Here is a 72,089-nt window from a genome sequence, read left to right on the forward strand (position 1 = left end):
AAACAGACCAATTAATTTTATGTATAAGATTTTCTATCCTATATGTCGTTTATCATCTATATTCATGGAAAAGTCAGGCACCCCTGTAAAAACTGTCACTGGGAAGGCCAGGGCATATATTAAAATAAGAGTTTTCTTGTAAATAATTGTAAGACTTCTTTTTACTTCAATCTATTGATGTCCCTTGATGGGGAAAATGTAAGTCCTTTTGACAGGACCTCCATCTGGGTCTTATTCAAAATTTTATCTGATAGGTTTATTATTTGTAATTTATTTTTTTCTGTTATTTTCTGTATGTCTTGTATTTTCTCTTTGTTTGATCCTCCCATTCCCTTTTGTCCTTTTTTCTTAGGTTACTTGTGCCCCCTTCTGGTTTTCTGCCAGGTCATCTATTATTTTGTGACCTGACCCTAAAAAAATGCTTGTTCCATTGTTTAATTCGTATTGGTTCATTAATTTCTCCTTCAAACGTTTCAATTTCTGAGGTGGTGTAATTGAATGAATCTATTCTCTCCTGTCTAGGTTTTCTATTATTCCACTTGAATATTTTATTGTTTGTCAAGTCATTCCTAGCTCTGATGTATTTTTGTTGCTTTCTATCCTTTATCAATTTTTCAAACTCATCTATATCCTTTTTGTATTTTTCAGTATTAATGTTTCAGTTTCTCACTGGTTTTATATATTTCCTTAGTAATATCCTCCAATTTCCTGGTAACATGTTTTATCAATATCTTCATGAGTTCAATAGAACATTTTAATAGTGATGCTTCCCATTTTTTTTAGTGCATCATCTATTTCAAAAGCAGGGAACATTTTGGGCCTTAAGCCTCTAGGGATCAAATTTTGTTTAATGTAATTCTCCAAACTTATTTTACTCCATACTACTTTAGTCTGTTTGTATAGCAAATCTTTAAATTTTTTTAGGTCAGATGACCATTTATTACTTTGTTGTGAAGGACCTGCTTCTACATCATTTCCAAACAGTACCCCCATTCCCTCATTCCAACGGTATCTTCTATTGTCCAGGTCTTTACTAAGACTGAAAGTGTCCATTTTTGCAATCAAGTGTTGTTTATTAGGGTCTAGATTATTGTGATCTAATTATTTTAGCTTTATTTATCATGCTGGGATTCCAGATTCTGCGACATGTCAAAAAAGATACATAGGAATGACCAGTAGAAAACTAAAACAAAGTATACTAAAACATGTGGGAAACATCTGGAACGTTGAGAAAGATAGAAGTAAAATGAAACAACTTACCAGCATGGCTCGACATTTTCTGATGGAACACGGAGGTAATCCAAAATATCTGAAAGCTTTTGGAATGGGAAAGGGCCAACTGGGGATCAGAGGAGGAGATTTGAAGAAAGAGTTGGCATGAAGAGAAATAAAAATGATTTACATGATGAACACAATCATCCCCAAAGAACTGAATGAAAACAATAATTATACAATCTTTTTAGATTAAATAACAGTATATAAATTCCCCCTAAAGAACGGGGACCTGAACACCATTCTTATGACCTTGATACACTTTGGAAACTCACTACCAACACACATTTAATATAAGAATTATAATATTTAGATACATTTTAGATAATTCTAAAATTGCACTAGCACTTTCTCATTTATTCTATTATTGTTTTTTTAAATTTTTCAGAGGGATTATCACAGATATAAACTTCCCTCTCATATCATAATATTTTAATTATTTTATTACTACATGGTGTATTGTACTTACAATAACTGCATGAAATGGGAACAACACCATATGAAACAGGGACATTTTAAGAGATCAATCACATCTCTTGTTACCATCATCAAAGGGGGAATAACAATCTATAAAATAATGTTGCCCAGTCAATGCAGAAATTGACCAGAGGGATAATACTGTGTGTGATATTATCATCATGTTGTTATAGACATATGAATAAATAGGTAATACTAAGGACAGTTATAAACATATGTGTCATACCATCACTAATCAACCTGTCCCCCCATCCCCTCTTCTCTTTTTCTACCTTCTTCAAATATCAACTTGAAAAGGAAACAGTAACATTAATATAATTTGTGGACCTTAGTAACATTGAAACAATACATAGTTTATAATGTTACAATTGCCCTGATATTGCATTTATAAACAAATAAACTCATGCTCAGAGAAGACAGTACTGCATAACTATACTGATAAATCACATTAATAATATATCAATAAATTCGATGTGAAAAGTCAAGTACCAAGCATCATATGGTTTTACAGACTGCCCAAATTAAAGGATACACAAAAATTTTATATAACACAGAGCAATTAATACAAATAGCACTGTGATTCAGCAGAATAGATTTTCTAATTTAAATATTAATACACTTTTTCTACTCTATCAGCACCATTTCTACTATCTATATTTTAATAATTGCTTGTGATCTTAATTAAACATTTAATAAAGGTTATATTTTAATTACTATTAAAGGCACAACCAGTTTCCAAGAATGGTCCTGGAGTGCACTTTTGAAGTCCCACAATATATTTTTTCTTTTGCACCGTATAACCTTGTCAGGTTAATTTGCCCTTCACAAAAAAACACGTTCCATGCTCTACAAAACTCAGCCTTATAGGATATAAGGGGCTTTATCACAGTAGGAGTATATCTAGTATATGGGAGTTTAACCCCAACCTTTCCCTTACACTGGCCCCTGTAAATTTTAAAATTGAGAAAGAAGTCAACTTTAAAATATCAATAATAATAGAACTTATAGTAAATTGGTTCCATTCTCACAATCTTTAAGAAGATTTCAACAACAACAACAAGTGTAAGAAAAAAGTCCTTATTTACAATTGATCCAAGTACCCTAGCTCTAAGTTCTCCTTCTTTCTTCATGTGTCAATTGTAGGATTATCTCTATGGGATCTCCATAAAAATGTTATGGAAGAATAATGGTACACAATAAAGTTTGTACAATGCAATCAAAATCAGATATGCATTTTAATTGTCATTAGCCTTATTTAATAGATTTGTTTAACACATATGCTAATCAACATTTCTATTATACTTCACTAATTGCAATCTCCCAATGTCATGATTATGATTAAAATATCAAAAATATTCTGTTAGTGCTAACTTGTTTATTTATTCTAAAAGTTCCCAAACACAAACTATTATATGACAATGTATATTTAATCAAGGCAATCAAAAACAAACCATTTGTGCAAACTTAGAATTCAGTGTTAAATCTCCAATTCAATTATATTCTGGATCATTCAGCTTCCATATTGTATTCAGTTGTCCATATTAAACCTTAATACAGATGCATACAAAAAACAACAACTGGCTAAAAAGGAGGCAAATATTATAAAAATACATATAAACAATTGTCTTTAAAATAAATATGTACACTATAATTGGTAATATGTTGCATCTTATTTGCTTACATTATGGACAGTAAAACCATAATAACTCTTATTCATATGATAAAAACAGAGTTAACCTACCTTCCTTTTTTCTTGATCTCAATGGAGAATTAGAAGAAAATTATAAATCGATAAGTAAATCTCATTGAATCACTAATTACTCAGTGATTCTGTATCTGTGTGGGCTCAAGTAACTATTGCAACAAGTGTACCAATAACATTCACTGAACTTGTCATATTATGTAAACTAATGATGCTCCTCCCATAATAACACCACAATAAGATACATACAATTATCTTCACAAATTTACAAATTCCCTAATATTAAAGGCATAAACATGCATAATTGAATATATCTCAAACAGTTTTAAACTATCTCTTTTCCTTATTCCTATTGTATAATGTATGGATAACTGCTATTCAGCCTATACGAGGCTTAGTGGCCTCCAACCTCATTTCTATGTTGTTTTTTACATTTCTTACTAACATTATAGCTGACTGCTGTTTTTCCTCTTTAATAATGTTTTTGTACTATCTTTTACCGGACATGTGTGTTTACTGTTGTCCATGTTTGCAAAAGCTAATAAAGTCAATTTACGAAAAAAGCTTTTAAAGTATAATACAAATCACAAACCATAATAAATCAATAAATAAATAAAAATACAAATTAGTTGCATAAAGATCATACATATATCATAATATTGCAATTTGCTACATTAATCTTAGGAGAATATGTCCATTACATATCACAAAATGCAACTAATATTCATAAATTCCACAAAAGATAATACGCATATTATTACAGCCCTATTGAGGTTACATAATACCATCTAAATTTATTGTCCTATTCAGACTATCTGGATACAGTCAGCCAAATTGATAAATCCAGTAGGATTCCTGTCTACATAGACATCTTTTTCTTTCCCTACGTCATGTTGTGATTTGAATATGCTCAATCCCAAATACTCTAAATTGTGTTTTGACTACATTCTGCACCTGTTTAGAATCTCTGAAAACACTATGATTTTTGAATGTTATGGTAATTATTCATCCTATATACTGTAATTGACAGCTGCAATTTAAAAGACATAACAAATTCAGTGTCACGATGAATAAAACCTTTCATCATAAACATCTTCTAATTCACATAATACAGTAATTCATAAACTCTATTACATATTTGTTTACATGCAAAAGAACATAAGGAGGTCCAGCATTGCAGATATTTACCATAATTATTGAAGCTTATTTCTTTCTAGGTTTTATATCCTCATTTCCAAATAATTTATATTGAAAATTAATTGTGAGTTTTTGTTGTTCGGTGTAGATTTAGGGCCAAATGTAATAGGGTGAGAGTTTAGAAAATGTGAGAGTTTTCTCACACTTTTTAAACTCGGCCAATGTAATAGAGTCCAAGAACAAAGTAACAGAGCAAACTTGCATGTTTTTCAGACTAAAAAAACTCTCACGATTTAAAATCTCAATCAGTTGTTTTCCCATTTTGAAGATAAAACTCACATTGGTCGAGTTTTATCTTCAAAATGGGAAAACAACTGAATGAGATTTTAAATCGTGAGAGTTTTTTTTCGTCTGAAAAACATGCAAGTTTGCTCTGTTACTTTGTTATTGGACTCTATTACATTGGCCGAGTTTAAAAAGTGTGAGAAAACTCACATTTTCTAAACTCTCAACCTATTACATTTAGCCCTTAATATCCAAAGTATACAAATAAATACAAAAAACTTAGTTTAAAAGCACACTTGAAAACACCCAAAATATGTGCTATGACCTCTAATAACCTTTGTCACAGTGACATAATGAAATATCAGCAGAATCCTCCTATTTTAACACTTTTATTAAATATTTATAAAAGGTTAATGAACCTAATTGTAACAAATGCTGTAGAAAATATTTAAAAAACTAGAAAAACAGTGCATATGAAGATGCAAGTTAAATAAAAAAAAGTTTAATCTTGCTTATTTACAGAAGTAGTTGATTCCTACAGTATCTTATTAAATGTCATATACTGTACAGTAAATCCAGCATTGTCAGGGAACAGTAAACTGAAGACTTAACCTTCTCTTTGTATTTGCAAGATTATGTAAAATTGCCAAAAAATGGTGCTAAGCTGAATAATTAAAATATGAAATAAAAAAAAACATCCTTATAAACAGCCTTTACTAATGAATCTTAGAAAATCACTACTAAAACATTTCAGTGATAGGCTTTATTTAATCTTGTATGTGGCAGTCACACGGTATACATTTAAGATGCCGGTGGTCACTATGCTGACCGCCGGCATCTAGACTACAGCATCCTGGCATGGGTTAACTATCCTATGCCGGGAGACCGGCACCCGGCAGCCTGATCAAAGGGATGCTGAGTGTGGACAGCCGCTGGGGGGAGGGTTAGGTTTAGGGTTCCTGGGGGGGACTTATGGTTAGGCTAGGGGGTGGGAGAGTTAGGGTTAGGCACCCCTGGGGGAAGGTTAGGGTTAGGCAGCCCCCTGATGGAACTTAGGTTTAGGCAGCAGGGAAAGGAGGGGTTAGGTTTAGGTACCTAGAGAGGGGATTAGGTTCAGGCACAGGGGGAGGTTATGGTTATGCACTCTAAAGGAGGGTTAGGGTTAGGGGGTACAGTTAGGTTAGTTCATACTTAGCTTTTAGAATATCGGGATTTCCTTCCACGTCGGCCATGCGGCCGCCGGTATGTCATACCGAATCCATCCACACACAGCGCCTTACTTGTTTACATGTGAACTGGAAAAAACTATTTGGAAATACTTGCGTTACCTGAAACACATTCATTGAAGAAGTTGCAGGACTTTTTCTTTACTGAATTTATCTTATCATTCCTGTTTTTTTCAAGGAAGATGTCATCAATCACTGTATCATGACTATTACTCAACTGAGTCTGGTTTATTATGACAACTAGAAATACAGTGAAAAAGGACCAGATTTAAAGATGGACACTAAATGCACAGCAGCTGTGTGTTTGGATGCAGTTCTGTGTGAAAATATTGAAAGCAGTAGGAGGCATCTGTAGTTGAAAGACATACAAAAAAATAGGAAGAAATAAGCGCTTCTCCACTGAGGTCTAAAGATGAGTCAATAAGTAGACTGTGTGTATATAAATATATAAGTCAGTAATAATTCCTGGAAATCCGAGCACTCTTAGGGTTGATAATAACTTCCAAAAACAGTGAAAACTGGTTTCTTAAAAAAATATATATCCTTCAATTCATTTCCTTATTTCAGTTTTAGAGTTGAGAATAGATTTTAAAAACAGTGAAAACTGGTTTCTTGAAAAAATCCTTCAATGAATCTCATTTCAGCACATTCCTTGATACACCCCTTCAGTGTCAGACAGTACCTCAAATAATAAACACCATGGAATCTTCCTTCATGAAATACTACCACATTTATTAAAGTACATATGTAGTTAAAAATACATATAAGAATACAAGATGGCAGCATACCAAAATTGACCTTTTCAGAAAGGCACAGTGTATAAACATGAAGGGTTAATAATGCTACCCCAAGCAGTTCACCTTCCCTGTAGACTGACAGGTCCCCTTAAAATGCTAAGTAATGACAGCCTCTACAGAAATCCAAGGGTTTAGGCACACAGCCTTTGTCAAGGTATACCTGTGTGTCTAAATATATCCTATATATAGGGGTGTATCAAGTAGTTACGCCCCTACACTAAATTATAGAGGTCGGGCCGTTTTTATTCTAAACTGTTGGTTCCTGCATCGTGATTTGGTTCTAGCTGTCATGACCTGCTTATTTAAAACTTAAAACTTATTTTACTTCTACATACCTGCATAGTTTTGGGAACATTGCGGCTATGCATTCCATTCCTCTGAAATGCACGCCACTTCCCCCGGAAGAGAGGCTACAACCCCTCAAGCTGTGATGTCAGTTACTACCCACTGGAGAGTGCTAAACTCCTCCCCCTGGGAGTTGTCTTTCAGCACTGCTCCATCATGGGTTCCACTCTTTGGAGCGCAAGTCGTGCGTATGCATATTATTCAATGTAGCATGTTTACTGGTTTCTATGGTTATCCACCTAGTAGCTGATTACTATGTACTTTAATAAATGTGACAGTATTTCACGATGGAAGATTCCATGTTGTTTATTATTTTAGGTACTGTCTGACACTGAGTGTATCCAGGAGTGTGCTGAAATAAGGAAATTAATTGAAGGATTTTTTCAAGAAACCAGTTTTACTGTTTTTGGAATCTATTATCAACTCTAACACTGAAATAAGGAAATTCATTGAAGGATATATATTTTTTAAGAAACCAGTTTTCACTGTTTTTGGAATTTATTATCAACTCTAACAGTGCTCGGATTTCCAGGACTTAATACTGACTTATATATTTATATACACAGTAGTCTACTTATTGACTCATCTTTATACCTCAGAGGAGGAGTGCTTATTTCTTCCTATTTTTTTGTATATTATAGTGTGTGACATATGTAGGTCACAGAGATTTATTTAAGCTGCACCTCAGAAAATTTGGAGAGTGAGTAGAAATATTTTTTACTATGTAGTTTAAAGATGCCCACTGCATGTTTTTGTGGTCTAGGTAACCCTTAGGATGGCCAGTGTTTTCATGCTCCTGGGGCAAGTGTAGCTGCATCCAATGATGCAGCCAGTGGCCTCGGTATGCCCAGAAAACTGGGTGTCATACTCCTGTTTTCTGTAAAGCTGGCTGTGTTTTAGGGGACACAGTGTCCCTTGGGTGCAATGTACCATTCTGGAACAGCACATTGTGCTGAAAACAGGAATTGTATTAGCTCCTATGACACTATGTTAAAATGCAGTACAATATACATATCATTCTCTGGATCAGACTACCTTGCTCATATGGCAACCTGGCATGTCCAATAGTCCTCTGTCCATTCCATGTCTCCTGGATATCCCTGTGCATGTCATTCCCTGCATTGCATCTGGTTCCAGTTAGACTGTTTGACTAGGCCCAACATTATGGGGGCAGCTATCTACTCTGGTCATGTGACAATTTCTACACCAATCTGGTTCATGTAACTCTCCACATGATCTCTGCACCCTATCTGCTTGCAGGACAGTCTATTAAAACCCTTTCAGTTCACTTGCACATTGCCAGAACAACAAGTTACATTCCTGACTTCTTGGTTCTTGTATTGTTATCTACTACTGCTGGAATCTGCCTGCAAGTTACATTCATTCCTTGTTACTGAGTACTGTTGTATTCTTTCTGCAAGTTACAGTTATTTATTGTTACTCCTGTGTTCCTACTTTGCTAGGATTCCATCCACAAGTCCACTTCTGGTGTCTGCATCATAGTGCTCCAGTAAGTCATTACTAATTGTGCTGTAAACCTGAGGAGCTAACTAATTAGTCTGCTGCCTTTTAAATCTGCAAAAAATTCCCAGCCTGGTTTATCCTTCCTCCAGTGCTCACCTGCTCTGTAGCACTAATGCTTTAAGCAAATGCCAGTTCCAGTGTGGTTACTCCTGCTTCAAGTATTTTTAAGCTCTGCAGCACTACTGCTCCAGCAAATACCAGTCCCCCAATTCTGGTTCTCAGCAGTCCCATCCCATTCTGGTTCTCAGAATGCCAGTCCCAGTCTGGTCTAGTGTGTATTAGCTGGTCCCATCATCCACTGTGTTTACTGGTCCCAGTCCAGTCCAGTGTGCATTAGCTGGTCCCAGCCTGGTATCCACTGTGTCTACCAGTCCCAGTCTGGTCCAGTGTGCATTAGTAGGGCCAAGCCTGTCATCCTTTGAGCCTACCTGTCCAGTCCAGTGTGCATTAGCTGGTCCAAGCCCAGCATCCAGTATACCAGTCCCAGTCCAGTCATCTCCTGGTTCCAGTCTGGTTTCAGTATTAGTCCCAGTCCAGTCATCTTCTGGTTCAAGCTGCTCATTGCTAATGAAGAACTTCAATACTCTGTACAGTTAAGTACCACTCATATCAGTCTTATCCATACAGCCCAGTGGTCCCAGTTCCTGGGCCCACAAACAAAATACATATTTTTGACAATACAGTACTTATATCAAATCACCATGCTCATATAGAACAAAAACATAACACTTATATCTTAAATAGACACTGGATATTAATTTATGCCATCATACCCCTCCACATACCTCTTTTATGCCATCAAATCCCTCCATGACCCCTCTGCTCACATGCCCCTTATATGATTTCCCACTCTTCCATATAAAATGCCCCTTATATGTAATCACTTTCATCCATGACTGGCGTTATTTAAGGCATCTGTTAGTTTTTTGATTTCATGATTAAAAGTTTTCATATATACAGTTGTAACCTCATACTTCTAGTCTCAGTATTTCCTGGCATTAGTGAACCATTAGGTCCTTCCAATGCTACTCTACTAGTGTTGCTCATCTTTTGCACCGGCATACCATGCTGATTAATTTGATATGTAACACTTGTATATCTGTGTGCACCTGAGTCTGTATATGAACCACAACGGAACTTGGAATTAAAAAAGGTGATGCCACCACATTACAGCAATTTGTATACAAATTCACGGACTCAGTTGTACACAGATATACAAGTGTCACATATTAAATTAATCAGTACAGTTGGCTGGTGCATCCTTGTTGCATCACATTGAAACTTAGGTGCATTTTTGAAAAAAGAGATGCCGAATGCTAGCAGAGTCTCACAGCACCTGGCATGCCAAAGGGGATAAGAGTGTGGCGGGGAAAGTCTGTACATGGATCATAGAGTTCACGCTCAGCCCTGAACAAATGACCACCAATAACACCGGAAGTGCATCAGATAACAAGCACTTCCAGTTGCGGAAGTCATGTTAAAATTCCGAATGTATAATGGAAAAATATGCTTCATATTAAGGACATTATGTACATGGAGGCTTTGTAAAAAAAGGATTCCATTGTTTAGTAAGGAAGACCTATTAAACAAAATCATCCATAGTAGTTAAGATTTTCAGAGAAGGGAGAAGGGTGATGATGTCACTTCCGGGGGTGGAGAGGAAAGCATCCTCTACCTATAAAAGAGGGTATCTGGACACAGATGGACACACACAGCCCTGAGGAAGAATCATATTGGATTCGAAATGCGAAGTTTCACCTGTGTCCATATCAAAAGAAAAAATACCCAAAGTTACCCTGCCAGCTGGTGAAAAGGAACCAATGGTGACAGCAGATGTCCAGGTTTCCATCTGAAGGGCGGAGTGGAGATATCCGGAGCTCCCCTTTATATGCTTGCACCATTGCTCCCAATCTGGAGCTTCAAGGTATGGGTACACATAACACTCTTAGAAGGATTATATAAATGTATATGTACCTGATCTAAACCGTATGCATATTTTATGGATATCTGGGATTATTCCCTAATGTGAAATTATTTTTGTGAACAAAGTGTATATTCCTTTTTTTAAAAATGTACTACACGATATGTTCCTCTTTCCATCTTTTTCTGAGCTTACTACTCGCCAGACAATAGTAAATCTCCACCAATAGGAAGACCCCTTTGTTATACAGAGGAAGTACCTACCTAAATAAGGACAATAAAGAAGAGACTACTTTCTATAATATTATAAGAATAATCGTGAAAAAGGATAGGATTCTTATTGTGAATTTTTTGAGGTATCCATAGTGCCTGTAGTTGTTTGGCTGTTTTGCTTGTATCTGTTGTTCTTTCATACAGTAGGGGTACTATTGCAGAAACATAATAGGCTGCAGGTGGAAAGGGCGCCAACACACTTCCTTTTCTTTTTTAGAATTTATGACTGCAGCATAGTTGTACTGTATAAGGACACATTTTTATTACAAACTTGTACAAGATTCCAAACACAAATTAGTAGTAACATGAATGGATATGGTAGCACTATTCATGTTAGCATGATATATGGTGATAAGAGTTACTGGGTTTGGCTCAAATCATAATAAAAAATAGAAAAAAAACACAATAATGTGGACACTATGGACCTGATTCTGAGTCAGACATTGTGGGAAATGTGGAGCAGTGAGTGGTTTTTACACAACTGTGCATGCATCATTTTGTGATTAAAATGCTCTGTGCATGCTGGAATTGAGGTATCTCAAGTCGCATGGATCTCCCTACATGTGTAATTGCAATTTAGATACCAATGGATGGCAACCAGGTGTAAAGTTATAGGATGCATGGTAAAGCTCATTTCCATAGGAATGTCTTTGGCAAGTCATGATCATCTTTTACACAAATCATTGGTCTTCGGACAGTTTTTAGTCTCAGATTTTTCACCTAGCATGGGGCTATTGATAATCCAGAAACAAATGTTGATGGCTGTGTCTATTCTCACTAACACAGTGGGAAGGACAGGATAATAGCAAGGTAGTAGCAGGGTATCAATAAGGGGTTAGTGGGACAGACTAATACAAACCCCCTCCTCATCAACAAAGATTGCTCATCTGACCTACACATTGCCTCCTCATCCTGCCCAGGGGGTGTGGAAGTACAGGTAGTAAGGGAGCAGAGGCTCAAGGTTGAGCAGAAGCACAGGTGGTGAAGTGGGCAGAGGCACAAAAGTGAAGGGGTAGAGGCACAGGTATGTAGGGGACAGAGGCACAAGTGGGGAGGGATGCAGAGGCACAGATAGGGAGGGGGCAGAAATACAGATGGGTTCTGTACTTGCAACAGAAATCTTGGGGCCCTGGAACAATTATGCTTTTTTGACATCCTTTTCATCCAAGGTAGGTACAGGATTTTTGGCTATTGGCTCATCCCCCTGTGTCCCTCCAGCCTCACTTATTGTCTCTCCAGCCTCAACCCCACTCATGTCTCCACTCATGTCTCTCAGCATTATCCCCCATGTCTCTTGAGCCTCATCCTCAGTTATGTCACTCAAGCCACATTCTTGCCTGAGTGTTTTCAGCACCACCCCTGGCTTTTCTATGCCTTGTCTCTCCAGCACCATCCTTATGTCTCCACCCTTGTCTCTCCATTTCCAGCCATCTACTCATTTCTCCTGTGTCTCTGAGCATCATTTCCTCTGTGACTTTTAAAATACTGATGGGAAGGGGGTAGAGGTACAAGTGAGTTGGAAGGTAGGGAAGGGGGCAAAGGCACTAGTGATATAAGGGACAGTGAAACATATTAAAAGGGGACAGTAACATGACTTTTGCGGAAGCACTTAAGGAGCTGCAATTGCATCTGACACATATCTAATGATACTTATATGGCCATTCAGGGGGGGGGGACACAACCTAGTGTTCCCCTGGGATGCAGTCAGGATACCAGTGGGTGCTATCCCACCTGCTAATATCCTGACACTGATGTCTTAGACACGGGTGTTTTAGCATATAGCCACGCAGGGGATGGTTAGGATTAGGGACCCCCAGGGGAATTATGGTTAGGCATCCCCTGGGAGGGTTAGGGTAGAGAAAGGGGGTTAGGGGTAAGACACCACTAGGGGAATTAGGGCTAGGCACCCCCTGGGATGTTTAGGTTTAGGGTGCAGTGATGGGGGTTAGGTTTAGGCACTAATGGGGGGAGGTTAGGGTTAGGCACTAGATGAGAAGTTAGAGTTAGGTACCACTAAGGGAGGGTTAGGGGGGGAGAGGGGAGGGTTAGGTTACTTTCCAGCCCCAGTCGGGAATTAGGTCTGTCAGGGTTCTACTGTCGGTATTTCAGCTGGCGGCTATTCAGCTGCCGGAATTAAATCCTGATTTCATTCCCCTGAGTGCCATCCAGCAAGAGAGCATTTGATAGTGAGAGGTGCAGGGGTCAGGGGGAAGGGAGAAGTAGAGAGGTGAGGGGGAACAGCTCTTCCTGTCAACATACTGCCTCAAAGTATCTTACACACTGACTGTTGTCAGTGTGTGACTCAAAAGTCACTCAACACCCGCGACAATGATCCTGTCAAGCAGTGTCAGTGTTTCTCTAACACCCCTCACCATGATTACTGCGGCGCAAGTAGTGCAACTATTGAGTCAGTGTGTGTGGTCCATTTGGACAGTCCAGACGGCACCCTCCACCAACATCAGCAGCTGGAGAACCTGCTGAAGGTGCTCCACTAATGCTATGCTCCTGCTTACATGTTGCTAATCTGTAGCAACCCTTTTCCACTGCACCCAGCCAGCCCTAGCCAAATTAGTGCCCTAGGCAAGATTTTGGTTGGTATCCCCCCTATGTGGGATCCCAAAAAAGGGTGTGACATCATGGAAGTGGGCAAGGTATCACTTAGCTGTGCTCCCATTTCCCCATTGCACTGTGCACACATCCCATGCAGCCTCATTCCCCCCAGGTCCCTCATACCAAAGCCCCGCATCTTCTTTCTTGTGTAAAAACTTTTATAATAAAACACGTTTTTTCTTCAACTCTATGCTGCTTATGTATTCTCCAGGGCACTCCTTTCTAGGTTCTTGATGTCCCTCTCTCTTTATCAGGCTCCTCTTCAGCCTCCTGATATCTTCTCTCATGACATTCTATAGGGCACATTCTCCTCTTATAGCACAGCACCTCAGGCACTCCCTTGACTGCACAGCACAGCACCTCTCATCCAGCACCCATCTCCCAGCATAGAATGTCAGCACCCCTCACCCAGCACAGCATGTCAGCACCCCTCACTCAGCACCTCTCTCCCAGCACAGCACCCTTCACAGCTTGTCAGCATCTCATATCCAGTACCCATCTCCCTGCACAGCATGTCAGCACCCCTCACTAAGAACCTCTTTTTCAGCACAGCATGTCAGCACCCCACACCCAGCACCCCTCTCATAGCACAGCATGTCAACACCCCTCTCCCAGCAAAGCATGTCAGCACCCCTCTCCAAGCACACTGCTCCCAGCATATCATGTCAGCACCCCTTATTCAGCACTACTCTCCCAGCACAGCACTCCAATCCAAGCACAGAACCACTCACCCTGCAGCACAAATCACAGCCACAGCTGAACCAGCAACACCCATCACCTTTCACCCAGCCAGCACAAATAGCACCCCTCACACACACATACTGAGCTAACTTAGTCAAAACTACATATTTCCAAACCTCACTCTGCCATGCTGACTGTGAAGTGGAAGCTGAAAATGCAGCTGCATCCATGGTCAGCCCCTGCATTTGTCAGTCAGTGCAGCCTGCTGGTCCTGGACTCCGCAAAGGCCCATGGAAGGAGAAGATGCTGTAGCAGGGTATGTACAGCAGCCTGCCAGCATCCATTTTACTTGTTACCCACTGCCCACTCTCTGCTCCCTGCTACCACTGCTAGCTGCCCACCTCATGCATGCTGAGCTGCCCAATCAGAGCTAAGCTCCAAATGCATCAAGTGCCCCAAACACTGCCACAGGCCCTAGGCTAGGGATACCCCTAGGCATTTATCTAGGACCAGATCTATCACACCCCATTTCTGCATGAGAAATACTTTATACAGTATAGCATGCTAACCAATCTGCCACAGAAGTGATATAATTTCTTGAAATACAAATTAAGGCATAATTAACATATTTCTTAAGTAAAGAAAATATAATTCTTAGGTAGACACAGACACAGCCGATTCTGATCATACTGAAATGCCTACATGCAGTGGCGCTAATCCACCTCGGTGTATCTTTAGACGCACAATCTATGCACCATTTGTCACTCCATTAAAGCTTGCACCAGCCATATTGCAGATGCATTTTCTATGTTTCTGAACATGGCATCCTGTATCTGTGCTATTGCATTTTTAGACATAGCCGCTGTCAGTGACACACCCATGACACTGACACTTTAGCTTCTGGCTAGCCACCCCCTGTTATCTCCTAGGAATGCCCACTGGAATCAAAAACACTTGCTTCCAAATTTGTTCTGCGTCTCCCTGCATTAACCATTGGCAAGTATGTGCAAAGCGACTTAGATGCATGCAGAGTACTTCCAATATCAGCCAACTGTGTTCATATCATTATTGTATGCAATTAGCATACACCTCTGAATCTGGCCAAATATGTATTTTTTTCCTTTAAAACAAAATATTTTTCAAAAGTAGGTCACAATACTTATACTGTAACACAATATAAACTTTCTATTTCATTGAGAAGATGGATGCATGTGATGTGAATCAATAACATATGTTTATGTATATGTAATTTTTACTTGTAAGGACATGTCTTCTATTTACTAGTGAAAGTGAAACACTGAATTTGTTTTGCTAGATATTGGCAACAGGGTAGTAATTACACATGACATTTTTAATAACTTTAGAAGAGCTAGCTGCTATGTTGATGAATATTTGTGCATGAAGGGTGAAGGAATTTAGGAAACATTTCAGTCTTTCTGCAAGATTTCAGTCTATCTTTTTTAATGATTAGAAAGTCATGCTTCTTCTGCACTGTTCTTTATGCCTCAACTCCTTAAAACCTGACATGAAGCTTAATAAGCTTTAGATAACATAATCTCCATATAATAGGATTTTTTTGAGGCCAGTTGCTAAGTATATGAATTATTACAAGGAAAGAAAGCAAAATGTAATATCAAAGAGCCAACTTTAGAAGTTCAAACAGAGGGCAACACATACTTCCATCAACAAAATTGTTTAATAAGAGACAATCAACAGTTCACAGAGTTAAAGGTTCTCAAATTAAAGGTGGATTGCAATGTTGTATTTCAAATTTCTCTACAATAGTGAATGAACAGGATTTTTTTTTTTAATTATTATTACACATTTCTATTTAAAGCAAGCTGAAAAAGCAAGGAATAATTAAATACAACCACACAAACAAAAATGCTTTGCATATTAAGGAATTAGAAGTATTCACACATGGATGAGGGTTATCAAGTCTATTCTAAGCTTTTCTATACAGTTTGGGAAATGCTAAGCAATCTTAATAGAAAAACCTTATATTTTTATTTTGCCAGGTACTTGAAATGCTTTTATTATAATCATGCATGAAGTACATATTACCCATGTAATTAACACCTTAGCATGAATGAGTGCATGAAGTTCTTAGGTTGGTCATACTGATCCTGTCACTCTACTAACCAGTTGACCACAGAGATAAGACTTTGATTTGGAAACATAATTTTATCAATATTAACAACAGATTATACATTTATATTGGGAATGTGGCAGTATGGATCCCTTTAATGAGGATAGTAAGCAATATTTGGGGGAGGACAGTGTGCTAAATGCATCTTGTCTATGGTACAGAGAGATAACCTACTTCTTAGCATGTACAGTGTTACAGACAACTACTTTACAGACAAATACTTCAATTAGAAGATACGCCATACTATTTCCCTTTAATGGAAGACTGTTTAGGTTGCGTAAAGTGCATTCTTTACAGCTACAATTTTCTTCTCCTAATTTCATCAGCCCTATACATAATGATCAAGATATCAATATTACTTGACTGATTTTTTATCATTAGGTACTGTATACAATGAACACTTTTAAGTCTAGCAGTAATAATACTGTATCATCAAATCATGGTAATGCATTGAAGGGGGGAATGGTTGCAGAAGTACTTTATTGTATGCTGGGGAAACAGAGCCTTCCATTATCCCTTCCGAATTGGGTAATATTAAACTTTTTGTTGCCAATTGTGTTAAGTTTTATTTGTAATCATTGAGAAGTGCAATTTTTCTACACTACCAACACTAGTAAATGCAATTTTTTTTAAAGATGCTACTATTATTGGTTCTTCTGAGTTTGTGTCAGTGGTGTGTCAATGGAACAGGCACAGCACTCACTGATGAACAACACCCACCAATACTTCACATATGTCAGAAGGAACCTGACGGCACTGATGGGGATGGCCCTAGGTAAGACAACAAACCCAATTAGATGTGAACTTCACTCACACTGGGTCAATAGAATACAATGCTTAAGGGTGACCATGATCTTCACACAGTGAGTAAATGAACATCATCTGCTCTGCGGCCTCAGTGACCCCATTCCACCACTTGTGTCTGTACAGAGCAGAGATGGAATCTAAAATTCTGCAGTGGTGTTCAATGGGTTGGATAGGGGTGGAGGCAAGACAAACACAAATGATAGGCTATAATAAAAAAGTAAGTATACAAGTATGGCGGTCCAAATATCCCAATAGCTGGCCATAAATTATGTTCTTTGCCTCTGCTGTTTAATTCTTATTCCGATTTCAAATCAAGTAAAAAAGGAAATATGCAGGGGCAGAGGTGGGCAGAGCTGTGAGTGGAGCTACAGCAGTGTGGGGCATCAATTGGTGCGTAAACCTTTTTTTTTTTTAAATAATATTTTGTCAAAGTTTTGGGCTGTAGGGGTGGGTGTAATATTAACATGGCAATCTATCATACACTGTAACATAAAGCTATACAAATACATACATATAGGAGAAAACTGCTGTCAATTCACAAACACAACACCAGAATCCCTACTACATACTAAATATATAGGTAAAACCACATTGATTCTACATATATGAGAAAAGCAGGATCCATGTTAATATTGAAAAAATCAGTTCCATATAAAACACATTATAAGAAAAGCTAGATCTACATAATATACATTTTAAAAATGCCAGATCCATAGAAAATACATTTGAAAAAAGCAAGATCCACATAAAATACATAAAAAGCCAGATCAACAGAAAATATATAAAAAATATATTAAAAAAACGGATCCACATAAAACATATAAAAAAAGCCAGAATTACTTACCTTTTACAAGATGTCTACTGTGTGTTACCTTCTTCTAATGACAAACTCTCTGAAGGATTTCCCATCTCCACAGGCAAACTTAAGGGCTGGTCACACATATGCATAGTGGGCATTGCCTCACTGCCAAAAGCATGGTTCCTGGTGTTGGGGATGGTCCCAATGATGGTGCTTTTCAGGGTGGTTCCATGCAGCAGGTGGCTCCATGTTCCCAGGGGTGTCCATACTGTACAATATGCTGGACCCGTGCAGCAGCAGCACCCTGTCCTGGGTTAGCAGCAGAGGCAGGCAATAAGTGATCTGACTGGAGCTGCTAGAGGCCAGGTGAGTAACTAGAACTTTGAGGGCAACAAAACTAAACTAAATCCCCCCTCCAAGCTTCTGGGGGCTCTGGCCTAGCAACAGAATATTATGGGCTCAATTGAAGTGATCTGGGTTTAATGCCCAGAACCACTTGAATCAAGGCTCAGGCCTAGCAACTGCCTACTGTGGGCCACATCAGTGACCTGGGCCTAATGCCCAGAACAGTTTAACTAGCGGGGGCTCAGGTCTAGTGCCTGCCTATTCAGGGCCTTTGAAATAGCTTGGGTCACAATACAGGATTTAGGCATGCAGTCTGCCTATCTGTGGGCACATAGGGTGACCTTGGACTAATGCTTAGAGTCCCTTTGTCAGACTAGTATTTGTTTGTGAACCCGGTGTCTGATATTAGTCTGTTTTGGTGTCTGGAGGCATGTAATGAAAGCTGGAAGGCCTAAGGAGACCTCCTGGCATGATAATGAAGAACACTTCCCTGACCGGGAATCAAACCCGGGTCTCGGCAGAGAGATGCCGGATTATATCCACTAGACCATCAGGAACGTTGGTGTTGAAGACAAGTTGTTATGTGCAATCAGAGGAGAGTGTAGCAGTAGATTGACCAGGCTGATACTGGATTAATACTGTAGATATATAATAAAACACTCTGCTTACTGTAACCAGAATGCTAGAGTGGTAGATCTTGGCAACGTATTCACCAGGCTGAAACTGGGTTGGCGCTGTAGTCCAGGATCCAGGAGCACTCAGATGGTTGCAGGACCGGATGCAGACAAAACACTGCAATGGGTAGTAGGTGATGATACCAGGAATGGCATCAAATGGAACAGGAACCTGGAACACTCACCATGTAATGAGAATCGTATACACAGGCGAGTTGTATGTTCAGATAACTGGAACAGGTAGGTATTCTCTGTGCAACTAGTGGGATATCTGCTGCAGTCATAGACAGAACCGGATGCTGACCTGACAATGGAATGGATAGTGGATGATGATACCAGGAGCGGCATCAATGATGCAGGAACCAGCAACACTCACCATGCAATGAGAATGGTATACACAGGCAAGTTGCAGGTTTGGATAGCTGGAGCAGGTTGAGATTCTCTGTGCAGCCAGTGAAATAGCTGCCCCAGGTTTAGATCACTTGCAGGAATCCATATAGCAGAAGGAAGCAAAACTGAACAAACTGGATACAAATAAGCAACAGGAACTCAGTATAGCTCACTCAGCAGGAGCTGAGGTTAGACATTGTACTGGCAATTAGGTAGAGTCAGCAGAAGGGATATATACCCCTGGGTTTCCTGGGATAGGCTAAGCAGAGACAGGTGGTACGGTGAAGCTTAGGCTATCACTTGATTGGCTGTTGCAAACAGGTGATCAGGACTTGTCACTGCAGTACTCTGAACCAGGCTTAGATCTTGCTTGAGGCCTAGCAGGCCAAGAAACACTGAAGCCTGTGTGTCTGGGATGTGATAGATAATGCTGGCAGAATCAGTAAGTGATCAGGAGGCAGGGAAATCAGACCTGGGTTGTGGCACACATACTTGTGGCATGGCTAACATATACCCATATACACACGAGCACTGAGTGGCTCGCAGCCAGAGTCAAACTTAAACTGCCACCACATCTGCCAAATCCCAAGATCCAGTCCCAGCACTGGCAGCCTACTGCCACAGCTGTGTTCTATTTGAACTGGCTGAAAGCACCACTTGCCCTCCCGAACACTATTCCTGATGTGTTTTTTTAAAAACCCTTCAGCTATGGTATTCTGATGCATTCCTCCTAAATAATAGCCCTGCTTAGAACTATATCTCTTGACAATGAGCATATAAACCACTTAGGTTCAGCAGATCACCTCCAGATATAGGTCATCCATAGTGCATGTATACTGTGTTAATTTTGTCAACAAAAGTTTTGAAAAAGTATTTGTTGACAGTTTGTTCCAGGTCTAAATTGAAATGATAATGAAAATATACAATCTTAAAAATTCAAATTATGGTGAAATCTGTGTTCATGATGCCCTGATGAACTTAAAGAATAAATAGCTGGATCTATTGTGTTTGGATGCGTCAACTCTGTTCATCCTTCCTTCCCAAGCCTCCATCCGCCCCCCCACACCAAAAAAGCTGAGTACACATTGGATCTCATGTGACTGCGATAGTTAGTATCTGGGTAACTGGTATACCCAGGAAACGCTGCACTGAACTTAGTACTTCCTACCTTGCTATAAGTGCATGTTACTTCTGCACTGTGCAGAACCAACCTGTACACATATTACTCAGTCTCAAAGAGATCTCCCATCCACATAATGCTCATTCCATCAAAGCTTGTGTTGACCAGTGAACTGAAATGTGGGGAATACCAGAAAGCAAGATTCTTACAGTCATCACAGATAATGGGAGCAACATGGTTGCTGAATTCAGAGTGGAAGAAGAGGAACTACAGTAAGATTCAGAAGAGGATGACGAGAGTGAGGGAGAATTTGAAAATGAGGCAGCAAAGTAATTATATTAGAGTTATTACATTTAAAAAAAAATTACAATTAAAAAAATATTTTCATTATAATAATAATGAAGTCCTCTGTTTGTCCTCTGCCTGTGTCTTAGCAGATGTGGCTGTGACCTCTTTTTTACAATTTATACATTGTCATGCCATTATTTATTATTTAGTTTAAGCTTAAGAGTGGTGTGAAAATAATATATAATAATAATAATGAAGTACTCTGTTTTTCCTGCCTGTGTCTCAGCAGGTAAGGAGACATTATGGAGCAAACACCCTGTTTTCTTCACACATTACAGTTGGTTGTCAACGTGATCCACAAAGAAGTCTCTGTTGCACTTCTCTTGGAAAAGGTTAAAGCAGTTCTCAAACAGTTTTGCAGGTGTTCAGTTGCAATGGAAACACTTAGGGCCTGATTCAGAGCCGCTCGTAAGCGGCCGCTCGTTCGCACCGAGCGATGTTTGCCCAACTGCGCATGCGTACGGATCGTTATATGCATGCGCGAACCAGTCAGTGTGGTCGAAATTCATGTGCTCGCAAAATAGCGAATGCCTGATAATTTGAGTGACAGAAAGAGGCGTATGTGGGTGGTAACAGGGGAAGGTGCTTGAAAACGGGGAGTGGAGATCCGATCGCAGGCGTGCTTACAGGTCAAAACGGGCGTTTTATGGGTGTGTATAATTAATACAGCAGCATCATTGAGCACGTCACTGGGTTATTTTATAGCCAGAACTGCTCGCAAAATTATGGTAGCAAAAACCAACCACAAGAATAGCTAGCAGCTCATACCCTGGTCGATGTACTCGATTAATCTACGGACATGACGTAGGATGCGAGCGGCCAGGGGGTGTAGTTTCCCAAAAAACAACTGCAAGTTTTGTTCGCTCATTCAGACCTAGAGGCATGAACAGACCTCAAAGAGCGAATAGTTCATTTGAATAGTCACCCCTTTTTTTTGAATGAACGACCGCAAATAGCAACCGGCTCTGAATCAGGCCCTTAGTCAGCTCTGTGGACTTACACTAATAGAAGACTGTGTTACAAGATGGCCAGCACATTTCAGATGGTTTTGTGCCTTTTTCAGATTAAGTATTTTGTGGTTCAGGTTGCAGATGAGATGGGTTGGGAATGTCTCCTGCAAAGTGAGTGGATGAAATTAACTGCCATCCGAGATCTCTTGCTGCCCTTTGCTGACCATACAAAACACTTCAAAATGATATTATGTCTCTCTCTTTGATAGTGCCAGGCTTACGGGACTTGATTACTAACTTTTCCCGGTTATATCTTGTATCAGCTCATAGAGACCTGTGTGGATTTGGAGGCAAAATTAAAGTAGAACAACGCTTCAACTGCTTCCTATTTCCCAATGAGGAAAAAAATACTCGAATGCTTGCATAAGCTTGAGCTTATGCAAGCTTGAGCAATACTAGTTAGAGCTGGTTTGGTGATGATAATTTATAATTGGTTGTTTCAAGGTGTCAATCAAAATAGCTAGCCTATTAGCTGCTCTGTTTAGGCAGGGTTTAGCAGTGTCATATTAAGGCTGGAGGAGGGGTTACCTTCCTCTTTCCAGTTTGTGATCTGGACTGTTAAGTATACTGTGTCACTATATTAATTGTGGTTTTGCTTTCTGTCCCTCTATATTCTTCTAATTTATATTATTAAGCTGTTTTTGCTTTGCCCTTCCTTTATTACTTCATATTTTCACCCTTTTTTTTCATTGCTTTATTTCATTCTTTTCTTTCCTCCCCACATCTTCCTCCCATTTTCTGATGTTGGCACACCATAGTTTCCCCACTCACCTCTGTGGTCTCACCATGCCTCATCCCTGCCGTAATGCTCTCCCCCCTGCCACCTGGTAGAAGCAGCGAGACCTCTAATGGTCACCACTGCTTCTTCTGTCCCTGTTTTCAGCGTGTTCCGGCCCCTGCCCCTTGTAGCTAACCCCTCACAACCCCTGCTAACTCCTTCCAGCTTGCAAGCCTGCCTGTAAAGGAGCTCAGCAGGTGTTTCATGCACCCCCCCATGCCTGCTGGCTTCTCTGACCACAGCCAGAGGTTTTAGCCAGTCAGCTCCAGATGCAAGCCCTGCCTACCCAGTTCATGGTGCCATTTTGGAGATGGAGGAGGTCCTAACCTCCTTGGGTTCACCCCTCATGGTTCCAGGAGCCAGGAGGTTAAACATATTTCCAGTAAATAGTGTGCAGTCCTCTTCCAGGTTACACTGTGGTAGGCAGTTGGGCAGCTGTCAGTGTTCACCTGGTGGGGGCTACTTTCACATGCTAGTTGCTCCACCTGGTGGGGGCTCTTTTCCCAGGTTTGCTTCCATTATTCTCTCTCCATCAGTTGCAACAGGCCCACAGGGAGGGATGCAGGCTTTAAATTTTGTACTGGGCAGTGTCCCCGTGTTCACCTTCTATTGGTACCCTTATTTTAACCAAGGTTTTGGCCAACAGCCATTACATTCTCAATCTGCGGGTGTTAGTCAGCAGTTTCCCCCCCTTTGCACATACAGTGGGACAATTCACCCAGTATTATGTTCCTGCCCCTGCAGTTTTTAACCCTTCTTCTCAGCAAGTACAATATGTGCCTGGCCAGCATGCAAGCCCACAGCAAGTGATCCAATCTCCCCTTCCAAAGGCTCCTCCTCCAGCATTGCCCCATTTTCCAATGCAGGCATTACCACCTCACCCCCCTGCAACCCCATTGCCACAGATTGTTCTGGCATTGCAAGTTGCTGCTAGTGTTCTTGAAGTTACTTTCTCTAATGCGGATGTTTCAAGTTTTCAGGTTCCTTTGGTTTATATGGTAGCAGCTGCTTCAGCATCCACATCCACAGTCACGGAGGATCAGTTGTTGACATGTCAAAGTGTAGTGGGTGCACCATGCAACCAGGGACAGGCTTCTACATCTGAGGTCAGGGTGGCGTGTCCTCATACACCTTTCCTTTTTTGCTTTATTTGGAACAAGATGCCAGCACGGCTAAGATGCACCACGACGAGTAGCAATTAGATAGATCCTGCAAAAGTATTTGTATTAAGTATCAAATAAAAGTAGCAAATTTTAAAACAAATCACAAGGCGTGGCTAATTCACAGATTTAAAGGCACCGCACATTTGGCCATATGGCTAGATTTTAGTAAAGGTGTAAGTTTTGTTTCAGCTTAAAGGGTCTCTTTGAAGCAGCTGCAGTTCATGCTAGATTTGCTCAATTTCTCTTGTCGTTTCATTCCAATAGGCAAAGTTTTGTTGTAGGTTAAAGCGAGCCTCCGCAGGTGTAAAAAAGCCCCACTATATGATTCGTCTTTCTGTTGAAATGAAAGATGATTTTAAGGTCTGGTTGAGATTTCTACGGGAATTTAACAGGGTTTACATTTGGCTTCCACTGTCAGTGGCCAATTCCGAGTTTCAGTTGTATGTGGATGCATCAGGGGCATTGGGTTTCAGTGCATTCTTTGAGGGAGAGTGGTGATCTGAGGGTTTGAAGGGCAACTTACTTCTTTTGGAACTGTTTCCAATTGTGGTAGTGGTCGAGATTTGGGCCATAAAACTTAGCAATCATAGAATCATATTTTGGTGCGATAACCTGGGGGTGGTGCAGGCTATCAATAATCAAAGGTCTGTTTGCCACCAGGTTCCAGGAGTTGAGAACGAGATTACAGATGCGTTATCTCATCTGCAGTGGCGGTTCACGGTTTATCTTGTCCTGATTATGTTTGTCAGATCATAAGGCTGGCATTGAGGGACTCGCAGTGAAGGCACTTGCTCCAGGTACATTGAGAACCTATTCAGCAGCTCGGAGTGAATGGCAGGCCTTTATTGCAGACAAGGAAGAAGGTAAGAACCTACAGGATGTTATGCTGGAGTTTGTGTGGTCTTGGCATGAGAGCGGTCGTTCAAAAACATCTATGTCAGGTGCTTTAACAGGCATTTATTACTTTTCTCGGTTAAAAGGTTTGGTAGATCCTACCAAGTCATTTATTATTTCTAGAGCGCTGAAAGGTTGGGCAAAAGAGCAGATGGGTTTGGGTGATTCTTGTAGGCCTACTGATGTCGGGTTGTTAAAGGATTTGGTACTAGCAGTATCAGGTATAGCTAAGGATGATTTTGAGTCCAGTTTGTTCAGTTGGCTTATGCGCTGACATTTTTTGGAGCTTTAAGGATGAGAGATTTAACAGCAGTTAATAAGAAGTCCATTAACATGGTGATAATGTTATAGTTAAGTTCAATTCAATTATTTAAAAAATACATAGATCAAAGCAGATCAGATGGGTTGGGGTGACGTTGGATCTCTGTCCCTTCGCATTTGGAGCCAAGCATATGCCCAGTACCTTTAGCTAGCCATTATAACCAGCAGAGACCTAGAGGAGGGTACAGTGGTTAGCGCATGCAGATATTTTTGCTCTCTCTAAGTTCCAGTTCACAAGCAATTTCAATAGTTGCAATGATAGCTCTGGGCTTGCCATTGGAACATTACAGCACTCACTCATTCAGGATAGGCATGGCAACATGTGCAGCAGTCAGGTTATTCCGCTGAGACAATTAAGCAATTAGATAGGTGGACATCTTCTGCTTACAAGGGTTATAGAAGAGGGAATAAATGGCAGAAGTAGCAGCACTACCTGCAAGTTTGTTCATTGGCAAACACAGGGCCATAAACTACCCACCACTAGGGGAACTGGAATTCTTTTCCCTTTGCCCTCATAAAAATATAGAGGTTTTGTTTCATTCACCTCCATCTGGGTAACCCAAACAACTCAGTTTTCCCATTGCTTGGTTAAAAGTTTAATGATTATACATTACTAATGCCTTGTTATAAATTTTTCACATTTCAGGTTTTTTGGGGAAAGCTTGTTGGGTGTGGTTTGTGGGGCATTCTTAAGTTTACTGGGCCAGCAGACATCCTTGTGCTATGTCAGCCCCTTGTTAAATCCACTGGATTGGCTTAAGAGGGTTTAGGTGGAGTCTTCTTTTGGACCTTCATTTGTATTCAGAGAGCAAGTGGGGGACCCCACTTAGGTGGTAATGATCTGGGTACTTGTAAAGCAGTGGAGTTGATTATTGCCCTTAAGTGGGATTTGAAGATAATTGCTGACCATTGGCCGCAGGTTAAACTATATTGGTCAGAGGTCATCCCACAGAGGTTTTGGCATGGTACTCAAAGTGGTACAGCATTGGATAGGGTTAGGAGAAAGGTGAATGCTGCAGTGTCCAGGTTTGTAGTTGGTTTAAATGGGCATGTTATAAGGCACCCTTGTCTGTGTTATGAGGAGGAACATTTATATAGGCCAGATGGGGTTCACATCACAGGAGAAGGTTTGGAGATATTTGTCACAGCCATTTTGTCTGGTCTAGAGTAGATCTAGAGGATAGGGTCTTGGTGGCATTACGTTGTCATCTGTCCATGTTTGTTTTGCGGAAAGTAGTGCTTAATTTAGTGCAGCAGAGCTTGGCTAGCATTTTGCCTTTGAGAGAGGTGAGTCAGTCACTACTTTATGGGAGGACCAGCTCTCCATCCTAGGGAGGGACCAGCACTGGGCTATTTAAAAGGAAGTGGTACTAAGCAGGATGGTTTGCGCACGGGGTGGAAACTCCACCCCATTTTGGTAAATACATCTTTATATAGGCTGTGGACTAAGGGAACACTGCTTTTTCACCACCAGGCTTAATTAACATTCTAATTTGATTTTAATAAATGTGGCTGTGACCTCATTTTTCCAATTTATACAGTTGTGTCATTATTTATTATTTAGTTTAAGCATAAGAGTGGTGTGAAAATAATAAAACTATGGGTAACTTAATTATTTCCACTTGCACCTGCTGCTTGTTTTCTTGACCCAACAGTTGCTGGAGATGCACTCATTGAAAACACAGGTGATGGAATCCATGAACTTTTGGAAGAAGCAGAAAAATTTGTCCTCCTCAGTGCATCCACATCCACATGTCACAGTTGGTGCTAGTGAGTTACCTGTCTCAGGTGATGAACTGGAATCACTGGAGGCCGGCTGGACTGGAACCATTGGTAACATGAATAGCTCTTTTAATATAAGAAGTGGGTAGCAGTGAGAACTGCCTTTGGTGATGAGTGACTGGAACTGGAAACTTGAAACGTTGGAGTGAGACCAGAAGGAACTTGGAGGGACCGGACTGGGATTGGCGGGCAGTCTGACTGAGCTGGTCGGGGTACCAGTAGATGAGCTTGCAGATGGATGGTAGCACGGAAGCTACTTGGTGCAGCTAATGAGCTGTGAGGTGAGTGGACTTGGAGGAACCGGACTGGGACCGGCAGGAAGGCTGACTGAGCTGGTCGGGTTAATAGTAGATGGGCTTGCAGATGGATGGTAGCGTGGAAGCTACTTGTTGTGGCTTGGGAAGCCGTGGGTAGACGTTGGTAGCTGGGTGGCTATGTGGAGTGGCTGGATAGCCGTGGGTAGACACTGGTAGCTGGGTAGTTACATGGAGTGGCTGGATAGCCATGGGTGGTAGCTGGGTGGCTATGTGGAGTGGCTGGATAGCTGTGGGTAGACATTGGTAGCTGGATGGCTACATGGAGTGGCTGGATAGCTCTGGGTAGACGCTGGTAGCTGGGTGGCTATGTGGAGCGGCTGGATAGCCATGGGTGGATGCTGGTAGCTGGATGGCTACGTGGAGCAGCTGGATAGCCATGGAAGAAGCTGGTAGCATGGAAGCTACTTGGAGCGGCTTGGGAGCCGTAGGTGAGAGATGGTAGCGTGGAAGCTACTTGGTGCAGCCTGGGAGCCGTGTGGAGAAACTGGTAGCGTGGAAGCTACTTGGAGTGCCTGGGAGCCGTAGGTGAGAGATGGTGGCATGGAAGCTACTTGGTGTGGCCTGGGAGCCATGTAGAGAAGCTGGTAGTGTTGAAGCTACTTGGAGCAGCCTGGGAGCCGTAGGTGAGAGGCTGGTAGCATGGATAGCTGAACGCAGCAGGCTACAGATAGCACTGGTCTAGGAACCCGCAGGAGCCTGGGACACACTGGTACTCAGAGGTACAGCTATAGCACAAGTTGTACACCACGGGACATAACAAGATGTTCAAGCACTGAGTGCTGTAAGAGGAGGATCTATATACCTAGAGTCTGGCAGCGATTGGTGGACACAGACAGGTGGTCTGGCAGTGCCATTGTGAGTGGAGCAAGGCACAACATGCAGAGGGAGTAATCATCTCTGCAGCCCTTGAGAATCAGGACCACACCTGTGTTTTCAATTAAGACTAGCAATGCTCACAGACAGAGCAGGGTCCAGGTGATTAATCAGTGTGGGAAGGAGTGCAGTCTGCACACACAGAGATGTCACAGCCAGCATGATTCAGCCAGAGCAGATGTACCAGGAGAATTACAAACACAGATCCATGGAGCAGTTGGCAGAGGTAAGTCACAAAAGGTAAAAACTAGCCTGGATTGTGACAGTACCCCCCTCTTCATGGGTGGACTCTGAACACCCAAATAAATACATAGGAGAACATGAAAAAATTACACACCCAGGAGACTGAAAAATTTTCTTCCAAACATGACATTGCAGGGGCTTCAAACGTAGGGACACCATCACTCTTGAAACATCTCTTTAGACATCTTCTTAATTCTTACATTTATTGGTATACCTGGAGTGGAAATTCTTCAAAAGGGGATGGTTCAAGACCTTCGTCTATTTTCTTTCTGCTGCGAGAACGTTTTGTGCCAGTCAACGGACATGGGACCTCTGGTAACTCCCCTGGAAATACATGACTGGAAAGGACAGGGTCAAATGGCAGATGGATTTCCGGGAATGGAGAATTATCATATGCAGGATCGCGTTCAGACTCCGAGTCAGTATCTAAAGGTAAAATGGAAAGGTTAGTAGGACTTGAACAATGATAGGACTCCTGGGAGGAACTAAGCGAAATATAACCAATTTTGATGGTGTTTTGGGAGGTACCGCATTATGAAGTGGACAAGGAGGTGGGCACACATCTCATGTTCAGGGATGCTGATTCTATAGCGCCACTCTCCTTGGATGCTTCGAATTCAGCATGTTGCCCCTTGAAAACTTGACCTTGTTCAGATTTCAGGGAAGTGGAGCACTCAGCAGAGGATGATTCCTTAGTAGAACCAACAGACTGCTTGGACCGATTTTCAGAACTGAGAATTTTACTAGAATTTCGTTTGATAGGTTTAAGAGCAAATTCTTTAATAACAGCTTCACTGAAAGTTTTTATGCTTAGAAGCACAGGATCTTTTGACTCGATGAAAGGGTTGGCCCAGTCCAATGCCTTACCTCTAAAGGAAGAGAGAAGGTACTTAGTAAAGTTGGTAGGAGTGATACCACATGCTGGATCTGCTTCCATGATTGCAGCATATTGTTCCAGTAATGCAAAGTATTTCGATAAGTCCCCATCGAAATATATGTATCCTGGAGTATCCGATGAAGTTTGTGTGTTCGAGGATTGTGGAGCACATTCAGGTGCAGAGCTGGAAGAGACTTGAGGATGCTCCGATTGATGAGCAGTCAAATCAACTGAAGTTGACAGCTGTTCGGTACTTGGACTAACTAAAGGAACTGGAAGGAGTCCTGAGGAGCCAGAAACAGCAGCTTCAACAATCGAGGCTGAGAACAGACTACAGAAACTGTCATCCTCTGGAACAATATTAGCAGGAGACATTGAACAGGAACAATGATCAGATTTTGAAGTACAAGACTCTTCTCCCTGATAACTGGAACTTGAAACCCCCTCCTGAGGCATGAGACTTGAGACCCCCTCCTCGGGTGCGAGACTTGAGACTCCCTCCTGGGGTGCGAGACTTGAGACCCCCTCCTGGGGTGCAAGACTTGAGACCCCCTCCTGGGGTACGAGACTTGAGACCCCCTCCTGGGGTACGAGACTTGAGACCCCTTCCTGGGGTACGAGACTTGAGACTCCTTCCTGGGGTGCGAGACTTGAGACCCCCTCCTGGGGCATAATTCTTTTAACCCTCTCCTGGGGTGAGAGACTTAAGGTCCCCTCCTGGAGTACAGAACTTGACACTCCCTGTTGGAGTATGGGACCCAAAATCCCCTTCTGGGGAAGCTGACTCGACTTTCCCTTTTGGGGTATGAAACATGAACCCCCCTTTTGGGATGCGAGGACAGAAACTTCCTCCTGGGGTGAGTGACTCAGAACCCCTTCTTGGGTTACAAGACTTGAGACCCCCTCCTGGGGTGTGAGACTTGAAACCCCCTCCTGGGGTGCGAGACTTGAAACCCCCTCCTGGGGTACGAGACTTGAGACCCCCTACTGGAATGAGACACTTTAATTCCCCTCCTGGGGAATAGCACTAGAAACCCCATCCTGGGGTTGAGACTCTGGAGGCCCCTCCTGGGGTTGCCTACTGGAGTCCCCTACCGGAACAGGCAGAATCTGGGACAGGACCGGACCAGGCAGAATCCGGGGTGGGACAGGAACAGGCAGAATCCAGGCTGGGACCGGAACAGGCAGAATCCGGGCTGGGACCGGAACAGGCTGAATCCGGGCTGGGACCGGAACAGGCAGAATCCGGACTGGGACCGGAACAGGCATTGAGGCGTTGACACATTGTTATACTGCTGGAATTGCAAAGGGGACAGCCTTTGATGAAGTGGTCAGAAGCTCCACAATAGCGACAGAGATGCAAATCTTTACACCCCTTGCATTCAGCCACAGAGAGCTTGGAGCGCGGGTAACTTCAATGACTCACTTTACTTGGCATGGAAGAATCTTTGGTTCTTAGAGATTCCAAGACAGAGTTTTTAGTTGAGACAGAGGTAGCTCTAAGAAATTCAGGAATGATCTGAAATATTTTGCTGAGTAGAGACTGTAGCTGTTCCAGCAGTTGATGGAAAGTAGTTAGGGGTTCAGGTAAGATTTGGGTATCATCTAGCCAGTTAGTCAGAATTTGCAGAAGCTGTAGCACTTGATGATGTACCATCTCCTGTGAATCCAAGCGAGTGATTAGGTTATGGAAAGCACTTGATCCAGAATTAGGTCCTTGATCCGCCACCATCGTTAGGCTTGAACATACTGTCACAGTTGGTGCTAGTGAGTTACCTGTCTCAGGTGATGAACTAGAATCACTGGAGGTCAGCTGGACTGGAACCATGGGTAACATGAATATCTTTTTTAATATAAGAAGTGGGTAGCAGTGAGAACTGCCTTTGGTGATGAGTGACTGGAACTGGAAACTTGAAATGTTGGAGTGAGACCAGAAGGAACTTGGAGGGACCGGACTGGGACTGGCAGGTAGGCTGACTGAGCTGGTCGGGGTACCAGTAGATAAGCTTGCAGATGGATGGTAGCACGGAAGCTACTTGGTGCAGCTAATGAGCCGTGAGGTGAGTGGACTTGGAGGAACTGGACTGGGACTGGCAGGAAGGCTGACTGAGCTGGTCGGGTTACTAGTAGATGGGCTTGCAGACGGATGGTAGCTTAGAAGCTACATGTTGTGGCTTGGGAAGCCGTGGGTAGACGCTGGTAGCTGGGAGGCTATGTGGAGTGGCTGGATAGCCGTGGGTAGACACTGGTAGCTGGGTAGCTACGTGGAGCGGCTAGATAGCCGTGGGTAGATGCTGGTAGCTGGGTGGCTATGTGGAGCTGCTGGATAGCCGTGGGTAGATGCTGGAAGCTGGATGGCTACGTGGAGTGGCTGGATAGCTGTGGGTAGACGCTGGTAGCTGGGTAGCTAAATGGAGCGGCTGGATAGCCGTGGGTGGACGCTGGTAGCTGGGTGGCTACATGGAGTGGCCAGATAGCCGTGGGTAGATGCTGGTAGCTGGGTGGCTATGTGGAATGGCTGGATAGCCGTGGGTGGATGCTTGTAGTTGGATGGCTATGTGGAGCGGCTGGATAGCTGTGGGAGAAGCTGGTAGCATGGAAGCTACTTGGAGCGGCTTGGGAGCCATAGGTGAGAGATGGTAGCATGGAAGCTACTTGGTGCGGCTTGGGAGCTATGTGGAGAAGCTGGTAGCGTGGAAGCTACTTGGAGCGGCCTGGGAGCTGTAGGTGAGAGGCTGGTAGCGTGGATAGCTGAATGCAGCAGGCTACAGATAGCACTGGTCTAGGAACCAGCAGGAGCCTGGGATACACTGGTTCTCAGAGGTACAGCTATAGCACAAGTTGTACACCATGGAACATAACAAGATGTTCAAGCACTGAGTGCTATTAGAGGAGGATCTTTATACCTAGAGTCTGGCAGCGATTGGTGGACACAGACAGGTGGTCTGGCAGTGCCATTGTGAGTGGAGCAAGGCACAACATGCAGAGGGAGTAATCATCTCTGCAGCCCTTGAGAATCAGGACCACACCTGTGATTTCAATTAAGAATAGCAATGCTCACAGACAGAGCAGGGTCCAGGTGATCAATCAGTGTGGGAAGGAGAGCAGTCTGCACACACAGAGATGTCACAGCCAGCATGATTCAGCCAGAGCAGATGTCCCAGGAAAATTACAAACACAGATCCATGGAGCAGTTGGCAGAGGTAAGTCAGAAAAGGTAAAAACTAGCCAGGATTGTGACACCACATCAGTACAGGGAGGATGAGTTGAACAGAGATGATGGGGATGCATTAATGAAGGATTATGTATTAATTAAGAGTAAAATGACAGCAATATAGGCTTTTATCCACCAAGTCGGTAGCTTCACTGTCAAAACCACCCAAGGCCAGTGCTGAACAGGAGATAAGAAAATAGTATGCATTAGACACAATTAAATGCATCATGCACTATGCATTAGGCACATGCTGTCTCTTTAAGCCAGTGATTTTTTTATTTAAATGGTGTGGCGACAAACCACAGGCTCAACAGATGTTTGAGTGCCATGGATCAAAGCCAATTATTTATGTAAAACTTTTGAGGTCACACTTGCTCTTGCACCTCAAGTTCCCATATTTAAGTCAAATTTTGTCAGCTTATCCCCCCGGTGTCATTAATTAGTATGATTGGTTATGATTCTGTCTCTGGAAGCCAGAGAGCCAGCACCTAAACCCATAGAAAAAACAAAAGCAAAATGTGTATTTAAAATCTATGTGATACCTGGAGCCAAATGATGCAGAGCAATGCTCATATTTTTGAGAGTGAGTTTAGAGACTATATGTGTGTGTATGTGTATATTATATATATATATATATAAATCCAAATATCCGGCACTCAGTCGGCCGCTGCAGCCAATGTAACCTTGCATGGGTGCCTTCCCCGAGTAGGATCCACCCCTCTAATGCAGGAAACAGAATGAGGTGGCACTCCAAGACTTGTAGCTAGTTCAACAACGGTGCTTTATTGCTATGTTTCGGGGTCCAGCACCCTTCGTCAGGACACACACAGTGAAAAATCACTCAATATTCCTATCTTATAAGATTGTGAATGATATTAATATATACTAAAAAGAAATTGTATAAAAAGGTTATAAAAAGGAGCAATTTCATAACCCTCATTTAAACCCATTGGGGTGAGAGTGTCTAACATAATAATGCAATACATTTCCTGATTGGACAGTTTATTGTCAAGGTCTCCACCCCTCTTTCCTAATGTGACATGTTTTTTATATATATATATATATATATATATATATATATATATACATATATATATATATATATATATATAGGAAACAGAATGAGGTGGCACTAAAAGACTTGTAGCTAGTTCAACAACGGTGCTTTATTGCTATGTTTCGGGGTCCAGCACCCCTTCGTCAGGACACACACAGTGAAAAATCACTCAATATCAGCTTAAATACCCACAGAACAACACTCACCTGTCCAGTCTCATGCTGGTCATTGGTGTCAAGCGCCATGCTTCCGGTCTCAGCATCAACGTCGCACAGGAAGTGACATGACGCTGAGCCTAAACACGTGAGATCGGGAAAGGACAGTTACAGCCCGGAGCACAGTCTGTGTACATGTAACCATAGAAACCGGTCTCATGACCACGCTGTTAGCTCCTGATTGTGAGCACATCATATTAAAAAAGCATTTTAAAAAAACATATTACTTCTATTTATCGTGCTTAAAACAACAATGGACAAACACATACAAAAAACATACAAGTACAGTGAATATTAAATATGGCTGGAGTACACATCACAGATCAAGGAAATATACTGTCCATAAACATACTCACAAACCCCTATCTATTATCACACTAAATACACAAACATCATGATAAATACTACAAATACACTACACATGAGTATGACTCTCGATATCATATTTAAACATATCCCTGCAATCCAGGAAAATAGAAAAACCTACAAGGTGTCAATTGAACACACAAACGGTACTTATAGAAAAAAACTCAAGCTTAATGCTTCGTTGAAACCCCTCGGGCTAACAGTATATAACCAAAAGATCCACATACATTCCAGCTGAAGCAATTTCCTCGATCTATCTCCCCTACGTAACATAGGTGGTACATGGTCAATGATGCAATAGCTCAGCATGGCCATATTATGCCTAGCCTCAGCAAAGTGTCTGGCAACCGTCTGTTCACTGGTGCCAGACATCAAAGCCGACCGAATTGCTGACCTATGCTGCGCCATACATTCCTTGTACTGCCTATCTGTCTTGCTCACGTAGTGCAACCCACATGGGCAAGACAGAAGGTAAATCACATATTTCGTCGTGCAAGTCAAAGGAAATCTAATCGAAAACACCTTACCTGAGTAAGGATGAAAAAATTTGTTGCCCGGCACCAAAAAAGTACAGGTCGCACCTCCTGTGCACCTAAAGCAACCACCCTGTTTCTTTGTTAAATTTTGATCCCTAGTCCAACTAGTAATATCTGTCTTCACTACAAGGTCCTTGATATTGGCACCCCTAGTGAAGCTAGGCATTAATCTACTTTTCTTAAGACAAGCTAACTCAGGATCAGAGGTCACCACAGACCATAAACCTTTAGCATTTTTACAAGTCGCATATCTCTTATTGTCAAACTGTTGGACCCAGGGTATTACCTCCTTATCTGGCTTGTGGCTATGCTCCCCTAAAAGCTCACTACGTTCTTTAGCCAGGGTCCTATTCCTGGCCTCAACAAGTATTTTTATGGGGTACCCTCTTGCCACAAATTTATCTAACATTTCCTTCAGTTGTATATCTCTCTCTGCAGGATCACTAGTTATTCTGCAAACTCGAATAAATTGCGTATACGGCAAACTATCAATGGTCGCTTTCAGATGGAAACTGTCAAACCTAACCACCGTATTTAGGTCTGTTGGTTTAGAAAATAATTTAGTCAAAATTTTGCCAGATCTAATTGAAATCTGTACATCCAAAAAATTGATCACAGATTTATTGACCACCGTAGATAATTTAGCTGGACATTCTGAAGCATTGTGTCTCATAATCAGCTGAAGTAGCTCAGACTCTGCCCCCTGCCATAACAGCAAAATGTCGTCTATATATCTGAAATATTTAAACACACAGCAACTAATATTGGTCTTTGTAAAAAATAAATCCTGTTCCACTATATACATATACGCATTTGCGTATGACGGGGCTACGCATGAGCCCATTGCACAACCAGCTAGTTGGATCCAAAAACAACCATCATACATAAAATAATTCTGAGTGAGCGTAAATTCTAATAGCTCAATAAAAAAATTAATGTCTGGACCAACATATTTGGAATTATTTGTAATGAGGCGTTTGACCACCACTAATCCCTTATCATGCAGAATGCACGTATACAAACTGGTGACATCAATACTTGCTAATATCACATTATCAGGAATCACCCCCCATATCTCACAAGATCTTATCAAGGATGATGTATCCTTGAGATGGGTAAATGTGCCTTGGATGCATGGCTGTAGAAAGGCATCCAGATATGAAGCAATCAGCTCACACAGAGACCCCCTGGCAGAAATAATAGGCCTACCAGGGGGGCTCTGTGCATCCTTGTGTATCTTGGGGATTGTGTAAAAAATAGGAACCACAGGGTGTTCCCTAAAAAACACACTTCTGATATCTTTATCAATGATACCTTCTCCCACTGCTTTATCAATAATGCATCCAAGCTCTTGCTGAAAAACTACAGTGGGATCATTGCTTAGCATAGTATATGTAGAAGGATCAGATAACAACCTTTCACATTCCCTCTTATAATCAACAAGATCAACAACAACAATTGCGCCACCCTTATCAGCCCCTCTGATAATTATATATTTTCTAGAGCTGAGATCTTTTAATGCTATATGCTCATTCTTAGATAAATTATGATATCTCAATGGGGTACATTCCTTGCTTGATTGTTCCACAATCCTAGAAAATGTCCTAATAGAGGAGTTCCCAGACTGTGGATCAAATGTTGAAGACGGGCCTAATTTTTTTCACCTGTGCAGGCAATGTCTTATCAATAAGAACACCCTCCTGTGTCCTATTCTTTCCAAAATGTCCCCGTAACCGAAGTTTTCTCTGCAATTTATAATTATCCAATTTCCATTGGAACTGATCATGTGCTGTAGTTGGAACGAAACTCAACCCTCTACTCAACACCTGCACTTCATCTGGTGTTAGGGGAGTTTGTGACAAATTGAAGATCAAATCTTGTGGCTCCTGGGTGGCCTGCTGCCTCCTCTGCCTCTGCGACTGCCCCCCTCTGCGTGTGGGCTGGATCTTGCAGAGGCACTTCTGGCCCTCGTGTCTACCCCTAAAGGGATCTCTCTGCGATTACGTGAATACGTGTATGTTTGTGCACCTTCCGTATCACAACAATTGCACCCCCTTATCAGCCCCTCTGATAATTCTATCTTTTCTAGAGCTGAGATCTTTTAATGCTATACGCTCATCCTTAGATAAATTATGATATCTCAACGGGGTACATTCCTTGCTTGATTGTTCCACAATCCTAGAAAATGTCCTAATAGAGGAGATCCCGGACTGCGGATCAAATGTTGAAGATGGGCCTAATTTTTTCACCTGTGCAGGCAATGTCTTATCAATAAGAACACCCCCCTGTGTCCTATTCTTTCCAATATGTTCCCGTAACCGAAGTTTTCTCTGCAATTTATAATTATCCAATTTCCATTGGAACTGATCATGTACTCAACACCTGCACTTCATCTGGTGTTAGGGGAGTTTGTGACAAATTGAAGATCAAATCTTGCAGCTCCTGGGTGGCCTGCTGCCTCCTCTGCCTCTGCGACTGCCCCCCTCTGCATGTGGGCCTGAGCCTGATCTTACAGAGGCACTTCTGGCACTCGTGTCTACCCCTAAAGGGATCTCTCTGTGATTACGTGAATACGTGTATGTTTGTGCACCTTCCGTATCACTAGCTGATGTACTGGAGGGCATGTTTGGATGCACCATTGTTTTCCTATTTTTCCATTTGCGACTCTTGGGCACCTGAGTCGGTTTAGATGAATTAGATAACCATTTATACACCCGATGTAAAGCATAATCTTGTTGTACTTTATACAATTTTTCTTTCTTGTATTGAATAAGTTCCTTTCTATAAGTGTCAATCTGACCCTTCAATTTCTCCAACCACTGGGTGGACTGATGTCCACCCAGTTTATGTCCTTGATCTGTGATGTGCACTCCAGCCATATTTAATATTCACTGTACTTGTATGTTTTTTGTATGTGTTTGTCCATTGTTGTTTTTAAGCACGATAAATAGAAGTGATATGTTTTTTTAAAATGCTTTTTTAAAATGATGTGCTCACAATCGGGAGCTAACAGCGTGGTCATGTGACCGTTTCCATGGTTACAAGTACACAGACTGTGCTTTGGGCTGTGACTGTCCTCTCCTGATCTCACATGTTTAGGCTCAGCGTCATGTCACTTCCTGTGCGATGTTGATGCTGAGACCAGAAGCATGGCGCTTGACACCAGTGACCAGCGTGAGACGGGACAGGTGAGTGTTGTTCTGTGGGTATTTAAGACGATATTGAGTGATTTTTCACTGTGTGTGTCCTGACGAATGGGGTGCTGGACCCCGAAATGTAGCAATAAAGCACCGTTGTTGAACTAGCTACAAGTCTTGGAGTGCCACCTCATTCTGTTTCCTGCATTAAAGGGGTGGATCCCACTTGGGGAAGGCACCCAAGCAAGGTTACATTGGCTGCAGCGGCCGACTGAGTGCCGGATATTTGGATTTCTACATGCCAGCTAAGGGTGGACGGTCTGTTGACGCTTCATTAAAGGATGATCATGGCACCTGTGTAAGCTGATTTTTACATGGTGAACAGGATTCAATTATCGATCACAGCACAAAGTTTGTGGCACGTATGCACATTTTTGGATTATTGGATCAGTGTATTTATATAGCATTGATCCTTTTGTGGTGTAGAAGTGTGGCTTCATGCTTATTTCACTGCAAGATCTTCTCTATTAGATAAACACGATGGAGAATGAATCTGCAGACTCTTTGCTACACATGTTACAGTGTGACGCAACAGATACTTTTAGTTTCTCTGATGCAGAGGCGAGTAATATTTTATACACGGAACCTGTGTTTGATTCTATTGAGAATGTATCTAATGAGGACCGGTACAAGGATTGGTTCAAACTTAAGAAACGGGAGGTGGACTTCCTGTATCATGGGTTAACACTGTCTGAATACTATAGAAACAAACAGATCCCTAGGGGGTTTAGATTGCATAATACCCCCACAATTACCATATGGATCTCAATTTTAAATAAGTGTTCCATGGACCTCATGCTGCTTGTGATAGAAGAATCTACAAAAGAATTAAATCTTACAAAAGAGAAGATTGCAGCCTTTGAGTTGGAACATTTACAGGTGTTGACAACAGATCAGTCCACCCAGTGGATGGAGAAATTGAAGGGTCAGATTGACACTTATAGAAAGAAACTTATTCAATACAAGAAAGAAAAATTGTATAAAGTACAACAAGATTATGCTTTACATCGTGTGTATAAATGGTTATCTAATTCATCTAAACTGACTCAGGAGCCCCAGAGTCACAAATGGAAAAATAGGAAAACAATGGTGCATCCAAACTTGCCCTCCAGTACATCAGCTAGTGATACGGAAGGTGCACAAACATACATGTATTCACGTAATCACAGAGAGATCCCTTTAGGGGTAGACACGAGGGCCAGAAGTGCCTCTGCAAGATCAGGCCCACACGCAGAGGGGGGCAGTCGCAGAGGCAGAGGAGGCAGCAGGCCACCCAGGAGCCACAAGATTTGATCTTCAATTTGTCACAAACTCCCCTAACACCAGATGAAGTGCAGGTGTTGAGTAGAGGGTTGAGTTTCGTTCCAACTACAGCACATGATCAGTTCCAATGGAAATTGGATAATTATAAATTGCAGGGAAAACTTCGGTTACGGGAACATTTTGGAAAGAATAGGACACAGGAGGGTGTTCTTATTGATAAGACATTGCCTGCACAGGTGAAAAAAATTTGGCCCGTCTTCAACATTTGATCCGCAGTCTGGGAACTCCTCTATTAGGACATTTTCTAGGATTGTGGAACAATCAAGCAAGGAATGTACCCCATTGAGATATCATAATTTATCTAAGAATGAGCATATAGCATTAAAAGATCTCAGCTCTAGAAAATAAATAATTATCAGAGGGGCTGATAAGGGTGGCGCAATTGTTGTTGTTGATCTTGTTGATTATAAGATGGAATGTGAAAGGTTGTTATCTGATCCTTCTACATATACTATGCTAAGCAATGATCCTACTGTAGTTTTCCAGCAAGAGCTTGGATGCATTCTTGATAAAGCAGTCAGAGAAGGTATCATTGATAAAGATATCAGAAGTGTGTTGTTTAGGGAACACCCTGTGGTTCCTATATTTTACACAATCCCCAAGATACACAAGGATGCACAGAGCCCCCCTGGTAGTCCTATTATTTCTGCCAGGGGGTCTCTGTGTGAGCCGATTGCTTCCTATCTGGATGCTTTTCTACAGCCATGCATCCAAGGCACATTTACCCATCTCAAGGATGCATCATCCTTGATAAGATCTTGTGAGATATGGGGGGTGATTCCTGATAATGTGATATTGGCAAGTATTGATGTCACCAGTTTGTATACGTGCATTCTGCATGATAAGGGATTAGAGGCGGTCAAACGCCTCATTACAAATAATTCCAAATATGTTGGTCCAGACATTAATTTTTTATTGAGCTATTAGAATTTATGGTCACTCAAAATTATTTTATGTATGATGGTCGTTTTTGGATCCAACTAGCTGGTTGTGCAATGGGCTCATGCGTAGCCCCGTCATATGCAAATGCGTATATGTATATAGTGGAACAGGATTTCTTTTTTACACAGACCAATATTAGTTGCTGTGTGTTTAAATATTTCAGATATATAGACGACATTTTGCTGTTATGGCAGGGGGCAGAGACTGAGCTACTTCAGCTGATTATGAGATACAATGCTTCAGAATGTCCAGCTAAATTATCTACGGTGGTCAATAAATCTGTGAGAAATATTTTGGATGTACAGATTTCGATTAGATCTGGCAAAATTTATACTAAATTATTTTCTAAACCAACAGACCGAAATACGGTGCTTAGGTTTGACAGTTTCCATCCGAGAGCGACCATTGATAATTTGCCTTATTAGCAATTTATTTGAGTTTGCAGAATAACTAGTGATCCGGCAGAAATAGATTTACAACTGCAGGAAATGTTAGATAAATTTGTGGCAAGAGGGTACCCCATAAAAATACTTGTTGAGGCCAGGAATAGGACCCTGGCTAAAGAACGTAGTGAGCTTTTAGGGGAGCGTAGCCACAAGCCGGGATAAGGAGGTAATACCCTGGGTCCAACAGTTTGACAATAAGAGTTATGCGACTTGTAAAAATGCTAAAGGTTTATGGTCTGTGGTGACCTCTGATCCTGAGTTAGCTTGTCTTAAGAAAAGTAGATTAATGCCTAGCTTCACTAGGGGTGCCAATATAAAGGACCTTGTAGTGAAGACAGATATTATTGGTTGGACTAGGGATCAAAATTTAACAAAGAAACAGGGTGGTTGCTTTAGGTGCACAGGATGTGCGACCTGTTCTTTTTTGGTGCCGGGCAACAAATTTTTTCATCCTTACTCAGGTAAGGTGTTTTCGATTAGATTTCCTTTGACTTGCACGACAAAATATGTGATTTACCTTCTGTCTTGCCCATGTGGGTTGCACTACATGGGCAAGACAGATAGGCAGTTCAAGGAACGTATGGCGCAGCATAGGTCAGCAATTTGGTCGGCTTTGATGTCTGGCACCAGTGAACAGATGGTTGCCAGACACTTTGCTGAGGCTAGGCATAATATGGCCATGCTGCGCTATTGCATCATTGACCATGTACCACCTATGTTACGTAGGGGAGATAGATTGAGGAAATTGCTTCAGCTGGAATGTAAGTGGATCTTTTGGTTATATACTGTTAGCCTGAGGGGTTTGTACGAAGCATTAAGCTTGAGTTGCTTTCTATAAGTACCGTTTGGGTGTTCAATTGACACCTTGTAGGTTTTTCTATTTTCCTGGAGGGATATGTTTAAATATGATATCGAGAGTCAAACTCATGTGTAGTGTATTTGTAGTATTTTTCATGATGTTTGTTTGTGTATTTAGTGTGATAATAGATAGGGGTTTGTGAGTATGTTTATGGACAGTATATGTCCTTGATCTGTCCTTGATCTGGGATGGGCACTCCAGCCATATTTAATATTCACTGTACTTGTATGTTTTTTTGATGTGTTTGTCCATTGTTGTTTTTAAGCACGATAAATGGAAGTGATATGTTTTTTTAAAATGCTTTTTTAAATTGATGTGCTCACAATCGTGAGCTAACAGCGTGGTCATGTGACCGGTTTCTATGGTTACATGTACACAGACTGTGCTCCGGGCTGTGACTGTCCTCTCCCGATCTCACGTGTTTAGGCTCAGTGTCACGTCACTTCCTGTGCGACGTTGATGCTGAGACCGGATGCATGGCGCTTGACGCCAGTGAACAGCATGAGACTGGACAGGTGAGTGTTGTTCTGTGGGTATTTGAGTAGATATTGAGTGATTTTTCACTGTGTGTGTCCTGACGAAGGGGTTCCGGACCCCGAAACGTAGCAATAAAGCACCGTTGTTGAACTAACTACAAGTCTTGGAGTGCCACCTCATTCTGTTTCCTCTATATATATAAATATATATATATATATATATATATATATATATAAAAACATGTCACATTAGGAAAGAGGGATGGAGACCTTGACAATAAACTGTCCAATCAGGAAATGTATTGCATTATTATGTTAGACACTCTCACCCCAATGGGTTTAAATGAGGGTTATGAAATTGCTCCTTTTTATAACCTTTTTATGCAATTTCTTTTTAGTATATATTAATATCATTCACAATCTTATAAGATAGGAATATTTATATAGAATATATATACAGACTTTTTAGAGAGTGTAATTAACACTCTCACCTGATGCCGGGGAGTCTTGGCTCCCCGGCATCAGGTGAGAGTGTTAATTACATGTCTGATTCGGCGCCCTTTTCTCCTTTTTCTAGGCCAGGTTACTGTACTCAGCTTGTGCTCATGATGAAGGTGGTTGTACCACCGAAACGGCCATCGGGCGCTTTACCCAGCATACTGCATTTGGTCACCAGGCACTGTTGAGTATCTACTGCATCGCAGATGTGACATGCAAAAATATTTTTTCCCAATGTAATTTGGCTGTACTTCAATACACATGTTTTTTTTCATTGATTAACTGTCTGGTGTGCTGGCTTCAGAGGTTGGTTCCCCCTTCTTTGTTGTAGGGGATCTGGTCTCACTTTTGTATATATATATATATATATATATATATATAAAATGTGTATCCCTTAAGCTCGGCACTCCCAATAGGTTCAAAACAACTTTGCCCTCCCTTCCTGAAGTGTATATATATATATATTTATTGACCTCAAATTGCTCGGAATATGTGTGGAGGTATTTTTAAATAAATATGTGAAAGAACTTAGGTATTATGTAAAAGATACAACTAGAGTTTTAAACGTTATGAATAAAGTAAAGTGGAGCATGGTCTAAAAAATGGGCAACAGTAGACATTCAGTCTTTGTATACATAGCTGGGAACTTTGCAAAAAGAGTTTATTTGTTCCGTCATTAAATTTATTTTAAGCCACAATTATTTCAAATTTCTGGATAGGTTCTACTTGCAAATAGAAGGTACAGCAATTGGCACCATTTTTGCTCCCAACTTTGTCAATCTCCATATAGGGAGCTGGGACTGTAAACATATCTATGGAGATCATCCTTTTAAGAATAAAATGATTTTGTATTGTAGATATATAGTCAACATTCTTATTATATGAAACAGCACTGGCAAGGATTTTGAGATATTCATGGAGTACCTCAAGTGTAATGTATATAATTTATCCTTTACTTCAAAAATTACTGAAGGATGTGTCGAATATTTGGATCTCATTCTAAGTGGTGAAATAAATAAGGTAGTGATTCGCAATTTCATAAAAAACATTGATACTAATAGTTATGTCCATTTCAAGAGTGAATATGCTAATAGGTGGAAACAAATATCCCCTATTCACAGTTCTACAGAATTTCCAGAAACTGTACTTATAACATGGACTTTGAAAATCAACTCATGGTCTATTCGGATAGGTTCCGGGATAGAGGGTATCCTGAGGAAATTATAGCTAAAGTATAATTGTGGAAGTACACTTTAATTCAAGTACAGCTGAACTTTTTTCCAAGGGAGGGCAGTAAAAAGTAGCTCTTTGTATATTCTGTCAAACCGTAATGCAGGAGTCCTAAGGCGAGCTTAGGGAGGACAGAAACCTCCCGTGGAGCAGAAGGGAAAAAAATAGAGTGAAAGATGTTAACCGACAGAATTTAATAAAGAATAAAGATGTAAACAGTGACTCGAACAAGGTGATTTTAATGAAAAGGAAAGATACATTAAAAATGTTTTGAGTAAACAATGGGACACTCTGAAAACTGACCCTGACCTATGTACTATAATATCTGATAGGCCACAAATTGTATTTAGAAAACAGAGAAACTTGAAAAATCACCTAACACCTAGTTTCCTTAAACTGGTGACTAAAACCAGTACATCCTGGTACAGCCTGGTTGTCAAATACTAAATGTTTAACTGTAACATATGTAATATCTGCAAATTTACTAGTTCTACATCCATAATAATTTTGGCAATTATAATGACACTAAATAGTTTAAAATTAAGATCCTTATAAATTATACTACAGCCTGTGTGATCTATCAGAGTGCACTTGGAACCTTAAATATATAGGGAAATCAAATTTAAAACTAAGAATACAAGAACATGTAAAAAATATAAGAAATAATGTAGAAAACCATTCAGTGTCCAATTTTTCTTTAGAAATATCATAATTCAGATTCTGCACATTTGAGTTTTAAAGCCATTGAATATGTGGATTTAGGTATATGGGGTCACTATCATGAATAAAAATCGTCACAGAGGGAGATGTATTGTCCACATGGGTTAAATGAGTCATATGAACTTACACCCTTCCTCTAACACCAATACGAAGACCCCTGGTTTCTTAACAATAAGGTCATTTTAACAATAAGGTTTTATTGGAAACTGGTCTTTCCCCTTCACATTAATCTTCATAATAATGCTGATTGTTATGTTTTTATCTAAATGTCTATTAAGTGTGATAGTTACAGCATGCTTTCACATGAGGTTAATGTGGAGCAGCAGGTTTGTGCCATGATGGAGCAATAAACAGCATGGTAATGAGAACCAATCCAGGTTTTCCTGGGATCAGCTGTAAACCACAAGCAAGGTTAATTAGCAACACCTGTTATCTGTCTTTATGGTTGTGTCAGTGCAAATCCACAATGATCCTGGTGGTGAATTAAATGCCCAGGTTATAAGCCCAGGGGTGACTAGTGTTAGGGATCCTGGACCTGAGGGTCCACTAAAAGAACTGTGTTGCTGTATGAAATATTCTGTGTAGCTGCTGTAACATCTTGCCTGTGAACACTGCACTAACCTATATATCTGCCTGTGGTGAGAAAATATACTTCTGTTGGATTTTACTCTGGTCTAAGTGATTCTTGTCACATAAGGATATCATTTTTAAAAGAGATGATATGATTTTATTCTTAAAATCAATTTTTAATATTCATACTGGTGTTCTTATCTCTTAGTATTTTTTAGTATATTAATATGCTAAATAAGGAGATTTTCTTATAATTATATATTTACATTTATGTGCTCTTTTATATTATTAATGTATTGATATTTTAACTTTATATATGCACATAGCACTTTAAGAGAATATAATGGGGTGGCCATGAAGTGAAGAGAGTCTATCCAAATATGGCCTCTGGTGGGTACTGCCTGTAATGTAACTTAATGTTTTCTGTTAATTAATATTTCATAAAATGGCTTGCAACTTTGTGTGAATGGACTGCATAAATATGGCCTCCGGGGGTTTTATAGATCTCCAGTTTTAAAAGATGTTTACAGCCCTGTGTTGAGCAGCTAAGATGAATAGCAGAACCACCAGTGTGGTGATAGATTTTAAGGCTCATAGAAGCTGGAACATGGCCGCAATACATATCATGGTTTTTGATGAATCCCACACATGTGCGGTAGAATCCAAAATTTCACCACCGCATAGAGTGGGCAGAAATACAATAGAAGGTAGTGCCATTTAGTCTCCCTGCTATAAAAATTAGCTTTGGGCTCTTGGAAACATCCTCCTGATGAAGTCCTGACTAATTATAATGTAAGCTCTTACAAGCAGGGCCTCTACCCTCTTGTGCTTCTCCTTACTTTACTTTCACTTACTTCTTACCTCCCACCAGGGCACCTAATACTTTGTTGCTTATGCTCTGTTGCATACCTAGGTGTTATGGTCACTAATGTAGCAATGTATATTATCCATGTCCTTGTCCTATTTTGTACTGTAAGTCAGTTGTCAAATTATTTATGTACTTTGTAAGGCGCTGCAGAACACTTGTGGTGCCATATAAATAAAGGATAATAATAATAATAATAATAATAATAATAATAATAATAATTATAGGGGCATAAGAGATGAAATGCAATGAGGGCATAATGTTATACCAGCACTTTAACTGTTGAAAATCTGCATGTAAGAAGTTTTATAATGATTTATTTTTATTTTGTTATTTTTTTATTATTTTTTAGATATATCTTACTCGTGTTCTATGTGGTGTTTATAAATAAAATTACAATGAAATACTTGAGTATAGGATTATGTGTATTCTTTGCACCCACATGGTTAAATATACATTGAGTAATGAACATCCTGGTAAATATCCTTGATGATTGTTGGAGGAAAAATTTGCAGGACTCCAGAGAAAATCTACACTGTTGATGAGCACACATATTATCTTGTTGTGGTATGCATATTACTGTACTTTCTTTATCCAATGTCATTGTCAAGTTAATACATTAGAGAGCGTACACCTCTCACCCTTCATCCTAGTGATTATTACCATTGAGACATCACAATGCTATACTGGAGAATCTGTGAAGGGACAACAATTATAGTTCCAAAAAGACTGATCTTTTGATGAGCTTGGTTATTACCTCATTGCAGTATGCAGAATACTTTTATTATCCATTTATTAAGTTAATACACTAGAGAGTGCCTTTTTCTCACTCTTCTTAGTAATATATATATATATATATATATATATACACACACACACATGATATATATATATATATATATATATATATATATATATATATTTATATATATGTATATTGGGTGAAGTATCTGGGCTTAAATCTTCAAGTTACTAAATTTTATTATGTGATATCATCCAAACTCATCCAGTTGGAGGCCCAGAACAGGCTTCCTGGGTCAAAGTTTTGCCTGTGCACTCCACTGTGAGGTCAGACTGGGACCACAACCACTCCATTAGGCATCTCAGACCAACTGCCACCCCTCTGTGAGGTTTTCTTCCAAATTCATCCAGTAGAAGGCCCTGAACAAACTCCCTGGGTCAAAGTTCTGCCCAGCATACACTAACAGGAGGTCTGACTGGGACCTCAACCCCCTAGTATGGCTTCTGGGATCCAATGTTGCCACTCTGTGAAATTTTCATCCAAATCCATCAAGTTGAAAACTAAGAACAGGCTGCCTGGGTCAAAGTTCAGCCGAGCGTACACTAACGGGAGGTCCAACTGGCACCTCAACCTGTTAGTATGGTTTCTGGGATCCAATGTTACAACTCTGAAGTTTTCATCCAAATTATGTGACGTCCAAATCCATCCAGTGGAAAGCCCAGTACAGGCTCCCTGGGTCAATGTTCTGCCTGGTGCACTCACAGGTGAGGTCCAACCAGGACCTCAAAGACTCCGATAGGCATCCCAGACCAATTACCACCCCTCTGTGAAGTGTTCATCCAAATCTATCCAGTGGAAGGCCCAGAATAGACTCCCCAGGCAAAGTTCTGCCCAACGTACACCAACTGGAGGTCCAACCTGAAAACTCTAGTATGTCTTCTGGGATCCAATGAAACCACTCTGAAGTTTTCATCAAAATCGATCCAGTGGAAGGCTCAGAACAGGCTCCTCGGGTCAAAGCTCTGCCCAGCATACATCAACAGGAGGTCTGAACGGAACCTCAACCCCATAGTATGGCTTCTGCGATCTAATGTTACCACTCTATGAAGTTTTTATCCAAATTATGTGATCTCCTCCAAATCCATAAAATGGAATTCCCAGAACAATCTGCTTTGGTCAAATTTTTGCCAGGCACAATCCGCTGTGAGGTCCAACTGGGGCCCCAACCACTGCATTAGGTATCCCAGATCAATTGCCATCCTTCTGTGAAGCTTTCTTCAAAATAATCCAGTGGAAGGCGTAGATTAGGCTCTCTGGGTCAAAGTTCTGCCCAGCATCCCTGGGTCAAAGTTCTGCCCAGCGTACACTAGCAGGAGGTCTGACAGGGACCTCAATCACCCTAGTATGTCTTCTGGGATCCAATGTTACCACTCTGAGTTTTTTGAACAAATCCATCCAGTGGAAGTCTTAGAACAGGCTACCCCGTTCAAAGTTCTGCCCAGTATACACCAATGGGAGGTTCAACCAGGAAACTAAATCCCCCTAAAATCTGGCCAAGATCCAACTGGACCACCTCGATTTGGCTGCATACCAATTGGTGCAGGGGTGTCGGAATTCAGAACTGGACAGAGAGAGACAGAAAAACAAACAGACCAATTAATTTTATATAATATATATATTTATAGCAAAATGATTGTATTTAACTTAAAATGGCTTCTACATATGCTATGTATATATAATATGAAGACAGTCTAAAATGAAAGATTTGAAAAAGTAATAAAAAAGTGACAGACTTTGGACACATGCATTCCACTGTAAAAAAATAAATAGGTAACATCAATCGGACTTTGAACAGTGTACAGTATTTTAACAGACAAGCTTCATAACCTCTGTAAGTGAAGAACATAATATATATTCTGGCATGATGTTTCACAATTTGGGGGTCATTCAGACCTGGTCGTTAGTGCCGATGCGCTCGGACCGGGTCGATGGCCCCCCACAGAGCATGCGCACGATGGCGCCGGCGCCATCGTGCGCATGCGTGAGACCCGCTATGACCGACAGCACCGGTCGTAGCGGGTCTCGATCCAAAGGGGGCGAGCTGTCGATGTTGATTGACAGCTCGCCTCATTTGGAAGGCGGGCCGGGGGGTGGCAGCCCAAACGGGAGCATTCCCATGGGAACGCCTACTGTTTGGGGGCGGCGCCACTGACATCACTAGTGATGTCAGTGGAGAGCTTCCGGCTCAGACAGAGCCGAAAGCTGTCCAGGGCTTATGACAAGGGAGACTCGTCGTAAGCCAAGATGGTCGTGATGGTCTTGACCATCACGACCATCACCTTAGGCAGTCGTAAGGCTGTGGGTGTTAACCCATAGCATTACCACTGCAAAGGAGGACGTCTTCAAGAAGTCCTCCCCTCATTCAGACCGACCGCACGCTCTATGCGACCGGCTCTGAATGAGGTCCTTTAACCCCTCCTATTACTGATGAAATGTTAACAGCAATTTAATTCCACTTTGTGGGCAGAACTGTTCAACTATTGAAAGTTGAAAATGCACTAAAGCCAGGTACACACATGTCCAATCTTCAGAGAACAGTCTCCCGACCAACCGGTCTGCCCAACATTGGACAGGTGTGTACCCACCACTGACTGACCTGCACACTCTCTCCTGGTTGCCTGTTGGATCTCCTGGTTTTACAATCAAGCTTAAAAACTAGGAAACCTGACCGGTGATGAGGCGACCAATTTTGTAGTGTGTAGGCTTCAGAGACTGGATCTCACAACTGATGTCCAGTCTTGCAGCCCAACACACCACCAGCGTGGTGGCGGTGTGGGATCCCACACTGTCCACCACTGCTGCAAGACACAGCAGGCATGACAGTGGGAGCAGCAGGAAGCAGCAGCAGGACAATACAGGATGTGACTAGGTAATTCACTTTTCAGAGTTTGGCAGCAGGAGTTGATGTGGTTTCCAATTTCAATAATGGCATCACTGCAACATTTTTGAAATTCAAGAGGGCCGCATCGAGCCCTGCCCCCTTTATGCTGGCTTATATTAGCCAGCATGAGGCAGCGGCTGTCAGTCCAACGGTGGAGGAGAAACTATGAAGAGCTCCTAAAGACAGTAGATGCCTGAGAAGTCCTGGATGGCCTGCGGCCATGTAAAAGAGCTTAATGACCACTGCCCCCAGGTGAAGGTGCAGCAAAAAGAAATTATTAAAACATTCTATGTTGCGTTTTTATTTTAATATTTCTTTTACAGGGGTACTATAGTTACCAGCGGGTGCTTAATGCCCCACCTGCTGGTATTTGTCATTCTCCAAGTACCAGCAGGCAAGGGAAAGCTTGCTGGGACCTGTAATTCCACCTGTAAAAGACAATATGAAACTTTTACTAATGGATGATTAATTCGGCACCCACAGCCCAGGGGTGCTGGGAATAGCCCTGGGCTTCAGCCCTGGCCTTGGGTTCCCTGTAGAAGGGGTATTTCTTTATTGGGGGTTCCCACTTCCCCAGGAATCCCCAGCCTGGGCTGACTAGTTAGTGGGGATGAATGCTTTGACTGGGGGACCTCGTCAAGTGTGTCCCATGGCTGTAGCATTACCCCCCTGCTAGTGAAACTCAGTGCTTGTTCTGAAAATATGAGGGACATCTACTTGTTTTGTTACTCGTATTTTTACAACCAGTTTCAGCTCCAAGAGCCTGGTGCTGGTTGATCCAATATGGGGGACCACTACACATTTTATTCCCTTTATTTTATGAACCAGGACCAGCCCAAAGAGCCTGGAGCTGGTTATGCCTCTATGCGGGGAGCCCCATGCCATTGTATTTTGCTTTTTTGGAAACCTGAAATCCTGTCCCCATCCAATAATCAGGTTATTAATTCTCAGCCCTCTTCACCACTATAATCAATAAATTCCTCATTAATAGATCCCCTTTCCTGCACAGCCGAATTCATTTTTTCAGTAGACTTTTTCAGCAGACACAGACTGGAGGACTGCTACAATATCGGACAAGTGAGTAGCGAGGATTGGATGTAGAATCTGCGAGCAAGTCCACAGTAGGATTTTTATGTTATAGTGGATGTGGATCCCAGCGCTACAGTATGCCTACCAATGTTACTGGAAGCTGCTGGGCACAGAGTTGTCCAGACTCAAAGATAATGGGTTAAATAGTAGTGTCCAGCGCTAACCTAGTCTATTGACCTATAGAGAAATGTATGTCCAGTAATGCAGAATTTCAGATAGTTATATAATAATGGGAATGGGTATGAAATACCGCCGCCATCAGCGGCAGCCTGACAGGAGCAGAGTGCGACAGCGCTGGAAATCCTGATCGTGGATAGGTAAGTATCCACTAACCTAACCTAACCCACCTAACCCTAACCCTCCTTAGGGTTGCCTAACCCTAACTTCCCCCCCAAGTGCCTAACCCTAATCCCCCCTCTAAGTGTCTAACCCTAACCACCCCCTTCCCCGCTACCTAAACCTAAGTTCCCCGGGGGGGTGCCTAACCGTAAGTCCCCCCCGGGGGTGCCTAACCCTAACCCTCCCTCCCCCTAGCCTAACCCTAACCCTCCCGGGGGGGTGCCTAACCCTGTCCCCCCGGGGAGCCCTAAACCTAACCCTCCCCCCTGCGACTGTCCGCTCGTGGCGCCCGGCATCACTACGATCGTGATGCCGGGCATTACATCTAGACGCCCGGCATTTCACCCTTGCCGGGATAAGACAGTCGGGAAGCTGGCTGCCGGTATATAGGCAGTCGGCTTCCCGATTGCTTCCCGTAATAATGGTATTTATTAAAATAAATCTTATGTATTTCAAGGAGTTGTTGATACTCCTGTATATATATTAAAATGTTCAATATTTTGAACAGTATCCAAATATGGTACAATGCAGTGAGGATTAAAGTTCCTGAACAGTGGCTCTAGTGGATGAATAAGAGAGCTCCTTTAGGGTGCCTCTTTGCATAGGCCACCAATGGGTGTCTACATGTTCCTAGGCCAAACTGCAATGGTCCCTATTACAAGAAATGTCTCTGGATAGGTATATATAGCTATACAGAGGTGCAGGATACTGTTCTAAATATTGAACATTTTAATATATATACAGGAGTATCAACAACTCCTTGAAATACATAAGATTTATTTTAATACATACCATTATTACATAACTATCTGACATTCTTGTATTCACTTTTGCATTACTGGACATAAACTTCTCTATATGTCAATAGACTAGTTTAGCACTGGACACTACTATTTAACCCATTGCAGTAGGATTGTATAAACAGTCTGATCTGCTGTGGATTGGACAAGTGTATACCCAGTTTAAGACCTGATTGAGAGCTTTACGATGTTGCAATCACAGCTACAATTTCATATGTTGCAGAGGTGTGATTGCTTGTAGAATAACACCCTCCCCTAAGAATATTAAGACGTCCACTAGAGCCATCACAAAGCACCACAACTGCGTACGCATTTGCAGCCCATACGCAGGTTCTCTGATAATTGACTATGTGAGTGACCCTACAGTCATGCTGCGTGGGTGCCTAAACTAAGGCACTGGAGCCATCTTATGTACTTATGTGATCACATATGCCTGCTGTGAACTGCCCCCAAAATGGCACTGACCCATCTACATTTTGTTGACCACTCTCCTGTTTCCTCTCCAAAAACGGTGCCTTCCTGTCAATCACACTGCAATCTCTGAAGGTATGTATGCAGGATTGCAGAGGGGCCTTGGCATATGTGTATTTCGATGCATGTGCAGTTTACCAATAATAGCTCAACTGCTTAAATATCAAACAGTGTACAGTACATTTCCAAACCAGGCCCTAAGCTTGTTATGAAGTATTGGCTGTATACAGTATTTGTATTTTGTGTAAATGATGTTGACAATCAGTAATTAAACAAATAAGGTAGTACCTATGCCACTGATGTTTATATCTTTAAAGATTATTTTTTGCAAATACTTGATGTAAGGGGAAAAACAAGCAGTGAAATTACTGATGAAAAATAACTGATTAATTTAAGTATAAAATTAAATAAAGAATTGTCATGATGCCAAATAATTATCATAATTCTTGGTCACTTTCTATATTTTTTGACTAACTAATATGTCAAAGTTTTCCCTATATGTACAGCATGCCTTTTTAGATATGTAACCCAACTCAGTCAAACTTATATATGCTAATATTTCAATCTTGGTGATATTATGATTTATTAAATCTTGCATATCAGGTTGATAAATATTTCTTGAATTTTGTACTCCCTTCTTAAATATATATGTTAGTACAGGACATTACTGCAAGGTACTAATGCCCAGAGCTGTTTTCAATTAAATTAGCTGGCAATTTAGGAGTTGTTTACTGTTGTGTGAAATTAAGTAATAAATGTGTGTCAAACAGGAAAGTGTGACATTTTATATTAGAAACATCAAAGAATGTTTGCATCAGATGTTATGAATCTCTCTAAAGAGCATCACATATTTCTAGGTGGACTATTATTATCAAAGGAGACACATGCAATTAAACTTTATGAAGAGATGGATCTTTTGCAGTCTTTGTTATTAACAGACCAGTTCTCTCGTGTTCAATTCAAAAAGTTTACATCAAGGCTGTGACAGAGTAGTTCTTGTGGCTTATTCCAACCAATATTCTAGAGAAATATAATTGGTTTCTTTGAGCATTCATCTGGCATCACATCAACAATTGGATTTGTGCATAAAATTGATTTAACTCTGTAATAATATTTATATAGATCAATGACAATATAAGCTGTGTCAATTATTTTAAGTAAAAAATAAACAAACAGTACTTTGATTTTTGCATTAATTTGGCAATACCTATATAATTATGTAGATTAGTGTATTTATTTTTCTAATTGACCTGCTATATTATTTAGAGTTCCACAGCCCTGCATTTTATTGTATGAATTTTCAGTGATCTAGATGAATACTATGTCTCTAGGTAAAAGCTCATTAATGTAATAAATTGCATCATCATGCAATAATATTACACCAGGGACTTAAAATATGTTCGATTACAAAAACTGTGCACATATTTTAATTATACAGCTTAGACTCGAGGACTTATTCATGTTCTGGAAAGACAAATCTTCAAAGCATTGGTAAACTTTCAGTGAACCTGAAATGCTGAAATTATCATCAACCCTCAGGATCTGAATCCAAAACTTTGCTTCCTCTGAATCAAAGAGAATATATGATGTGTAGTCTATAGTGAAAATGCTGAAGTTTAAGACAAAATATAAAATATTTAATGTGATAAATAATTTTGCATTGACTGGTATTAGTTTCACTTCAAAGATCATTACTTTGTGCAGTCATCTTTACACCTAAACTATTTGTAATCATGTATATGGTAAGTGAATTGTGATATGTTCTAAGACATCATTTAAATGTCATTTATAACCAATTAACTATACAGTGTTTGCAGCAATATGTCACTTCTCTGTTTTCTTTTACTGGGAAAACTTGAGACAAATATAGGGCATTGTAGAATGTTTTTTTAATTGGACTGTTAACACAACAAAATATAATATAAAAAAAAATGTTAAGCACTGTAACAGTACACACTGTAGTTACATTAGTGCATTTCTGGAAACAAGTTGTAGTTGTGGACTATTGTCTAAAAACAGGAATACAATCAGTCAAGAAAAATGGTATGCTGCAATTATCAAATAAAACCATTCCTTGTGAGATTTTATGTTTTATATGGCGATGCCACTGTTTACATGAGGCATATTCTATGTAGGGATGAGCAGGTTCGGATTAGTTCGGATTTTCCCGCCAAGTTCGGATTTTTCCCGCCAAAAAATCGGGTCTCAGAAAGAGGCAAAACATCATCTTTCATGGACAAACCAGGAATGATGATGTTTGTCCATGAAAGATGACGTTTTACCTCTTTCTGAGACCCAATTTTTGGCATAAAAAATCTGAATTTGGCGGGAAAATCTGAAATAATCCGAACGCGCTCGTCTCTAATTCTATGACATTGTGCAAATATATGATCTTTGACTCCTTGGGGTCTTTGCAGAGTTGGACAGATATCTGTTAATATACTGTATGTAGACCTGAAGGCAGATATAGATACACCTGTCAGGAGATGTATGCCTTGCAGGTGCTGGAGGACTAATGCAATAATATGCAGTGATGATAATGACTATCAGCAGCACCAGCTAGCTACTTTTGCTTGGCATATTCATATTGAGATGAAACAGGGAAACTGCTAGGAAATGCAGTGGTAAAAAGGGATTGTCATTATGGGGTTAAATTAACAGGATGGCTTCTATATGTACACATCCTTGGCAGGAAAAGCTTTAGGAGAAGAGACATTGGAAGGGAAGAAGATAGGACACTGCAGCTGCTAAGCTTTCCACATCTCCACACCATAATAAGTAGAATGAAGAAATGTATGTGCATGTGTACCAGTTAATAAACTAAACTACATTTTAGAAGATGGGCAAGACTAGTTTGCAAAGGGTGTGCTGCATATTAAATGAGCAGTCATATTTGTGACAGAGATAATATACTGTATCATACCCAAGACAATCTATCATTATCCAGCAGTGAACAACTACAGTTTGAATACTAAAAGGTTTCCTCCTTGAGAACAGAGGCCAGACATATTATTGCTGAAACTCACCTCTGTAGCTAAGTATTTTACTTAAAAATCGAAATTTTGCTTATTCAATAAATATATTTATCTTCCAAAATCCCAGATGGTGTGGTGTCAGTTTTACTGCTATACATCTTACTGTACTTAAACAATAAATGCCCTTATTTTGATACATGGTACAAGTGGGGTGTTTATTAGTTAAAAACATGATGCCAAGTCGAGTCTAGAGATTGCGGTGCTTGTTTTTGTGGTATTAATAATGTTATTTGGCTGGTTATTTAATAAAATTGATAGACAGGTGTCACTATTGAGTTAATATGTTTTGGAAAAAGAGAAAGGATAATAGTAGGGAACCATGCTCAATGCCAACATACAGTAGATATCCAGTTCATGCATAGCTGTAGCACAGGAGTGTAAAAATATTCTTTACCTCCACTCTGATATGAGGGCTTTTGTCATAAATTTAGATTTATATCACTATGGCAAAAGGAGCAGAGGATTAAGCCACATTATTATAGCTCTCCAATGTGAGACATAGCCAATTATAGTGCTCCATTGTGAGACAGAGCAAATTATAGTACTCCGCTGTGAGACAGAGCCAATTATAGTGCTCCAATGTGAGACAAGAGTCAATTATAGTGCTCCAATGTGAGACAGAGCCAATTATAGTGCTCCAATGTGAGACAGGGATAATTATAGTGCTCCAATGTGAGACAGAGCCAATCATAGTGCTCCATTGTAAGACAGAGCCAATTATTGTGCTCCATTGTGAGACAGAGCCAATTATAGTGCTCCATTGTGAGACAGAGCCAATTATAGTGCTCCATTGTGAGACAGAGCAAATTATAGTACTCCGCTGAGAGACACAGCCAATTATAGTGCTCCAATGTGAGACAAGAGTCAATTATAGTGCTCCAATGTGAGACAGAGCCAATTATAGTGCTCCAATGTGAGACAGGGATAATTATAGTGCTCCAATGTGAGACAGAGCCAATCATAGTGCTCCATTGTAAGACAGAGCCAATTATTGTGCTCCATTGTGAGACAGAGCCAATTATAGTGCTCCATTGTGAGACAGAGCCAATTATAGTGCTCCATTGTGAGACAGAGCAAATTATAGTACTCCGCTGTGAGACACAGCCAATTATAGTGCTCCAATGTGAGACAGAGCCAATTATAGTGCTCCAATGTGAGACAGAGCCAATCATAGTGCTCCATTGTAAGACAGAGCCAATCATAGTGCTCCATTGTAAGACAAAGCCAATTATAGTGCTCCATTGTGAGACAGAGCCAATTATAGTGCTCCATTGTGAGACAGAGGCCAAACAACATCTGTTTAAGTTACAGACTTGTTTGAGAAATGTAGGAAGCATACATGCATTCAAAATAGGCAGGAAATAGTTATTTCTGTTAAAGTCAGGACACTGATAGAACAGGATGGTGGGAATACTTTAGAGTTAGTTGAAGATGTAGGATCTGATGATGATGAGGATGACACTGTTAGAAAATTCAACCGGTAGTCAGAAGAAGTGACATAAAATAATAATTGTGTGTGTAAAAATAAACAGACCTCAATGAGAAAAATGTCTAGATTATTTCTCCTGCAGTAATAAGTAAGAGCACAGGGGGAGGAGGGGGCATGTGTGTAGATTCTTCCATGTTACCCACAGAAGATACATTGAATATTTGTTCTGTTAATGAGTATTTAGCAGAAACGAGGGGAGAGGGGAGCGACATTATAATATATTGTGCTGTGAAGCAAACTCACAAGAGTATGAAGTTCACACAGAGCTGACAAGAGCAACATGCATTGTATACTGCAGACAAGGATTCATTAACAAAAGATAAATGCACAGAGATCATACCATAAATTGTTAGCTGAAGAGCAATTGGGTATTACTGAACGTATAATATTCCCACTAAGCTCATGTACATAGCTGAGTTTGTGAGTGAATTTGACTGTGTGCAGTAAGGCTGAATAATGTGCCATTTGATTACACATCTTGTAGATTACTGATATTGTTGGATCATTCAGGTGATGTACAACATAATGTATATAACAGTACATCTAGCTGTCATGATAGAACATGTTGTAATCATTTTTGATAAACCATAAAGAAAGCTTACACAAAAAGACAAAGTTTTTTGAGTCATCAAAAGGCATTACCACTGATAAAAACTAGATTGGTAACCAACAACTAAATTGTTTGGTATGTGGAAACAAATGAGACAGATACAGGAGAGAGGAGCAACCCCACCAGATTGGGTGTTACTAAGTGGTGCAGATGAAGTGGTGACACCTTCTGCATTTCCTATGATCCAGCCCACCCATGGCAGATACCAGAAGCTATTGCTTATGAAATGGGAAGAACTCCAGTCAAAGTCCATGCCCTTAAGGCAGAAGACTGCCCCAAGCTGCTATTTCTTTTATATGGCATGAACCAACCCAGCCTGAGCATGTCATTATTTTGTTAAATACTAAGCGGGAGATCTATTACGCCTTGAAAAATGATAAAGTGGAGAGTGATAAAGTACCAACCAATCAGCTCCTATCACTTTACAGGCTGTGTTTGAAAATGGCAGTTAGGAGCTGATTAGCTGGTACTTTAAAACTCTCCACTTTATCACTTTTCAAGACTTAGGGCCTGATTCAGACCCACTCGCGAGCGGCTGTCCGCTCGCAAGTGGGTCGATGTTATGGACTGAGCATGCGCACGACGGAGGGAGCTCCGTCGTGCGCATGTGCCAGACGCGACGAGCGAAGGAAAGTCCTTCGCTCGTTGTGTCCGATCAAAGGGGGCGTGCTGTCAATGTTGATTGACAGCACGCCCCCTTTGGTGGGCGTGCCGGGGGCGTGCCTCCCTGATGGGGGCGTTCCCGCGGGAACGCCTCCCGTCAGAAACCGGCCCACTGACATCACTAGTGATGTCAGTGGGAGTGATTTTGGCTCTGATAGAGCCAAAATCACTCCGGAGCTTGCGGTTGAAAACCTCAACCGCAGGCTCCGGCTCGCAAATTCGATGGTCGCGATGGTCTCGACCATCGCGACCATCACAATGCACGCTCGTATAGCCTGTGGGTGGTGACCCACAGCTATACGAGCGTCCAGGAGGACGCTCCATGAAAATGGAGCCCGGCCCTCATTCAGAGCGTGCGCTCTGCTCAGAGCATACGGCTCTGAATGAGGGCCTTAGTACATCTACCCCTGAAAGTGAACACAGTGTATTTCATGAGAAAACATCTATAGCATAAGATGCTTACTGTGTACCAACTATAGCTATTTGTGTGCAAGCGATGAGGGAAAGTACACACTGACAAAGAACTAGTATTAATGGCAATGTAAAAGGGGCATACATCAACTTGACATATATTGATTAGGGAATTGTCTTATAACAAAGAACACAAGGTAAATACAGATCTGTGAGATTACATATTTGAAGCAAATGCTTCATTTGTGTCTGCTTAACAAAGTGACAAACTGTGACACCAGTAACAGGCATGTCAATTACTAAAGAGATCAGAGAAGAGAGACCTAGGAGTATATTTACTAAAGTGCAGGTTATAGAAGTGGAGGTGTTACCTATAGCAACCAATCAGATTCTACTTATCATATATCTAGCACATTCTAGAAGATAATAGCTAGATTCTGATTGGTTGCTATGGGAAAAACCTCCACTTATATAAACCCACACTTCAGTAAATATAACCCTAAGTGTACATTTCAGAGTGGCACAAAAACAGACTATGATGAATGAAAGATGGTACTTGCAAGAGAGAAAAGGTCTGAAATTGTCCCTTAATATTACAGCCACTTAAAGGACTTGTTAAATGTAAGCCATTGTTACCACATACATCAGTACTGCCTATACTGGAGTAATCTGTGATCAAAGTTCCATTGTGGAAGGATTAATTGAGTGAAAACAGAGATAATTTATGGATAATTATGCCATACTAACATACAAAGAACAAGTGTGGACTTATGCTGCTGTACTGCAGGGGAAAAGGGAAGGGGGCTTGGACTGCACACCCTAATTTTAAACATAATAAGAGGTGCTGCCATGCTGAGACTTAGTATAATGCAAGCACACACTCTAGGTATTGAGAACAATGATAATCAAAATAATTCAGATAAACGCTACAATTAACATGGAGTATACAGTAAGTGAGGTTCTTAGTACATGTTTGGCCAAAAATGTTTTCCCATCCACCATATCAAGGTGAACCCCATAAGATGGGTCCCTAACATCCCTAATACTAACACATTAAGTCAAATTTATCTAGGACTTACCTGTAATAGTGCCCATTCTAATATGTAGACAGAAATGTAAGAACCAGGACTGATGATTAAAAACACCTATGGACAGATGGGTGGGGTGCAAATACCAAACAGAAGGAGTCTCAGCCTTCAAGTGTACAATGTACACAAATATAGTGGAAAGGGGGAGGGGGCTTGGACCTCACACCCTAACTAGACTAGAAGGTATATTTATTAAAGTGCAAGTTTTTAGAAGTGGTGCTAGATAAATAATAAGTAGAATCTGATTGGTTGCTATTGGCAACAACTCCACTTCGAAAAACCTGCACTTTGGTAAATATATCCCTAGATGTTTTATTGCTGAAAACTCTCCTCTGTAGCTAAGTATTTTGCTTAACTATTTATATTTTTAAATATCTATATCTTTAACAATTCTAGACTGTACTGTCACTTAATAAGTAAAAAATGTGTTATAAAAATAATACAATGACAACACTTGATAGTAATGTCTAAAGGGTGTCATTTATTTTACTGAATAAAGTTAAAATGCTATATTTAAGAAGGTAGCACAGATGCCAACTGACACCTAGAATTCCAATCCACAAAGTTTTATTCTATACTGCTACAACAGAGAATGTAAAAAAATCTACAAAGTAGGAGGGAAGAGACAGTACTCTCCTTTGTGGGGCACTAATCCAACATATGAGATCAGTAATTTTATGTATTTGCTAAAACGTAACTTTTATTGAGATATATCAAAGATAAAAAGAAAGAGCTCACATATATTATCATGAAACAACAACACACAAACAAATAATAGAACAAAACAGTGGTATATCATCAAGAGAAAATTCCCATAATTGTTGAAATAATACATATATACGGTTCAGATTCCTTATATGTATACTTTAAATAACCATAGATTTATGCATATGATAAAAATCATATTACTGTAAATCCAGTTGGAAAGAGTTGTCAAACATCATATAGTCTATCTAAACTGTATGCAAAAATAATCAATTTCTTTCCTAAGAAATAATGCAATACTATCCCCTGGCGAGAATATGTAGGATGAAGTTATATCAAATTCCAAAGGAAAAAAGTTCCTTAATGAAAGTAAGCAGCAGTCATCATGGCAAGACCAAACTTGAATAGCAGCTCATCAATTTCATCAATTTCCCTGGTCTTCAAAAAAAGAGAGAGTCATCTCCATAGTGCAATATATTGTGTGTATAAATCTAGGAACAATTTCAGTATACAAACCAATTAAGGTAATATATAAAATCAAGCGACAATATTCCTGTATTTAATGTAATAACATATAAGAGAATTTGAGGACTAGTGTGATTCAATACTAGGTTAGGAAATGAGACTCAGTACTAAGGCAGTGATGAAAATTATGTGATGATTAAAGCACAGCTGGGAAGCCATAGTAACCAGTTTGTTGGAATTTCAAAATGCTAGTCCTGTGGTCCAAAGAGCGACAAGGACATTGGGGCCCATTATCAAAACGGACAAAGATCTCCTTAGTCTGAGGAACAAAACTCCAATGGCATGTTTCACTAGGAGTCGGAATATTCGAGACATAGTAGTCCGTACGGACATCACAGATCTTACTCAGAAAATACAACCATCAACGTCTTTTTTAAGAAGAACCCCTGGGTGTTACAAATGACTTCATTGTACCACTTGCTCACATATGATCACTTGGGACTCTTTCAAACATCCGCATAAAAATAAATGTTTCAACATCAAATTTGTTTTGAACAGTCTTTCAACTTTTGCTGTGTATATCTTCTTTTGTCCATGCAGGCTTTATTATGTAGGGCAAACCACTTGCACTACATGGGAATGAATGGCACTGCGCTGCTCAGCCATTAAAATGGCTTTATTGAAGAAGACTACAGATCAACCCGTCGCCCGGCACTTTCTGGAACATGGACATACTCTCGCTTCACTTCAACATATGGTCAATGACCACATTCCTGTCGCATTACGAGGCAGAGACGGAGTGGGTAAACTCTTGCGCTTAGAGACAAGATGGATTTACCAACTAGATACCATTTTTCCCAAGGGATTGAATGAAAAAATCAACTGGAAAACTGTAATGAACTAATCCCCTTATAAAGTATCAATTCTCTGAAAGCATTTTTGAATGATAGATTACATCCTCCCTTTTTTCTAATATATCTGAGTCACAAGACAGTGATTTTTCAATGTATGTTTATTATGTGTAGCATTTTGATGTCCTCCCTCTGGTCTCATTATTGGGGCTATCATTTATTTAGATGCAGTTTATATAGATGCATTAGCATTGGAGGAATTGTATTTGTTATATGTCATCTACGCATATATTTAATTAATGCCCTTTTTTGTTAGGCCTATATATCAGTACATGACTGTGATATTTAGCCTGCATGTGTGATACTTTTGTCTTAACATTGTCTTTCATGCTCTGCTTAGCAGACCAGGGAGACACTTCCAGCAACAAGCTGGTTGCTATGGCTTCCGGGCTGCGATGTGATGATGTCACTGTGGGGGGACCTGGACACGACGGGCCTTCCTCCCAGCACTCCGGTCTGCAGCAGATCAGTGAACCTCATGGCCTATTTAAGGTAAGACGCTTGTTCTTTATTCATGTATACTTTATATTGTGAACCTTGATAAAAAAGCCTGGAGGCTTTGAAACATTGGTTTTTATACCAAAGCAGATGCTATATTTAATACAGTCTTGGAGTGCCACAGTTTTTCTTTTTGCTACAGTATCCATTTACTTCTGAAGGCAACCAAGCAGCTGCAACACTAGCAGGAGTGCCGGTCCATATTGTGACTATATATATATATATATATATATTTATGCTTTGGTAGTCAGTAGTAGGAATCATGCGTCTATATACACAATTAAGCCTGCATTTGTACAGAGGCCCTGATTCATAGACGGATGCTCTGGCAGAGCGCTCGCTCTGAATCAGGGCCATCCTTCTTCATTTTTAGAGCGACCTCCTGGCCACTCATATAGTTGTGGGTGACCACAATGGTAGGTGTTCCCCTGGGAATGCCTCTGTCTGGGCAGCCACGCCCCCGGCACGCCCACCAAAGGGGGCGTGCTGTCACTCACCATCGACAGCATGCCGCCTTTGTTGCGAGACCCAGAGCGATGGCTTGCCCATCGCTATCCGGTCTTGCGCATGCGCACTGGGCCAACATCGACCAGCTTGCGAGTGCTCAGTGCTCACGAGCGGGTCTGAATTAGGCCCAGAGATCAGTATGTTCACATCCATAATAATTGGATTCAGAAATAGATTACCCATATTCACCTCACATATACAAGTGGCTGCTGGATATTATGTGCAGTGAATAATATGTGAGCAAACTTGCTGAGAGTACATAGGGGTATAGAAAAAAAGTGAAATCTGCTTTAACCACTTGCCTGGCATGGTCACAATTTTCTGACCACACCAGGCAGTTCTTAATCTGCTCTGGTTGCAAAATTTTGACCAGTCAGATATACATGAGGACGGCTGCAGGAAGACAATCTTCCCACAGCTGCTGCAGGTCCCTCTGATTGCCTGTACCCTCTCACCCTGTGTTTGCTGTGCTTCCAATCACTGCTGATCGGTCAGCAAAGCAGGACCCCCCTCCCAGTGGCTGCAAAGATTAGCAGCCGCTGGAAAAAAGTAGATTTTCCTCCACACCCTTAGTGTACCTGGTGTCTGAATCCAGTGTCAAATTGAAAGTCACAATGATCGCAATGTTTCCAATGTTCCGATAGTGGTTCCAATGTTCCAATGTTTGAAAAAACCTTTTTTCTTTACAAATCTTAAAAAAAACTTTTTTTTTTTAATGAAATCATTTTGGATAAGTTGAAATAGATGTTACTCATCTAATTCATTCATAAAAAACCCCGACAATTTCGGAGTGGTTTTTAGAAAAAAATTAATATTTTAAGTGGTTAAAGCGATCTTTCCAGCATCTGCCTGTTACATAGTATTGCAGGCAGACAGTTTGTAGTCCCAGGCTGAATGAGAGTATCATAAATACAAGATGTACAAATGTGGGGTAAGGGAAAAAGACACTGGGCTGGAGTGCTGCTGCCCAAAATATGTGTGACACACAGAGAACTAAGGGTGACCCATCTCTGCTCGGGTCTCTAACCCCAGAAAGGATAAAAAAGTATAACAGAACACTGTGTATGGTTCTCTCTCCTAGGGTGGCCTGTTGCTGGTGCAGTGCAAGCTAGACCTGGGGAGTAAGAAACCAAAAGTGCCTGTGTAAAGGGAAAAGGTACCTTAGCTGCTACTAAGTGCTGGGTGACTGACTGCAGAGGGTCACGGCTGTGTCTCCGTCCCCTCCAGCCAGACATACGTTTCAACTCATGGGGCTTTGTCAATGGATGCCTAATAAAATCAACAGTACAATTCTGCATGATATTCTAAGTAAAAATTGAAATGAGTGTTGTTTATCAAGCAAGATACTTGTAAATACATTTGGAAAAGAATGGATCCTCAGCTAACTACTTTTTTGCGAGAATCACATGTGTTATTTGATATGATACCATATTTTGTTTAATCTTTCACTGTAAACTACAGCTATAAAAGTGTAAATGATTACATCAGATTTCACGTGTTTCAGAATTATACAAAATCAACCAAACTGAACGAATTATTAATTGAAGTGATAGAGATATATATACTGAAATAGATTATTTTTTTTACTAAGGGAAGAAAAGTTATTTGATACCTTCATTTCAAATAATTTGGTGTATTGTAACATACTAGTGAATAGATTCTAGGGCCAAGCATATATAAAGTTGAGTTGACCACAGTGAATATATAGTACCCAGAAGCTAAAAGCACATCTCTGGCTTAACCACTTAACTATGTTTTTTATATATATATATATATATATATATATATATATATATATATATCTATATATATATCTCTCTCTATATATATATATATTATTTTTTTTTTAAAACATCACCAAAGTTGCCATTTGGTTATGATTGTGTAAATAATGTCTACTTTTATACTGCGTCAATATAATTTTAATAACAATTATATATATATACACATATATATTACTTTGTCGGATCTACACTCACACACAATTGTAATCCAACCACTGGGGTGCTTCTCAGTTCTCAGTGTTCACCCCAATAAGGGGCTCCACGCAAATACATTTGTAGAAAAAAAAGTGCACTCACCAGAACTTTTAGAAAAATCAAAGAGGGATTTATTCCAATAGTCACATCATATCCATAGGAAGTACAATGTTTTGGTCTACACGAGACCTTTTTCAGGTGAAAACAACCAGCCAAATAATTTAATAATTATAATTGAATTTATTTGGCTGAATGTTTTCACCTGAAGAAGGTCTCGTTGGATATGATGCGACTATTGGAATAAATCACTCTTTGTTTTTTCTAAAAGTTCTGGTGAGTGCACTCTTTTTTCTACAAATATATATATATATATATATATATATATATATAAATACATGTTAAGAGGACTAAGATGTCTCTGATTAATTACACTTCTTAAAAGACTTTACAGTCCTGCAAGACAAGGAGCCTGCAGCAAGGGATGGGCATGTCTGAGGATTGCCCATCACTTCTGCCTGGGAGAGGGAAAGTTTTTACGGGGAGGGATGAATGGCTGCAGGGAGCCAAGGCTGTTTGAAATTCCTTTAATATTGCCAATCACAGTGTTGGGGGGGGGGAGTGGGGAAACATGTGAAAAGGCATGGATGCGCTGAGCCCTGTGAGCTCAGGCTGCAGGAAGATTGTTTTCCTGCAGCCACAGGTGGGTGATCATATTAATATTACCCTTCACAGTGAGCATGGGAGAAGAGCAGACTGGGAAAGAGCTGTGGATGTAGAGGTGTCGGCAGAGTTCTCTATGACTTGAAGCTGCTGGAAGATCATCTTCCAGCAGCCTACAGTGGGTGTTTCAGACCATGTCAATATGTCCATGAAAGCCCAACTTAGCATGGTCACATCTGCACTGCTCACACCTGGCAAGTGTTTAAGAAATGCCATCAGAAAAGGTTCAGAGATTTAAGATGTTACTACAACAGATTTGAAGATTTGTTTTCAAAAATGAAATTGACTTACAGTGGTTTGGTCACAATGTTTCCCCCTATTTAATCCAAGACACAAAAAAAACAAAGTATGAATATTGGTAATTTACAATCAGTGCCAGAACAGGGCTCAAATTCACCCTGTGGTGGCCCGACTCCTGAGCGCATGATGTCATGATGTTGCATGCATAACATCATTATGTCAAGCAGGTGGGTGGGGAAAGCAGCAACACTAAGGGGCATATTCAATTACCCGCGGGACCTCTCCCGCGAGTAATTGATGGGTGGAAGTCCTGCAGCGTGGGGTAAAGCTATTCAATAGAATAGCTTTTTCCCCGTGTCCAAAAAACAGGACTTCCACACGAGAACACACTGATTCCACGAGAACTGCGGAATCAGTGTGTTAATATTGCTCACGCGAGGCCGAATAGGACGGCCTCACACTGATTTTACCTCGCACCTACATGAGGTGCGAGGTAAAATCAAACAGCGGGGTCTCAGGGACATCCGCGCGTGGAATTCCCGCTAATTGAATCCCATCAAGCATGTCAATTAGCCGCGGGGTAAACCCCGCAGCTAATTGAATATGCCCCAAAGTGCAGCAATGACCAGAGCACCCTTAGGATGCTTCAATTGGTTGTACAGGCTGCAGGGTGCCTGTCTGGAGCACTCTGGAGGCACTGCAGCAGTAATCCTGGCTACATGGTGCCATTCCTGGCATCCTACTAGCCAGAAGCAAGGGGTGTGGGATGGCAACAGTCCTGTCCACAGAGCTCTACGCTCTGTGTGGTGGCACCACTTGCACACCCCTAGTTGCACACCCCTAGTTGTGGCCCTGTTAATAATATGGTACATTCAGGATTATAAGGCTAGTTTCACACACAATGGTTTTGTCTGTTTTCTGGACGGACGGATAGATGACTTCCTTTCACATGCAACATATTTTATTCGGACAAAATAAGCATTGACTACAAGGCCACTGGACATCTGAACTCTGTGTGTGTGAAAGCATGCATAAAGTTATGTGAGGTACTAAGTTCTGGAGACAGGCCGTCATGGCATGGCAGCCATCCCAGTCAGTGGTTATCACGGCTGTACCATGGCAACCATGCTGTGCATGTGCCGTGTTGATGCAGTGTGAAAGCCCTAATGTACAGTGGGCCTGATTCAGAGCCAAACGCTCTGACCAGAGTGCTCGCTCTGAATCAGGACCCTCCTCCATGAAATGGAGCGGCCTCTAGGACGCTCGCATAGCTGTGGGTGACCACCCACAGCTATAGCGAGCGTCCATGATGATGGTCACGATGGTCAAGACCATTGCGACCATCGGGCTTGCGATGGAGACCCTGCAGTAGGGTCTCACTGCCGCAAGCCCTGGAGTGATTTTGGCTCTATCAGAGCCAAAATCACTCCCATGTCAGTGGGGCCGGCTTCAGAAGGTAGGCGTTCCCATGGGAATGCCTCTGTCTACAAGCCACACCCCTGGCACGCCCACCAAAGGGGGCTTGCTGTCGGTCAACATCGACAGCACGCCCCCTTTGGTGCGAGACCCGGAGTGACGGCTACCCCGTCGCATGCCGGGTCTCGCACATGCGCACGACGGAGCTCCCTCCATCATGCGCATGCACAGTAGGGCATCATCGACCTGCTTGCGAGCGTCCTGCGCTTGCGAGCGGGTCTGAATCAAACCCAGTATTTGTCACTTCAACTGATATTAAACAACATTCTTCTAAACCACTAGTTTTGATTCACCATAAATCCAGAGGCTAGAATCTATGAAATCACTAAACTGTGACATTTTCATACACAGTAGTATGCAATATGCCCTTTCAAGTATTATGATTATAGCAATGTGACAAATGGGCCAATTTTTCAACCATTGCTACAACAATCAATATCAGTATTCAATATAACTGAACAAGTGTCCAATTTTCATCAAATATTGAGCAAAGCATCACTGAATGTAATTTCATCCATAACTAGCAAACACGATTACTTACCTTTTGCTAGGTGAGCACATATATAGCAAAAGATATACATTCTCACACATGCAAACACATAAAAATTGGATCCTATAAGTATTCCTAGTGGAATTTTTTTTTTATTATTTTAAATACTGTATAAGTATATTGTGTTTTAAAACTGTTCTATATAGACATTATACATTTCAGTTCATTGACGTGAAATACAACCTAAAACCTAACCTTTCCTGAAAAAGAAATATAGACTTTATTCCAGACAGTGGCACCTGTTTGGAATGTATCCCATGCAATAATTAAAAGCATTTGCAGCATTTTAAAATGATCAATAAAGAAAAGCTAATTTAACAATCAGATTAACATTGTTAATGCTCTTTAAAACACATTCTGAAATTAGTCAGTGAATCATGGCAATTGTTAAAAACACATTAGTTTTACTTTCCGCTAATGGATAAGTACAAATTATAGTAAAGCAAGCACTAAACCCTCTAGTTATATAATAATGAAATCTTTACAATGAGAAATGTAAAATTCTAAACAAATGAATTAAAAAAAATGTTAAATAAATTATTTGTTGTCACAGAGTGTAATAACAGTGTGTGAATCATGGCTATAAAATCAAATTATAACTAGGGGTGTGCACCGGCCACTTTTCGTGTTTTGTGTTTTGGTTTTGGATCTGGATCTTTCTTCGTGTTTTGGATCTGGATTGGTTTTACCAAAACCACCCTTCCGTGTTTTGGGTTCTGGGTTTTGTGTTTTGGATCTGTATTTTTTTGAAAAAAAGCATAAAAACAGCTAAAATCACAGAATTTGTGGGTTTTTCTGCTCCTATGCTATTATTAACCTCAATAACCTTAATTTCCACTCATTTCCAGTCTATTCTGAACACCTCACACCTCACAATAGTGTTTTTATGTCCAAAAGGTTGCACCGAGGTAGCTGGATGACTATGCTAAGAGATACGAGTGGGCGGCACAAACACGTGGTCCATCTAGGAGTGGCACTGCAGTGGCAGACAGGATGGCAGTTTGAAAAACTAGGCCCCAAACTATACATAATGCAAAGAAAAAAAGAGGTGCAAGATGGAATTGTCCTTGGGCCCTCCCACCCACCCTTATGTTGAATAAACAGGACATGCACACTTTAACAAACCAAACATTTCAGCGCCAGGGTCTGCCACACGACTGTGGCTGAAATGATTGGTTCGTTTGGGCCCCCACAAAACAAGCTGGCAATTAATCTGTCCCTGCACAAACTGGCTCTAAGGAGGCAAGATGTCGTCCTCATCCACCGATTCCTCACCCTCTTCAGTGTTGTGTACATCCTCATCCTCACAGAGTATTAATTCATCCCCGCTGGAATCCACAACCACAGGTCCCTCTGTACATTCTGGAGGCTGGTCTCCCTGGAAGAGTTGATAATTCATTTTATGAACATCATCTTCTCCACATTTTGTGGAAGCAACCTCCTACGCCTTTCGCTGACAAGGTTCCCGGCTGCACTAAACACTCTTTCGGAGTACACACTGGAGGGGGGGGCAACTCAGGTAAAATAGAGCCAGTTTGTACAGGGACCTTCAAATTGCTTCTTTTTCCTGCCAGTACAGGTACGGACTGTCTGACATGCCTACTTGGATGCTGTCACCGATGTAATCCTTTAACAGACAGACGCACGCTTGTCACTGCTGCTTTGAGGATGCAAGTGCGGCTACAGCACACACAATTCACAAAGACAGAAAAAAAAAGAAGAATATTTTTATTGTTTGTGGAGCGCACTTTGAGGGTTACACCACCCTTTAACAGACAGACGCACGCTTGTCGCTGCTGCTTTGAGGATGCAAGTGCGGCTACAGCCCACACAATTCACAAAGACAGAAAAAAGAAGAAGAATATATTTATTGTTTGTGTAGCACACTTTGAGGGTGTCACCACCCTTTAACAGACAGACGCACGCTTGTCGCTGCTGCTTTGAGGATGCAAGTGCGGCTACATCGTACACAAGTCACAAACACATTAAAAAAATAGTTTTTTATTTTTTGGAGCTCTTTGAGAGTTACACCACCCTTTAACAGACAGATGCACACTTGTCGCTGCTGCTTTGAGGATGCAAGTGTGGCTACATCGCACACAAGTCACAAACACATTAAAAAAATTGTTTTATATTTTTTGGAGCACTTTGAGAGTTACACCACCCTTTAACAGACAGACGCACGCTTGTCGCTGCTGCTTTGAGGATGCAAGTGCGGCTACAGCCCACACAATTCACAAAGACAGAAAAAAAAGAACAATATTTTTATTGTTTGTGTAGCACACTTTGAGGGTGTCACCACCCTTTAACAGACAGACGCACGCTTGTCGCTGCTGCTTTAAGGATGCAGGTGCGGCTACAGCCCACACATTTCACAAAGACAGAAAAAAAAGAACAATATTTTTATTGTTTGTGTAGCACACTTTGAGGGTGTCACCACCCTTTAACCGACAGACGCACGCTTGTCGCTGCTGCTTTAAGGATTCAGGTGCGGCTACAGCCCACACATTTCACAAAGACAGAAAAAAAAGAACAATATTTTTATTGTTTGTGTAGCACACTTTGAGGGTGTCACCACCCTTTAACAGACAGACGCACGCTTGTCGCTGCTGCTTTGAGGACAGTATCATATGCAGTGACAGTAGACTTGTCAGAAATTGTTGGCACGTCCTTCAGTCCGGACCAGATGTCCAAACCAGCCCTTGACTTATGACACAGGCGCACGCTTGGCGCTGCTACTATGTTGATGCACGTGCAGCTACATCGCACACAAGTCACAAACACATTTAAAAAATAGTTTTTTATTTTTTGGAGCACTTTGAGAGTTACAACACCCTTTAACAGACAGACGCACGCTTGTCGCTGCTGCTTTGAGGATGCAAGTGCGGCTACAGCCCACACAATTCACAAAGACAGAAAAAAAAGAACAATATTTTTATTGTTTGTGTAGTACACTTTGAAGGTGTCACCACCCTTTAACAGAGACGCACGCTTGTCGCTGCAGCTTTAAGGATGCAGGTGCGGCTACAGCCCACACATTTCACAAAGACAGAAAAAAAAAGAAGAATATTTTTATTGTTTGTGGAGCGCACTTTGAGGGTTACACCACCCTTTAACAGACAGATGCATGCTTGTCGCTGCTGCTTTGAGGATGCAAGTGCGGCTACAGCCCACACAATTCACAAAGACAGAAAAAAGAAGAAGAATATTTTTATTGTTTGTGGAGTGCACTTTGAGGGTTACACCATCCTTTAACAGACAGACGCACGCTTGTCGCTGCTGCTTTGAGGATGCAGGTGGAATCTAGATGGGATTTGGAACCGGGGACACACTACCTCCATCAATTGTCTAAATCCCACTGCACTAATGGCGGATACCGGACGCACGTCTAACACCAACATAGCAGTCAAGGCCTCAGTTATACGTTTTGCTTCAGGATGACTGCTGTCGTACTTCATCCTCATCGCTAGGGACTGTTGGAGGGTCAATTGTTTAGTAAAAGTAGTGATGTTCCTACTTCCTCTCTGGGATGATGAACAACTCCCAGCAGCAGCAACAGCACTAGGAGGAAGTGGTTCTTAATCTTTCCCTATTTTATTTTTATCGGAGAAAGTTTGGTCCTCCATTTATGTTATATTGATATATACGTGCGGCTAAAGCGCACACAAACACAGAAAATATTTTTTTATTTTTGCTGGAGAGTAGTGCACTTTGTGGGTTACACCACCCTTTAAGAAATGAGCCAGCCGGCTCTTTACTTATGGGACACAGGCGCACGCTTGGCGCTGCTCTTTTGTTGATGCACGTGCAGCCACAGTGCACACAAGTCACAAATACAGAAAATATAATTTTTTTTGGTTTGGACTGGAGTGTACTTTTGGGGTTACAGCACCCTTTAATGGTCAAGCCAGCCGGCCCTTTACTTATGACACAGGCGCACGCTTGGCACTACTTTGTTGATGCACGTGCGGCTACTGCGCACACAATTCACAAACACAGAAAATAATTTTTTTTTTGGTTTGGACTGGAGTGTACTTTGGGGGTTACAGCACCCTTTAACGGTCAAGCCAGCTGGCCCTTTACTTATGACACAGGCGCACGCTTGGCACTACTTTGTTGATGCACGTGCGGCTACTGCGCACACAATTCACAAACACAGAAAATAATTTTTTTTTGGTTTGGAATGGAGTGTACTTTTGGGGGTTACAGCACCCTTTAACGGTCAAGCCAGCCGGCCCTTTACTTATGACACAGGCGCACGCTTGGCACTACTTTGTTGATGCACGTGCGGCTACTGCGCACACAATTCACAAACACAGAAAATAATTTTTTTTTTGGTTTGGACTGGAGTGTACTTTCGGGGGTTACAGCACCCTTTAACGGTCAAGCCAGCCGGCCCTTTACTTATGACACAGGCGCACGCTTGGCACTACTTTGTTGATGCACGTGCGGCTACTGCGCACACAATTCACAAACACAGAAAATAATTTTTTTTTTGGTTTGGACTGGAGTGTACTTTGGGGGTTACAGCACCCTTTAACGGTCAAGCCAGCCGGCCCTTTACTTATGACACAGGCGCACGCTTGGCACTACTTTGTTGATGCACGTGCGGCTACTGCGCACACAATTCACAAACACAGAAAATAATTTTATTTTTGGTTTGGACTGGAGTGTACTTTGGGGGTTACAGCACCCTTAACGGTCAAG

Source organism: Taudactylus pleione, unplaced genomic scaffold (assembly GCF_031769625.1).
Source record: "Taudactylus pleione unplaced genomic scaffold, aTauple2 ptg000015l, whole genome shotgun sequence".
NCBI lineage: Eukaryota > Metazoa > Chordata > Amphibia > Anura > Myobatrachidae > Taudactylus > Taudactylus pleione.